Source organism: Rhamphochromis longiceps, linkage group LG23 (genome assembly GCF_057381845.1).
Source record: "Rhamphochromis longiceps isolate RC_006_pf linkage group LG23, R_longiceps_female_GT1.1, whole genome shotgun sequence".
Taxonomy (NCBI): domain Eukaryota; kingdom Metazoa; phylum Chordata; class Actinopteri; order Cichliformes; family Cichlidae; genus Rhamphochromis; species Rhamphochromis longiceps.
The window spans coordinates 48,072,085-48,144,173 of NC_140578.1; the positions used below are offsets into that span (position 1 = coordinate 48,072,085).

The following is a 72,089-nucleotide window of genomic DNA, read 5'->3' on the forward strand; positions in this document are numbered from 1 at the left end:
GTTCTGTACAAAACGAAGGAGAACAATGCCGGTCCGTACAAAGACAGACTTGATGAAAAGTCAAAGAAAAGACACGAGGAAAAAAATCAAACCAGTGAAAGGGTCAGACCCTTACGAGCACACAGAGGGACAAAAGACGTCAGCGTGCTGCCCAACTTTCACCACGCTCATATTTATAATTATACGGTTCTTGGAGTGAGTGCATACACTCATGAAGTTTAGTAACTTCAGGTCACTGCAACAAGCCCAGGTACAGTTTACTGACGGATGGGTACAGGACCTTGAAATGCACCGTGTAGAACGAAAGACCATCGTACGTATCATAAGTTTACCAGTCTCACAAATCGTCGTCATAAATACACATTTGTTAACCGTTTATTAATAGGACCTTTGAGCTCAACGGTAATTAATTAGTAGTGGAAATAATTTCTGGTAGCATCACAGAAATGTAGCAGTGACAATAATACTGTATGCTGTAATCGCACTGGACAATTAGTGATACAAAACAACTGTTTTATCCTGTGAATAAAAGTATATGTTTTTGTCAATGTACCATAATAACAGAAGCGAAACACAATATTGTGTCAGGACAATTCACTATTTATGCACAATAAACAAAGGAGCATAGCGCCACAATTTCTGTTCAGCGCCAGACTTGCTTGTAACCTATATCACCAATTATGTTATGAAAATGACGTATTAACTACTACAAAACTCTGACCTTTGTGGAAATGCTTGGAGCAGACTAACATGTGAGCTGGAGTGTTCTGGGACGTTATATTTGGTATATCCAGACCATCCGTCGGCTCTTACTTCGGAAACATGGCTTAAAAAATTTCTCTTCAACGACGTAATCCGATAAAAAAAAAAAAAACTATCTCTTTACCCGTCGGCTTCCCGTGGCTGTCATGCGACCGGCTATTGCAGTTAATAATACAACAGCTTCGTGCCATTTTTTGGGCTTCTTTTTATCGCTGTGTAACTGAGTTCAATTGAAAGCCTGCGTGCGCTAGTACCTCTTGCCACAAGTTCCCAGAATCCTTTGCGGTTTTACCCCTGAATGACGTCACATTTTCAATCTTTATCCTGGTGGGCCGGTCTCTAGTCAAAATGCCCGGGCCGATTTTTTGTCCCGGTCCAGCCTTGGGTGTACCTGGACGACATCTTGGTACATGGTGCTTCTTTCTACGTTGCCCTTGGGGCCCTCAGACGGGTCCTGGAGAGGGTATTGGCAGCAGTGCTAAAACTCAACCCACAGAAATGCTGCTTCATGCAATGTCAGGTCACGTTCCTAGGCCACTCACTGGGGGCTGGGGGGGTCGGCACCATGGATGATAAGATCCAAGCTGTGAAGGACTGGCCCACCCCAAAATCTGTGCAGGAGTTACAGAGCTTCCTGGGCTTGGCATCCTACTACAGAGGGTTTGTAAGGGGTTTCTCCTGCATAGCTGTGCCACTGTTCCATTCCAGTGGACAGCAGGCTGCCAGGGAGCTTTCACCTCACTGCAGGAAGCCCTAGTGGGGGCCCCAGTTCTCTCTCCGCCTGACCCCACACTGCCCTTTGTCCTTGACACACATGCCAGCAGTGTCGGATCTGGTGCAGTGCCAGCCTAGATGATACCCGGCGGGAAGAAAGTGGTTGAATACCATAGTAGGGCCTTCAACAAAGCTGACCGCCGCTTTTGTGTCACAAGGCGGGAGCTTCTCGCAGTGGTATGTGCCACACGCCACTTTAAGTACTACCTCGGGGCCTCCACTTCACGGTCAGAACTGAACATGCTGCCTTGCAGTGGCTCATGTCTTTTAAGGAGCTAGAGAAGTGAGGAACAGTGACAACCCCAAAAGGAGGAAATCGCCATGTTGTCACAGGCCACAAAGGGACTCTGGTCCATGTTTAATGCCTTGCGGCAGTACGATGGAGTGCTGCAAAGGGGCTGGAAGGAACCAGCTACGGGCGAGATGAGGTGGCAGTTGGTGGTCCCGCGGGCCCTGCAAGAGATGGTGCTTCACGCAATGCATGGAGCCCCAGGGTCTGGCCACTTTGGTGTCACTTAAAAACTCTGTCGCCTCCAGCAGGGATTCTATTGGGCCCGACATAGGTCGGATGTAGAGGACTTTTGCCACTGCTGCGACAGCTGTACAGCACGGAAGGGGCCCACAACCAAATCCCATGCCCAACTCCAACCGTTTCCAGCAGGGTACCCTGTGGAGAGGGTGGGGATGGACATCCTGGCTCCTTTTGCCCGCACAGAACGGGGAAACTGCTATATCCTCACAGCTATGGACTACTTCACAAAGTGGCCAGAGGCACACAGATTGCCTAACCAAGAGGTCGAGATGATTGTGGATGCTCTGGTGGAGGGGATGTTCATCAGATTTGGGGTGCCTGTAGTAATCCACACGGAGCAGGGCAGGAACTTTGAGTCCCGTGCGTTTGCGGCCATGTGCGAGAAACTAGGCTCCCATAAGAGCCATACAACACCCTTCCAACCACAGAGTGAGGGACTCGTTGAGAGATTTAACCGTACACTGGCAGAGCAACTGCCGCTAGTGATGGCTATACATCAACGTGACCAGGACACTCATGTTCCCCTGGTCCTCATGGCATATCATTTGGTGGTCCAAGGCTCGACTTTGTGCTCCCCTGCCCTCTTGATGTTGGCAAGGGAGATTCGGACTCCAGCAGAAATGATGATGGACCGACCCTCTGATGCTGATGAGGATCAACCAGGTTCTGACTATGCGAGGAAGCTCCAGGATCGCATGGAGTCTGCTCATGACTTTGCTTGAAGGAAACTAAGTGCGGGGGTGGGGCAGAAGACGAACTACAGCATCCATTCCAGAGGCCGACATTTTGACATTGGGGAACTGGTCTTGGTGTACAACCCCTGGAGGAAAAAGGGCAGATGCCCCAAGCTGGACAGTAACTGGGTTGGGCCCTGTAAGGTTCTGGAACACCTGGGAGAAGTGGTGTACAGGGTACAACTACCCCCCCCCAAGGGAAGGAAGGTCGCCCTGCACCAGGACACACTGGCCCCCTATCGGGGCACGGACAGACCTGGACTCCACCCCTACAGACTCTTCCATCACCATTGTGACTCCCCCTACAGTGAGCCCCGTGAGCCTTGGGCCTGTGGCCGCTTCAGATGTGGCACCTTCGCCCAAGGAGGCACCATAGACCACCAGGCCACCTGAGAGACTTTATCCGCCCGGCGAGGGACTATCCTTGAGTATCCTTGAATGTGTAGTAGTCTAGAGGCCGTTTGGCCTGTCAATCAGATCATCTACCAATGGCAGAGAGTCTGGAGAAGAGCATGTGTGTGGTTGGCTGAGAGTGTTTGGGGGTGTTAGAGAATGTTGTTGTGCGTGTTTGCAGGGGAAAAGGAGCGCAAGTTGGGGGTTTGGTTTGACTCAAGAGAGTGCGTTTTTCCCTCTTGTTTTGGCGTTGGCTATGGCACACAGTAGCCGGTGTTACTGTTCCTAATATAACACCAGGTAACCGGAATAACGATAGTCTCCGTCTTCTGTCGGAGGGACGCTACAATACTAACCGAAAATGGATTTAGTTACATTCTGGACCATGTTTCCCGAATGCAGTAGCTAGGGAGCTGATTGGAGACCAAAACAGCCAATCATAAGTTTTGCATCCAAGTCTGTGATTGGTTGGTTTTGTGGCACATTTGTAACAGTGCACAGAAAGAGTTGAGCGTGCAGAGAGCAGAGATGATGTGAGCGAGAACGACACACAGAGCAGATGTCTGTGAGCGCACAGAGCAGAGATCTGAGCAAGAGCAAATGCCAACAACTGAGCGAGAGGGGCTGTTATTGTGTGTGTATATGGATAATAGCAAACACTCAAATACATTTCTTGCATGCAGCAATGAATTTTGTTCGCTCAAATTAAACTTTTCTTTGCTCAAAATTATTTTCTCCTCAAAATGCAACATTTGTACATTTGTAAATTCTTTACGTGTGCTCAGAATAGAGGCACAAAAATAACACCGTTGTACACTGACAATAAGAAGACAACCTCCAAAAAAAGAATGGTTCTGCAGGTATTGGCCACAGGTGTATCTTTGCTGTGTCCATATCACTGTTGCAGGCATGAAGCGGCAGCTGAGCTCATCGAGGAAAAGACATCCTTGTGTGCGCCCACAGGGCTTGTTCCATCTCCCAGCAGTCTCATGAGAGTGGAGGAGACATCGGGAGACAGGGTTAGGGTTGGAGCCCACTCCAGTCAACACTGAGTGAACGAGACCTTGATGGCTGAGCTGCAGGTCCTCTCATCCACTACTCTGAGACATTAGGCCTTTTCATTGTTGTACTGGTCAGATCGTGTCAGTGCCGAGGTATGTAGAATTTGGTCATTATTTAATCGTTCATATCAAAAGTCATTTAAAACCAACTCAAGGACTGCAACCATTTTTAATGGGAAAAACATCTATTAGCCATCAGTGAGTGTTAGTGGTATCACCAGACAAGTTCCAGTGTCAAAGGTTTAAATATTTAAACAAGCATGTGTATAGACAGACTCCAGGGGTCAAGCATCTGCCTTTTTGGCCTTTTCCTTTAAGGTTTTACAACCTATTCATCTTGGAGTCACTCTTGTTCAGAATTTCTGTAAATTCTATGGATTTTCATTATTTATAAGGATAGTCATAAATCTTTATGTGTTTATAAGGACTGTCTTAAAAGAATCGATCAAAGTTTGCATGACTCGGTGGGATATGAGTAGCATGACATCTTGCATTTTGGTGTTCAAATGATCCAAGTTTGAAAGCCAAGTGCATACTTAAAGTCAACTTCAAACTATCCATCCATCCATCCGCTTTCACTTATCCTTTCAGGATGGCGGGAGGTGCTTGGAGCCCACCCCAGCTGTCTTAGTGAGGCAGGGTACACCCTGGACAGGTCGCCAGTCTGTCGCAGGGCCAACATATAGACAGGAGACAACCATTTGTACTCACATTCACTTCCACATTCACACCTATGGGCAATTTAAAGTTTCCAATTAAACTATCTATATCATATTTTTATGATTCTCACATGCAATATTAATTTTGCATTTGCCACTTCCAGCACAAAGGCTGTTCCTGCCACAGCGTCACCTACTTCCAAGGTGCATGGAGAAAAACAAGGGTCCAAAGAACACTTGGAGTATAAAGAACAGCTTTGATCCTTGACCAACAGGTTTTGGCCTGTGGTCATTGTCAGAGAATGATGAAGACTAATCCAGCACAATACCAAGAAAGCACAGGTTAATAGAACAAAAAGAAAAGAAAACTACAGAAACTAAAACGGGTACTAGCTCTCCTCTGTCCTGACTGGGCCATCTAGTAATAAGCAGCAGAGGGGAGATACTTTAAAAACAAAACAAAACCATCTATGAACGATGTAGATGTCTATCAGACTGCTCAAATAAATAAATCAGTAAGTAAACAGGTAGAAAGCGTGTTACTGTGTGTAACTTCAGTTTTTATAAATAGTTGTGTGCCCTTCTATGTATTAAGGCATGCAAACTGTCAAACCCCAGCATTTTAGTAACCACACTACAGAACATGGAAACACTAAGGCTGATGAAGTTTGACATTTTTTAATCCAAAAAGCGGTCCAGCATCCTTTGGATGTTTTGAAAGGCATCTCTGCCGAGGTAGTCCACCTGTCCCATCTCCCACAGCCTGCGGTGATCCAGCGGCTCAGTGTCTGCAGGTGTCTGCCACGACAAAGTGGGAAATAAACATCACATAATTATTCCATATAGATGCATTTAACAGAAGTCTCGTTTTGAAATCTGGCCGGATTTGAATTCTTACACAAAGACAACACAGTGTAAACACAAAGAGTCAGTGTGAATCGTCTGTGAAGAGGAGGAGGAGTATCACAGTAGCTAAAAAAAACAAAACCACCGCTCCACGAATCATGTTCTGGCAACACAAGTGAAGCTTTCACAAGCTGTCTGCTACTCTGTGCCACACATTTAAGGGAACACTGACAGTCAAAGGACGTTTCAACCAGTGCAGTAGCTCTACTTCATTCTGAACAGATTCAACTGGTACAATAAACATCGATCTGAAATATTGTAAGTAAACCAAATCAAAATGATAACTGCCACCAGCATGTGCTCTGTGCGGTTTTGAGCAACCAGTGTTGCCTTGAAAGAATGTGCCCTGCATAGCGCTGGCTCAGACACACCTCACTGAAACCTTTAGTTATAAGTTGCTGTGAGCCTGGAGAACGTGCTAATATTTCCACACTACGTCTGAGGGGCCGTCAGAACTAGTCTAAGGAATGACATAATTACGGTTTCATTTGCGATTCTGTTGACAAGAAAAATCTGCAGATTATTACAACATAAATTGTTTTACAGAACATAAATTTGGCAGCTGTAAATTCATACTTCTACGGTTTAAAGGACTACATACGGGATCAGCAGCCGTGTCTGCAGGAACGTCACTGCTTTCAGAGCCTTCTGCCCCCAAAGGTGGATCCTCAGCTTCTGACTCCTCAGACGATCTCGACTCCTCCTCCAACTGTGTGCCATCTGTGTGGGAACACTGCAGACGCAGGAATCATTTTACTAAACAGCAAACGTGATTGCATGTGCCGTACGCTGTTGTAAAAGCTTCTACATCACCTGATCGTGGGGATAACTCTGCTGATGCATGTTCATAGCTGTGATCATACTGGAGGGAATGTGGTTGTTCAAACTAATCGTACAAGCTTGTATAAACACAGTGCATCAAGTTGTAATGAATTAAACAAATGACCAAAGACAACGAGAAGCTCGGAGGCCCGTGGCAGACAGCAGGCTGTATCCCTGTCTTGTTGTGTTTTTTCTTCCTGGAGTCAAATGAAGTCAGGCTGAAATACTCACAACTACTACGATCATTACTATGATATATGAAAAACACAACTAGCTAATAAGGTTATTCATTAAGCTAATTAATGTACTGATAAGAGATTATATCGAATGAGTACTTACAGGAAAAGTCTGACTTGTGTTTAAAGTAGTTAATCCCCCTACTCTGACTCATGAGATGCACAGCTATGACAATTATATTTAGTAATAAACAAAAGCAAAAAATGATGCTTCAACAAAACACAGAAACTGTCCAAGAGCTTAACATACAGATCAGCATGTCAGTCTCAGCTTACCACAGCTGGTTCAGACTGTGAATAAAGGTACTCTGGAGGAGGAGGAGGAGAAAAATGTGCAAGCAGTGAATTCGAGGTGTCCAAGTTTTCTGTAAACGGCATCTTGGCTTCTCTTTCTTGGATCTGCACAAAGACAAAAAAAAAAGGAGGATAGTAAATGTTGGGCTGACAACCAAGACCAGCGCTGCACAGCCATCTGACACGTCTAGCTGCCACGTTCATGTTGCAGCCAAACTCTGCAGCAACTTATGTGACAGATTGACAAATCTTCAGCTACAGAGGGAGAAGTCAGCAGTGAAAACTGGTGCTGGAGCGGCTGCAGAGAAAACGTGCAGAGCATCTGCCAAACGTGGCAAAGCAACACTCTTCACAATGGAACAAAATCCAGCAAACTGGTGACAATGTATCCTTACATGAGTCCAACAAAGCATCGGATTTAAACCAGAAAGTGTGAGTAAGCCAGTCTGGTGCCTTCACTACAACATCATGACAGTGATACTGGTTTACTAACAAGGACACCACCTGTGAGCTGCTGTACTGCACAGGCACATGATGGTAAAGCAGAGACATCTCGGGGGTTTCACTATCAGCCTGATGGCTCATCCCATGTGAACGTTTGCATAGCTCAGTTGTAACTCATGCTGGTAACGTCTGCTGCTGTTTAAAGCCAATCTTTAGCTTCAGATGTCATTTTTGTCTTTGTCCCACTCAGATCCCTTCCTTTGACTCCTGGTGTGTGACTTTGGACCTCCACCCACCAGTGAGTCCCACACCTGTTCCGTTTCCCCCGATTAAACCTTTACTGTCCTACCCGCCCTCGTGCACATTCCTACCTGTTGTGGTTTCTTCTGCTCTTGCTTGGGCTGGACAACTGGAGCAGATGACACTGTGTGAATAAGGTATTCCTTCCACCACAGAGACACAAACTGCTCCATGTTGTGTGAGTAGCTGCTGTTTCCCTGCGAGTTCCAGGGTTTGTCTGCTCCAAGGAAGTGGATGATCTTTGCATTGTGGCCAAACCTGCAAGAACAAAACTGTAACTCCAACATGTCCAACTGTGGAAACCAGTAACACAGAGGAGACTGAAACCCACACGGTTCAGAGTATTTCCCAATTTATCAATTCCTCAAACCTATATTTATGTTCCAGAAGGTTCATTGGAGCGTCATCAGCTGTCACCGTTTGTTTTCTGTCAGTTTATTCTCGTTTCATAAGAACTCTATCAGTTGTGTTCAGACTGTAAGATTACATTCACAGTCAATGCAGAGATGCACAGTTAGCTCAAATTAAAAATGAACAACAGAAAACGTGCAGGGCTTAAAAACCCTCCTGATCCTAATATTAAGGTACACTACAATACTACAGATGTTATACTAAAAACACACTCAAGCCAGATAACTGCAGCATCCAATCAACGGTCGCCTTCATAGACCAGCTGAAAAGTGTCACACTAACACAGAGATGAAAAAGAAGCAAAGCGTTGTCGAAAACACCAGGACACATTCACACCAACAGGGTTATGGACCGGTGGCCTTCTGCTACAGCACTTTTCTACTTTACCCGACTGCCTCATTCACACCAGGACGTTTCTATGTATAAGTGCTTTCTAGCCAGCATTTTTCATACAGTGCTTTTCATGCCACATTCAAAACTGCAGCATTAAGACTGATCATGTACAGCAGCAGTTGGACATGTATATATCATATATATCATGGAGCATTCAGGAGTCTGGAAACTTGGCAGTTCTGTACCGAGCACAAGGGTGAACGGTCAGTGAGGGCGTGTGGAGTCAACTTTAACGGCTCTGCTTCGACGGCATTGTGCAAACACATCCTGCACAGATGGAAGAGGACAGCTAAAGCGACAAGACGAGCATAGAAAGTCCACCTCTGAAGAAAACTAGATTTTGGAGTCCAGATTAAAGAGATTTCTCAGAGTGATGCCAGCGACTGATCTGTTATCAAAGTTTTATTTCAGTGCCGACTGCACGTCTAGCAAATATGTTTTCACCTCAGTGATGCAGGCAGCAGATGATGCTCCTGTGACAATAAATACAAAACTATTTGATTTATGCCCAAAACAATGACATGCATTATAGGACTAGAACTAGCCTTTACACGTGGAGATATTTAACTGTGGGTTTTAAGTGGAAAAGAACCACAGGCAGCGCAGACACACTCACTGTTGGAAAGCAGGAAGGTAGCTGTAGACTGAGCTGGCACTGAGGTTGTAAACAAACGGTAGGTGTTTACTGAGGTCTTCCACTGACCAGCTACTGAAGAAAGAGTTCAACAGTCCTTGGTCTCCTCCTGTCAGCACACAAGAACAAAGTCCACAATAAAACAAACTCAATGTATGGTTTTTATCTTTTGTTCCCCTTTTTTTGTGTGACTGTGTAACAATTACCCAGGTTTGAACAATAAAGCAACACAACATTTACAAGGACTGCGGCCATTATTTTAGTAATCGAGTATCCTATTGATCCTTCCGTGCATTTTTTGAGTATAGGCCGCAGTTGATAAACGAAGCATCGAAGCAAAGAATTTGTCCTCAGATCAGCTCAACGGCTGCAACGATTCATCGAGCAATTCAAGGAATTAGATTTTTTTTTTTTTTTAAATCTTTGAAACAAAGTCCTGATATAAAGAGCTGAAAACAGGCCAAAATCTCAATATTCTTTTATTTTATTCTTCCTAAAGTTTGGTAGGTGTGCAGGTGCTAAAGGATCCTGCACATTAAAAACATGATGTTATGTCAGTGCATTTGATGCAAAGCTGTCCAAGAGTTCATTGTGAAAGGGTTAACTGTGAGATCCACACCCACCAGAGGCTGCCTGTGTGTGTGTGTGTGTGTGTGTTCCTGTCTAGCTATCTTTGTGAGGACCGTCATCTGCATTCTACTATACTTGTGAGGACCGACAGTCACTTGTGAGGACACACTCACCGGTCCTCACAAGTTTGAAGGCATTTTTGAGGCTCAAACAGTGGTTTTAGTGTCAGGGTTGCAATTAGGTTATGGTTCGGTTTAGGGTCAGGGTTAGGCATTCATTTTTAATGGTTAGGTAAGGGGCTAGGGAAAGCATTATGTCAATGAAGTTCCTGACTAAGATAGCTGAAGTCCTGGGGCCCGTTCTTCGTACGTCGCTCACTACATCCAAGATCAAATGACACATCCAAGATCAAACCATCGCGCTAACCGTGAGCTCGCTAATCCGGTTCCCCGAACACACCTGCTGTTGACGATTAGTACAGCTGGACGCAGTAATGTGAGATCACTGGGTGTCGTAAAAGGGGCTACGCATCGATAGTAGAAACATTGATCGGCAACCCTCTGATTGGTCGGCGAAAATGTCGAAGGAGCGCGCTCGGCTCGGTATTTTTCGGCAGCAGAGCAAGAACTCCTGAGTGAGGGATTTCAGGAGTTTCAGAGTTTAATCAGAACGCAAGGGAACACTGCAAAGGCTGCAAAAGCAAGGAGAGAGGGCTGGCAGGAAGTTGCTGACAAATTAAACTCGTAAGTAATTTAATAATAATAATAATAATAATATATTGGATTTATATAGCGCTTTTCAAGGCACCCAAAGCGCTTTACAATGCCACTATTCAGTCACTCTCACATTCACACACTGGTGGAGGCAGCTACAGTTGTAGCCACAGCTGCCCTGGGGCAGACTGACAGAAGCCAGGCTGCCATATCGCGCCATCGGCCCCTCTGGCCAACACCAGTAGGCGGTAGGGTAGATTTATTATATTACACTATATTATCCAATATTATATTACATTATATTATATTGTTATATTATATCCTCTTTCACATTAGAGCCACAACAGGACCCACTAGAACATGGGAACAAGTAAAAGTGAAATATAAGAATATTCTACAGAATGGTAATATTTATCACTTATATTGCTTTTCGTCTCTTGGAAAGAGAGCCTGAAATAATCTGTTTGTTTGTTCATAACAGCAACCAAGAAAAGGGCAGAGCAAAAAAAGACAGGTGGTGGTCCTGCACCCCCTCGTCAACAAGTTGGTTAAGTAAATAATATCCTCACGGGAAAATCGATATCTCTCAATGAGCACACTGTCGCGCTGAGCTAAAGGATCCTGTCTGTCCCGCAATATACGCTGAATTCTGAGGACTCTCCTTATCAATCTTGCACCTTCCGCAATGGGTTGCTCGCGTAAACGGACAGGACATGGCTGCGACAGACTTCCCAAATCCACCTTCGCTTTTATAGCCGTGGTCTCTCATCTTGATTACACGAAGTAATTTACAATTACTACTCTGAAATATGAATTACATCTGTAATAATCACATACATGTAATAGAATGTTAATAGTACATTTCCCTTTTTTAGGAAATGACCTGTATGTATCTGTGTGACATCAATAAAAGGATCAAGTGCTGCATTATCTTCAGTTACATTGATGTTATTTATTTATCGCTGTTGCTTTCGTATAAATGAAGCGGACATACCTGCGTGGCCGCGATCTAATCCTGTTTACATAAAGTAAACCTGCTCCCGAGCAGGTTTACGCTTACGGCTCTGTTGCTATGACAGCAAGTCCCGGATGAGCTTCGGGGAACCGACTGATCCAGGATCACGCGAAATCGTCAACAATCTAATCCAGCTAACTTACTTAGCGAGGTACGAAGAACGGGCCCCTGGTGAGGCTAGGTTGACATAATATAATGCATTTCTGAATCAGACCAGTCACCGCTCTCTCCCTGATCAGAACGAAACCAAAAGCTGACTGAATGTTTTTGTTGGGAATAAAACATCATTGACTTGCTTTCTATGAGCACATGACTCCAATTAGTTGAGCCATTGGAATTCAAAGCACTGTAGCTCATTGCTTGTGCCTGAGCCCGTGTAGTCGTGTGTTACCATCAAAGCTGCCGTGGCGACTGGCGTGATCCAGCAGTCTGGTGTGAGTGTGCAGGGACGGTCTGAAGACAAACACTCCTGAGTTGAAACAGTCGGGCCAGCCGGGATCAGGAGCGGCTGACAGCTCGTCCCTGTCAAACAGCTCGTCCACGTTACACAGCACCTGAGGAGACCAGAGGTCATCTAAACTCACATCTACACGGACTTCATCCACCTTAAGTTGACATCTGGAGGTATACATGTTACCTTTGTGTAGAAACAGGCGTCATAAGGGATAAAAAAATAAGTTTTAGTCTTCAAACGTGCTTTTTTACAGAAAGCATGAGAACATTACTCATTACAGAGCCTGCTGTGAAACACCTCAGCTGGTGTCTGTGAAGGTTCTCAGTCATCCAGGTCATCGTAGTCCAAGGAGCTTGCAAAGAAAAGCGTCTGGACTTTGGACGCTTTGGTCCCCCACAGAGGGACAAAGGACCCCCTGATGATCCTCTAATCGCCTGAGGTCACACCTTGGCTCAGGCGATTAGAGGATCATCAGGGGGTCCTTTGTCCCTCTGTGGGGGGAAACTCCCACTAGGTTTATATCTGGGACTCTCCACCATTTGACCTTAGAACTGAAGAAGCTTCTCGGATGAGAGGTGAAACGTCTTCAAGCAACTTAAAGAAGTCCAGACGCTTTTCTTTGCAAGCTCCTTGGACCTCAGCTGGTATTAGTTTCATTCAGTAGGAACATATTGTAGGTAGGTAGGTAGGTGGGTTGTTCTTGTTTTTATTGTTATTGTAACAAACTCTTTTTCTATGCTAAATGAAGATATCTGTGAGACACCATTTCCTCTGTGCTGAGAAGGCGACTGGCTCAAATGTGCCTTCACTACAAGGACACAAGGGAAACTGCTCCCACCCCGAGTGTTTGTGATCCTCCCCTCAACCAGCTTCAGACATATCGACATGTGTCAGTGAACTCACCAGAGTGTCGGCATCCAGAAAGACGCATTTGCTATACTGTGTCAGAGTCCAGCAGTGGATCTTAGTGAAAGTGATACCAAGCTCAGGACGTCCCAGCAAGGACAAGTGGTGGTAATCTTCACTGTCCATCACATCCACCACAATCACTTCATCAAACACATCTTCAAGGGCGAGTCTGTCGGGCGATTCATAAACGTCAGTATATGATTTTTAGCAGATGCACCTTCAGAGCCTGTTTGTTCAAGAGTAATGGGACACCTAACATTTTCACACACAGCTCCCATTTCACCTTATGTTTGTTGCTCCCATCCCAATAACATCTGGCCAGTATGCCAACTTAACGTTACTTCATGTAGTGACAAATGTGGGTCACTTACTTCACTTTGAATTTTTCCTATATGAAAAGAAACCAAACCACAACTACAAGTTTCATCACCTGGTTCAGACCAGAGTAAAAGTATTTACAGCACTTCACTTGTTCTGCATTTTTCATGTTACAGTCCCAATTCCAAATTCTACACACACAATAACCCATAATGGAAAAGTCTGGATGCAAATTTTTTTATTTTTTTTTTAAAAGCTCTTACAACAGTTGGATAAGGATCGAATGGCTCGTAGCAACGGGCAAGATACGCCCATACTCCCGAAACACCTTCCACAGAACACTGAGGGCCACGGTGGAATGCCTTATCCTAGCCCACAAAACATGTGCACTGGTTGGGTAAACTCCCATGCACCCTTGAATATCTTTGAGAGGGTAAAGAGCTGGTCCAGTTTTGCGCAACTGGGACGATCCTCCTGTAACCGAGGTTTGACTAATGCAGGCGTGTCCAACTCCAGGCCTCGAGGGCCGGTGTCCTGCAGGTTTTAGATGTGTCCTTGATGCATCACAGCTGATTTAAATGGCTAAATGACCTCCTCAACATGTCATGAAGTTCTCCAGAGGCCTGGTAATGAACTAATCATGTGATCCAGCTGTGTTGACCCAGGGTGAGATCTAAAACCTGCAGGACACCGGTCCTCGAAGCCTGGAGTTGCCCACCCCTGGACTAATGGATGGTGGGCTCTCCTCTCCAGCACCCTGGCATAGACCTTCCCAGGGTGGCTGAGGAGTGTGATCCCCCTATATTTGGAACACACCCTCCGGTTCCCCTTCTTAAAAATGGGAACCACCACCCAGGTGTGCCAGTCCAGAGGTACCACCCTTGACCATGCACCATTTCAGAGCGTGTCAACCAAGACAGCCCTACAACATCCAGAGCCTTCAGGAACTCAGGGCGAACCTCATCCACCCCCGTGGAGTTGTTTAACTGCCTCAGTGACCTCGGCCTCAGTGATGGAGGAGTCATCCACCCGTCCCCAGACTCTGCGTCCTCTACAGAAGACGTATCAGTGGGTTTAAGGAGGTCTTGGCTCCAAAGTCCCACAGGCTAACCAAGCCTGATAGAACTGCTTCTTCAGCCTGATGGCTCCCTTTATCTCTTGTGTCCTGACCTGAATGTACATTTCTGTAGGACTCAGACAATGACTGTGCACCAACATCTCCCACCTTTGTTTGATCAGTTCCACAAAGCAGAATGAGAGAATCTGCCCAAAATTAGATGCATCAAGCTTGTAGAGTCATACACGAAAAGAACTGAGGCTGTAATTGCTGCAAAAGCTGCATTAAACACAGGCTGTGAATACTTATATACATATGAAGATTTTTAGACTTAATATATTTTGGAATAGGGCTGTAACAGGACAAAATGTGGAACAAAAGCTTTCTGGAGCCACTGCATAAAGATGAAAACACCCTTGGAAAAGATATTTAACAATGGCTGAGCATACTTCGAGCACACATGAGGGAGTGAGACTAAATTCTTTTAACGTTTGACACATGGTTCATCATTCTCCCACCTTGACTGCTCAGAGACATTTGGTGTGATCATGGCAACTATGTGGCGAGTTGTTCCATGCCGCCGCAGACTTCTGGCCACTACAGCGGCTCCCATGCAGTAAGAGTCTGTGGTGGCAAGGGTCACAAAAGCCTCAGCAGCTGGAGAAAGAACAAAAAGACCCCATCAGGCTGACTGACCCGGCTGACGTGTGTTTGTCATTTAATCTTTGTTGGATTTGGCGTTTCTTTGTTGCAGCAGGAAAAGTAACCACTGCATGGTTTGACTTTTACATGAGGTCCTGATACCCTGTTCATACTGAGAGTTAAGTAACAGTGACCCTTTCACAAGCGATATCAGTAAAGGCATGTTAGAAAGAAAAAGAATACTTGTAGTATTTAAAATATTTCAGGATCTTTGTGGAACAAGGAGCTATTTTAAATAAAGAATACAATTCAGAAAGCCACTATGGACAGATCCAGGCCTGACCTGGTCCAAATCCACGCACTCCACCCCAGACACTGTTTAATGACCTATTAAGGAGCCTATGATAGGTTAACATCAAGCAGATGCACTTCTAGTAAGACCAACTGAGACTAATTTTGGTCATTCTCAGTGGAAAATATGTTGAGGTTCAGACTCTGAAACTGTACCTTTCAAAATGTTATTTGACAGAATTTAAAAAACCAGTCGTAACATGTTCAGAACACTGCACTACGTTTTACACGTGCCTGTTGTCAAGCTTACCTCACGAGAACCAGTAAATGCACCAGCTGTGCATCATATTGTTGTAGTGAGTAACTGTTTAAATTGTTTTCACTGTGATCTGCAAAAAACTAAAGTGATTTCCATTATGCTTTAAAGTTTTAGCACGTCTGATGTGTAGAAATCTGCAGCAGCACTGAGAGCACACTCAGCCATCAAATAATAAACTGGAGCTAAAATGTTTTATCTTACCGCTCTGTGCGCTAAAATCACCACGACACCATTCAATCTGTGCATTTTGCACCAGCGTTGCATTTTACTGGCACATTTTCTACCTTCTTTACCAGTTTTTAATCCCCATTTGAGAATGTCTCTGGAGTAGTTGGAACACATCAAACCTGATCATTGGATCGTCACTGCTACAGATGAGCTAAATTCACTTTGTAGTGCAGGGCGCAGGGGCCTGTACTGTAAAGTAGGTTCAGCACACACATGACCTCTCAAGGTGGGTAGCAATACACGGGCGGTAGCAGAAGGACCTCTGAAACATGGGAAGCTCTACTGGCAGGAAGATAAATATAAGCGTAATATCAGAATAAATGCAAATATGAAAGGGTAGCTGCATAATACAGACTGAAGTAACCTAAGCTGATGTGAGTTCGTAGTAGTAAAAGAAGGGTAGGGTTACTTAAGCACTTTGGTCAACTGATACTTCAATGCCTGTGGGGCGGTCAGCTCTGCAAAGGTACCATCAAGGCTGAAAGTACATACAGGTTTTAGAGCAGGGGTCTCAAACTCGCGGCCCGGGGGCCACTTGCGGCCCACGTCACCCCTGCTTGCAGACCAAATCTTGAAGTGAAGAATTATAATGCAGTTTGGCCTTTGAAGTGACTTTTTTTGTTAAAATAAGTGATTTAATATGAAGGCAATATGAGCAGAGAGCACAAACGTGCTGAGGGATTGGCTGTGTTAGTTCACAAACTAGTGTGTAGCACAAGTGCTGCTGTGTGTGTGCACAGACACAGAGGACCAGTGTGTTTGTTTGGTAGTTCACTGAAAGGATTCGTTTAGTGAAGAGGGAGGAGCAAACAGGCTTGTTTTACAATATTTGACATAAAAAAAACCATTTTAGGAAATATTTGTGGCTGTTTTCTTGTCTGTTGGGGTTTTTGTAGTACTCGAACACTAAAGTGGCTCGTTGAAGTTTGACACCCCTGATTTAGAGTCACACACAGAGTCCAGACGTGCGTTTTATTTCTGCTGTGTTTTTAGAAAGGCATGCCTTTGTCTGGGTTGTGAGCTGACCAGCCTGAAATCTTCCATCTAAAAACATTTGAATCATCAAGAAACAACATCAACAACAAACTGGTTTCAGTTTTCAACCTACTTTGTTTAAAAAAAAATACAGTAGATTTCTACGTTTAAACAGCTGAGATGCTCGGATCAAATATGGCTTAAAGATATCTGCATTCTGTTTTGATTTACATTTACACAAAGTTGGTAACTGTGGTTGTACATTTAGGATGGGATGTATTTTAGGTGGGATTTGTGTTGTTGTTGTTTGTGTGTGTCAGTAAAAGCCACAGTCACTGCAGTGGTCAGTAGTTTCACAGAGTGGCTGCATCGCCACCATCGCAATGACAGGACACAGGATTGAAGTTCTGTGAATGTAAGTATGTTTTAATAACCTTTAGACTTGGCCTCTGCTGGGAACACTCTTAATAATAAATAACAGCCCACTGCTGGTTCTTCTGATGCGTGGATATATGGTTACACTCCTATTGTGGTTGTAAATCACGCGTCACGTAGAGCACAGAGTGTGCATGGCTTAATATCCCGAGCATGCAGTCAGATCACAAGCATGTTAACCTTTTGTCTGCACGAGTGTCACATTTCACGCGGCTCACTGTGTGGGAGAGTGCTGGGGAACAGCAAGCAAAGACTTTCATGTCAGAATTACACTGCGCCGTTTTTCATTGAGTGGAAGCTTGAGCGAGTTACGACTCAGTTAAAGAAGTTAACCTGTGGAGGGGTTAACTGAGTTATTACTGTGGGCTCTACCTTACATATAAAGCGCCCTGAGGCCAGTGGCGTGTCTAGAAAATTTTTGTTGGGGGGGCCAGGTAGGGGCACAGATTTGGAGAAGGGTGGCAGATTTAATTGGCAGATAATGTTTTAAAAAAAGAATTCTACCAACCCTTAACCATAATTCAATAATCCTATAAACCTAATAACCAAATGCACTTTTAACTCTTATTAGAATGAGATTTTAACCACTACGGTGCAAAGTTTTTAGATACTGCGTTGATAAAGTACAAGAGATACAATCAGTGCTTTGTCAGTGTTTACTCAGCAGTCAAGGACAACAATATTTGCATAGTATTTTTACTGACATATAGTGCACATATGTTTTGGGCAAAAACATTTTTGAAAATTAAAATACGAACATTTGTAACAAACAATTGACAAATTAGCCAATGCCAATGCAAAACTTTCTCTGCCTGTTAAAAAAAGAAGATAATCTTCTCACAAACTGGTGTTTGATTTTGAAACAGGAAAAAAGTGGAGAAACAACTGAAAAGACTAACATTTGAATGAAACCTGAAAGCAAGTAAATACTTTCTCTGCTGCCTTATGGTAAACTTTGGTAATATTGATAAAGAACAACACTGGCTGATGATAAAATACATTCAGCTGGCATGGTGACACTGCCAGTATTAACCTGCAGGGCTGGACTGGGACAAAAAAATTGGGCATTTTTACTACAGACCGACCCACCAGGTAGTAAAGCCATAAAGACTTTGACTGAAAACAAATGCTGTTGTGACAGTGATGTACAGTCTTGTTGGTATATGTATGATTTCTATACATTTTACGTCAGATAAAAACTTTGGTTGTAAGATTTAGATAATTATTTAATAAAAACTAGGTATTTTAAATGAGAATAAGAAAGAAAAGTATTTCTTTGTGCCCACCTTTCCCTGTTAATGCCCTACATGCCCCCCTGGCAACACTTTGCTAGACCGCCCCTGCACAGTTACCAGCTGTCAGCTACATAAAAAAGGATCCTGGTGTTATTTGTCTCTCAGAAACAGTTCATAACTTCAACTCATCCATGTCACCTGAAAGGTAAACCTGTTTCTCCATCACAGCTCTGATGATTCAGTAAGGACATCTCCTGGTTTCATCTTCATGTTTCCCTCTCACCACATATCCAAACCCACATCATGACCAGCAGCTTTACAGCTGTGGCTCCAGCAAACATCAGCTGATACTAGAAATTAATATTAAATAAATTCTAACAACAGCTGATCGAGCTTAAACGTGCTGCTGTTGTTTAGCACGACATCCGCTGGTTTCCTCTTTCTGGCGCAAAGTGAGCGATAAACAAGAGAGAAAAGCCGATCAGCTGATCATTGATCAGTTTCATGATTGAAGTAGCAACAGGAGAGGGAGGGGGGAGAATGAGAGAAGAGGCAGCTGTGCAGCATAAAGACAGAATAAATCCAGCTTTGTGTCTTTTTTCCATTCTAGCTAAAGTCCGGGACAAACTGCGTCTCTTCTCAGCTCAATACGAAACGCGTAATATTTTCTCTGAATGAGGGACCATTCCATTTTTTAAGGAGCCGTTGGCAACTCTACTAACCTTATGAATAAAATAAAGTTCACTATCAGTAACATCATAGCACCACCCAGCTGTATAAAAACTCCATCAAGCTGGCTAGAACGCAGTACGAGTTATTGCAACTGACAGTAAAAAGTCAGCAACATGAAAATAAACTCCACCTAAACTTGGTTTATATCTGACCCAGATAGACTGCAGGTCATAACTTCTTACCTGAAGTTCAGTTCACCTGACACTCAGACTGGTGGCTGCCTCGGGGCTCTCCTCCTGCCTCCCCTTCCCTCATCCACCTGCTGGCCTCTGTGGAAGCCCCGCCATAGCCACCACCAAACAACTGAGTTATTTTTACATTTTACACATCTGCCAGCATCTGGCCAATCCACCACCTCTCATTGTTCATGCCATTACAAAAAAAATAAAAAATAAGTCACCGGGCAGATGCCCGGTATGCCCGATGGCCAGTCCAGCTATGTTAACCTGCAACCAAATCTGCAGCTCCATACAGCAATGTTACGACGTAGATTATATCTTATAACTCATAACTCTTATGTTAGCTGCCCTCAGTAGCATACTGTCAGAAATATTCCACGGCTGCAATAATTCTTTAAGTGTTATTTTTTCCTTGGTATTCTAATTTCACCGAAGTTTACTAAACTCAACAAACTTAATATTACTTACCGGGACATTTATTCTGTCCTCATTTTCTTTCACCGAAAAATTGTTTCCTGCAGTGCCTCTTTCGCGCTTGGCTCTCCTACCTTTGCTAACGTGATGCGCATAGCGCAGAAGCGATGCTGCATTCACTTACACTCGGATATCTGAGCGTCACCGTGAAAACATAATCGGACATTTGATATTTGATTGAATTTTATTATTTTGCCTTTGGGGTGGCACCTGGGGTGGCCAGTCTGGTTTGGGGGGTGGCCTGTGCCCCCCCCCAGGCCACCCCGCTGGACACGCCATTGCCTGAGGCGACTGCTGTTGTGGTTTGACGCTGTATAAATAAAACTGAATTGAAAGAAGGTCACGCACACTGACGCGTACTTGATTCCTCAGTAGAACAAAGTATAACGTGATAAAGACTAGATCGTGTGTGTTAAAGGAAAAGCCACCTACCTGACATTCCTGTTGACAGAAGCTTTGTGCACACCTGACAGCTGCACGTATCCACAGAGGAGATCAGGAATATGCGGCACGTGTGTGAAAGTCTCCCTGCAGCGCTGTGGGAGCAGCCAATCACAAAGGCCCGGGACAGACCCGGGTTAGCAACGGCTAAATCCCGAGAAACGCCACCAAACCACAGCTCATTCAGTTGTTCCTCCCGACCGTGTGACACTGGGCTGCTGGTGCTGCTGGTTACCTGTTTGCTCAACTGGTCATTCAACCAGCACAAAGGAAGCTTTGACTGATGTTGTGCAACACACTCTGCCCTAATGCCCCTTTGTTGACCGCCCTCCTTTCACTCCACATGCGTGACAGGTTACCAATCAGCCGGTGTTTCGGCTCGACACCCCCACTCTGTTACTGTTTGTAACGAACTGCTGCAAAAAGGAAGCTGGCCATCACAACACGAACACCTTCAGTAAAAACACTCGTCATTTATTCAGATATAAGTTGACTTAGTGTGAGTAATAACTGTGCATATGAGCAGTGAAGTGCTTTAATGATGTAGCGTCTATCAAAGAGAACAAATCCTGCATTTCATGACCTATGTGGCTGTGGCAGCTTTTCCAGCAGCTCTGCAGCACCGCACTACACCATCTCCGCCCGCCGGATTAATAAAGTCTAATCTAATCTATTTTATGGACTTTTGTATCATTGATAGCATTAATGTATCTTTTAAAAGACACCAGCATTCACATGTCTACCTCACAGGTGTGACAACCAACCCCAGGACCAGTGCGATGCCCACCTGACCCAGTGACAGCTGCCTATTATGAGCTCAGTAAGAATGCAACGCTGTGTGTCACCGTTACATTCTTTGTTCATAACAGCGCATTTGTTGAAACCGTATGTGTATAGGTGGTGCAACATCGACAAAGCCAGTCCATATTAGAGGTTAGAAATTAAAATGGAAATGAGTGGTTTCCATCAAATTTTTTTAGATCATATCTGGCTGAATATGACATAAGATTTCATTATAAACTAGATGAAACATAAAGAAACTCCTGTTTTTTATGTGTGTATTTCTAACTTTCTGCTTCTTCATTCAGATCAAACTGAGGTTATTGTACTCGGCCCTGAGAATCTTAGAAATATGGTATCTAACCAGATTCTTACTCTGGATGGCATTACCTTGGCCTCCAGTAACACTGTGAGGAACCTTGGAGTCATTTTTGACCAGGACATGTCCTTCAACGCACATATTAAACAAATATGTAAGACTGCTTTCTTCCATTTGTGCAACATCTCTAAAGTTAGAAATATCCTGTCTCAGAGTGACGCTGAAAAACTAGTTCATGCATTTATTACTTCCAGGCTGGACGACTGTAATTCATTATTATCAGGATGTCCAAAAACTCCCTGAAAAGCCTTCAGCTGATCCAAAATGCTGCAGCAAGAGTCCTGACAGGGACTAGAAAGAGAGAGCAGATTTCTCCTGTTTTGGCTTCCTGTTAAATCCAGAATTCAAAATCCTGCTCCTCACATACAAGGTCTTAAATAATCAGGCCCCATCTTATCTTAATGACCTTGTAGTACCATATCACCCTATTAGAGCACTTCGCTCTCGCTCTGCAGGCCTACTTGTTGTTCCTAGAGTATTTAAAAGTAGAATGGGAGGCAGAGCCTTCAGTTTTCAGGCCCCTCTTCTGTGGAACCAGCTTCCAGTTTGGATTCAGGAGACAGACACTATCTCTACTTTCAAGATTAGGCTTCAAACTTTCCTTTTTGCTAAAGCATATAGTTAGGGCTGGACCAGGTGACCCTGGATCCTCCCTTAGTTATGCTGCAACAGGTGTAGGCTGCCGGGGATTCCCATGATGCACTGGGTGTTTCTGCTTCACTCACTATGTGTTGATAGACCTCTCTGCACTGAATCGTTCGTTTTTATTGGTTCTGCCGGAGGTTTCTTCCCGTTGAAAGGGAGTCTTCTTTCCCACTGTCACCAAAGCGCTCAAAGGGGATCTTCTCTGTATTATTCTACAGTCTTTACCTGAATATGTGTATTCTCATAAAAACTAGAGAAGCATTTAGATATGAAACAAGTCCAACAGCTTTGTCTTTGCACTCCAACAAAAGGATTTAAAATGAAGCATAAAAATGGGAGCAGACTTTCAGCTGCTCAGGTACGTTTGTGTGGACTTGGTGCAGGTTAAACACAACGAGGGTTCCAAAATACAAACACAGATCATTTTATTTGAAACATTAGCGTACATTAAATCCACTCACAAATGCAACATTTCTCTCATCTAAGTCAGATGTAAACAACTAAATAACCTGGATCACATCTCGGTTTGTAAACCCAGACAAATTAGTAACAGACTAACAAAGCTCAAAGCATCTGTACACACCAGCTCCCCAACTATCTACATCTCACAGGGATGCAAACTATTTCAATATTTTAGCATCGTAAGAGTTCACATCACATTACAGTCTGAGTGTCTGCTGATGAGCCCTCAGACTGTAATGTGAAGCTCATTTATGACCAATGTCCCAGTGTGAGTCTGTGGGACAGCACACAACGTGTCACACTAAAACAAACACCTGATGAGCATAAATGCGTCGGCCCAGTGATCTGTGGCTGCTGCTCGTCTGAGGCACTGATTCATTAAACCTTTCACAAACTCTCTGTTTGCTAAACATGAGCCGACACATCTACACATCCCATGTAAATATACCAAACACCTGAATTCAGCTGCTAAATGTTCAAACTTTTAGTGACATCGTATTTAGGACACTGTGTACAATTACTTCTCATCTTTTGGCATAAATCATATGTTGATAAAGAGCTGCTGATTCTGAGCGTTCATCTACAAAGCAGCAGACTGACTGTTAGGACGATAAAAAGGTTTTGGACAGACGGAGGAAAATGAATATTTATAATCAAGCTCAAGATAGCAAGAAACTCATGTTTGTGCTGTATGTTACATTAAGAGCAAAGATCCTAAGAGTTGGCTACAACGAGTGCAATAATAAATGTGCATTTTTTGTGTTTCATGAACAGATGTGCTCACACTGCAACCAACACTACAAACATCTCCATGCGCTCAGCACGGGCTGTGCTTCCTGCTGTCGTTTACCAGCACTGGAAATGTGCGTGGCCTCCTGAAGAATGTGCACTTCCACTAAACGCTTAAATCATGCGACAAACACGGTTCTTTTACTCTAAAATACACATTTTCAGTTGATTTTCATCGGTCACACACTGAGCCTAAACTACAGCTCAACTAATGAAAGCTCTCCTTCAGTTTGAAACACCTCCAGGGACCAGGCTGGCTAGCATGAACACACCCTGCTCCAAACGGGGTCACTGCTGTGTTTGGATGTGTTCATTTTGCGCTGCCCAGCAGCTTTTATATCCCTGTTCTCTGCAGAGGTGTGCGCTACGCTGAATAGTATATGTGTGTATTTAGTAAACTGTAGTAACGAGTGTTTTAAACGGGAACCCTACAGAGGAGACTTACTGTTAAAAATATCACCTGCATGAATATTTGCACCTACTTTAAAATAAATGTGTGTATTACCACAGTGCCAGAGTATTCATCTTTACAGTAGTTACACACAGCCAACAAACACAAATACAATGCTCCTTTCAAATCACCTTTGGGATATTCTGATTTTTGTTAAAGACACAAAGAGAAGATGCACACTCAGATGTTTGCAAATGGACAGTCTTCAAGCTGGGCTACAGTTGTAGTTCTGGTTTAAGTCGATCAGGCTGCAGAAGCACCACCAACAAGGCTGACTGGAAGTTGAATGAAGTCCTCTGGCAGCAGGAGAGACGCGTCTAGTTTGTCTGGAGCAGGTTGCTGAGAACTGAAGTTAGAAAGAGCACAGCGATAAGCCAGTGCCTGTTCACAGTCACCACCAGGGGGCAGGCTGGGCTTAGTTAGTCTTTTTGGTGCTGTTCTGGATGTTGCCAATATCACGCTCCATCGGACCTTCATTTAAGACTTGTTACATATAATCACTGATTATTTCCCCCTAATCATTCTTTAGTATTCGAGCTGCGAACAGCAGACTGATCTGCATTCAAACATTTTAAATATTCACTTTGTGCACTCTGATTTTTCTCCTTCCAGTTCACACTTAACATGACTTTATCATATCAATGAACATCTGTTAGCAAACAAGCTCACTCACTGCTCAGGTCACACATTTCAGAGCGTAACAGTTTTAAAACTGTTGACTGACCAGTCATCGCTCCTGTGTCACAGCTGAGAAAACAAGTAACACTAAAGCTACAGTAACTAGAATCTACTCTGTAATGAGGGGCTGAGAGGTACTCTTTACTGTTACTCTGTGACAGCGTGACAGTCAAGCACCCCAGGCAGGTCTCAGTGATCACCTTGGTGATGGGTGTGGTCTCGTCATGAAGGTTCACTGAACGGTTTGATGAGGTGATGCTGCTGTCCTCAGCAGATCTCAGTCCAGTGAACACTCCTTATTAACTCATTCACTGCCAGGGTTTTTGAGCATTTTTACTCATTTTTGAAGAGCCACAGAAAACTGTGTGTTATGATCATATAAACGCTGAACCTACCAAAATGAAGAACAGACTCTCTTCTTCCATCCAAAAAAAAAAGCTTGTTTCTACCATTTTCCATTCTTTAGTAATCAGCTGTAGAAGAGAGGTGGGTTCCACCAAAAATGCCTGTTTTGACCACAAAAAGGGAGAAAACGAGCTTTTTGTGAAAAATACATTTCAAGCAGTCTGATGTTCACTGACAAGCTGCCCGAGGTTGTATTCTAGCCCCTCCCATTGGAAACGTAATTGACGTCTATAGACGTCAATGGCAGTGAATGAGTTAAGACACCTTTTGTAACTTCGTAGTAAGCAGCCAGCTTGAGCCTGATTCATGGCCGTGTCACAGAGCCCTGACGCTCTGCAGCCTTCTCACAAATAAACTGTGAATTATCACTGGTGTAGAAGTAAAGACAGGAAACAAAGAAAACAGTCTTGTTTCTCCAAAAACCTCACATTTTTCATTCTGTTGAAGCCCTTCGCCCCTGGTGGTGGAGAGAATACGATCGTACACTCCCGTCTTCAACCCAGGTTACAAAAATCAAGATGTGCAGGCCGTCCGAAACAACACCAAAAGTGGCGCATGCGCGGGCAGCTTTGGGGCGTGTCACGCCACCGTGCGTGGACTGTGAGAACTTACCTTGAGGCTCGGAATGAGTGCCTTGGTGTCCTTTACCACTCTCTGGATCTGCACCTGGATCAGAAACACTTATCAGGATGATGTCAGAGTCCTGTTATCTGTAATCAGCAGTAATACTGAAATCATTATTACAGAAACGAGGGATACCGACCTCCCTGCAGCTTGAAGCACAGTTTCTTCTTCTGATAAGCAAAGTAACTGGACGCTGCTCCCACCAGGGCAACGCCTACGGCACTGATGATTCCTGCAATCGGACCACTCCCTTCGAACGGAAAAAGGACACAGACATTACTGGAAGGGACCCACTTTAAATGTATTCAAATTCTATTTTTTAATCGGTATGTCAAATGACTTCGTTTATCAAGATCAGAGTAAAATCACTTTAAAGCAGGAGTGTCCAACTCCAGGCCTCGAGGGCCGGCGCCCTGCAGGTTTAGACGTGTCCTTGATCCAGCACAGCTGATTTAAATGGCTAAATGACCTCCTCAACATGTCTTGTAGTTCTCCAGAGGCTGGGAATGAACTAAACCTGTGAATCAGGTGTGTTGACCCAGGGTGAGATCTGAAACCTGCAGGACACCGGCCCTCGAGGCCTGGAGTTGGGCACCTCTGCTTTAAGAGTGGCAAATGTTTGCAAATACTTGTAACGTGATACCTGCTCAAGTGAGAAATCGAAACAGCGCTCTGTGTTTGTTTGGCTCACAAACATGATCGTTAGAGTTTAAGATTTTAGGAACAATTCAAAAAGCTTGATCCAGACCCAGTCCATGAGCTGTAATGACCACAGTTCACCACACGATGGCGGTACCTGTGGCGTTAATAACTTTCAATGCCACAGTTACTGGCAGCACTGGGAAAATGTGCAGGAAGGCAAATGAAAGGCAGATGCAGCAGCTCCAGTGCAGGGCGTGGCAGCATGAATAATGAAGCTGTTCTTTGAAGCCACACTGAGTCACTGAGCTTTGTCTCATGATGCTGCCGATCACTAAAACAGGGAGTTGCCTGGATATTAAACAACAAGAAAACAAGGCAGGCTGGCAGCTGTGTGCATGACTTACTGCTGGGAAATGTGGAGAATGTCACTCACTGCTCTCCTGTCTCACACAGGACCCCCGAGGGCTTAGCGTGATGTGTCTGTTATGTTATTATGATACTGGGACATAAGTCGAGGTCATTATAAAATCTAAATCCTACAGCACAACAACTCTTGTGGATTTAGGAATCATATTTCAGATACACTGACCGTTTCAAGCTGCTTTTATGATTTTATTATTATGTGTTACACTTTTCTCAAAATAAAATCCAAATCCCTTAAAGACTCGAAGCAAAAACCAAAAGTCCAGTCACACAAAGAGCAGTTCAGAAGCTGAGCTGTGCCAGAGAGAAGAAGCATCATCGGATCACACATCAGAAAGTCTACCCCGGGAAGTTTGCAGCTCTACATGTTGGATGTGTCAGCTGAGGCTTTCAATGCGTGCTATCCTAAGAATGCCGACTGTGGAAGAGATACGCAGGCGTGTCCTGACACAAAGGGATGGCAGTAAAAAACCTGATTTCCAGTAAGCAAACCAGTTGTCATGAACATGGATGAACATGTGATATTTAGCTGCATTCACAGTCAGACGTTCTTTAAAAAACTCTCCCAGTATGAGGTGCTGCTGGTATGTGGTCCCCTCTGACTGTCAAAGTACTACAAAGCACACATTTGTTTGCACAGCAACAAATTACACAGAAAATGAAGTAACATAAAAAAGTATCCCAATGACCACAATCCTGGCACCCAGCAAAACAACATGTCTAACTGCTCATTTTGAGTCCATCAGATATTGAAAACAGCTTTTGTAAACCGCCGCATGACCCAACAGCTCATTGCACAGCTTGTAACAGATCCATGGCCCGCTCTAACAGAGGTGTTAAGATCTGCTTTAAGTTGGACATCCAAACATAGAATTCCTCGGGCATGTTAGCGTTTAACATCTTCAGGATGTGGCCCCACAGAAAGTCTGGATCTGCAACGACACAATCGTAGCAGGGTTTTAACCAGAGGAACCAGACCGGGGGGCCATTAGCAACTTAAACAAAATGCAGCCCATCAAACAGCCAGCACATAATCCAGCTCCTACCCACCAAGGTAATGAGCTAGCAGAGCTTTCAAAACAACTAGTAACAGGAAGTCCATAATGATAAAAACGTATGTAGGAAAGCAGAGGCATTCTGTGGTGCTTCCTCCATGACAGGAAACAGGAAATGACCAACAACAACTCAAGAGCTTCGATTCTGAAGACGAACACACAGGAAGAAGGGCTGCGCGTCTTCAAGGCCGAATAGATAAATGTTGGTCTCATGTGCTGAAACCTTTTTATAGCGACTGCACAACCAAATGATCCACTGTTATTATTACAGCTCATGATTACATCATCACCACATTTAAACAAATTCCACGTGATCATAAAAACAAGAACACTGTTAGTGCTGGAGACTGAGCATGGTCCTCATATGGAGGACACACTGTGCAGGTCTAGCAAAGCATGGACTGAAGATCAAACGTGGGACTCACCTTGAGGCTGGTCAGCGCCACCTGTGAGAACACGGGATTCACATTAATCAACAGTGTTTATTACAGACGTGCTTCATACTGTGACACTGATGTCATGTCATGCTAATGCTAACACGAGGACGAGCGAGCTGCCTTAGTGCAGCTTCGTGCTTCTGGATTCTTGTTTTTCTGTTTACTGCTGCATTCATGTGGTTCAAAGTGCGTCCTGGTTGTTCTTTATAACCACAGATGAACCAAAAGGCACACGAGTCCTCTAAGACTGTCTGCAGAGCTGCTGCTCTGAGGCAAACCTGTGTGTGTGTGGGTACAGTACAACAGGCCCATCGAGTGCTGCATTTCTGCACTCGTCCAGGCAAAGCATGGACTGAAGATCAAACGTGGGACTCACCTTGAGGCTGGTCAGCGCCACCTGTGAGAACACGGGATTCACATTAATCAACAGTGTTTATTACAGACGTGCTTCATACTGTGACACTGATGTCATGTCATGCTAATGCTAACACGAGGACGATTGTGCTCATTGGCTGATCTTGAGCAAAGTATAAGTATTTTTTGTGGCATGATAACTTAGGACAGCAGTGCACTCCTGCTACTCTTGTTAAATGAAACATGTAGTCATAATATTTGTAAGGTAAAAACGAGACAAGATGAACCAAAATACTGCATACCCTGAGGACCCATGGCACGACCTGGAAGAAAAGGTTAGACGTCAGTCAGAGAGCTGACCTCAGACTCTCAGCACAGCAAATCAACATGACATCACATACCTCAGTCATGACTTGTCTTTCCTGTCTTTGGTCAAAATACAACTAATTATTCTAATGCTGTCACTAAACCAAGACCAAGGGTGTCCATCTCCAGGCCTCCGGTGTCCTGCAGGTTTTCGATGTGTCCTTGATCCAACACAGCTGATTTAAATGACCTCCTCAACATGTCCTGAAGGTCTCCAGAGGCCTGGGAATGAACTGATCATGTGATTCAGGTGATCTCTAAAACCTGCAGGACACCAGCCCTCGAGGCCTGTGTCCTGTTATCTAGGAATTAAAAAACAAAAAGATCTACACTTGTTTTTCTGTATTTTCCTTTTTTCCAATGATAAGAAGAAACAACATTGCAGCAGTTCTGATAAATGATGAGACGTTTTGATCTGTCCTTTGGTAAAAATAGCTTCTAACCATTTAAAGGTCAGCAGAACAGCATCAGCAGCTCAGTACTGATCTACACAGGAGCACCTCAGACTGGTCCTAACGTAGCACCTTTCTAGTTCTGGTGACCACTTCAAGTCTAAACAAAAACAACAAAGTGAAAATGCTTTTATGTCCCATCCTCAAACCTCCAAATGTGACCAATAAAAACAGTTCCAAAAGCTCCATCGCAGCTTTTTAACCTTTCACACAGCGGTCACTGCAGCTATTCAAAGGCTGTTTACTTGTACGTCTGTCAGTGTTGATGGTATACTTGCACATAAACCACTGCACTGGACACTGATGTGTCCCTCCAAACCCTATTTGTTATAGTTTATATACATGCTGTTATATTGACATGTTTTTTATCACAAATATTTGAGCTATTTTATAGTTTTTACACAGCGTATATTATTTATTTGTGTCTACCTAAGTGGATGTAAAAAACTCTTTGAAAAGTACACGTTTAAAAAGAAGAAGTTCAAAAATCTTTTTTTAAGCCTAAAGAAGAATAAAAATACTAAAGAAAAACATCCAGAGTGCGGCTGTCATAATTCATGCATGGAAGGGTTAAACAGATGTGCAGTAAACTCATTAAATAACAAATAAGGGGCCAAAGTGCATTAACCTCAATGATAAAGACGGCCAAAAGAATCTACTGCAATAAAGACTAAAAATAAAAAGATAGTTGCTTCTGTGCATATGAAACTGTCTCTTTTGTCTTTAAGTAATTTTAGTTCCCTCGAGACAACATCAAGGATAAATAATGAAACAGTGTTGGAGAAGAGCCACAGGGCGTCAACATTACCGTGACATTATATCAATGTGTTGTTGTCTTCCAGTGACACATGATACCATTATAGCAGCTGGGCAGAGTCAGCGGTAGTGAAGGGCAACAAAACACAACAACAGAGAGGAAGTACTGCACAAACTCCAAAATGTTTCCTAAATACAAACTGGAACCACTGAATTTTCTGACTCACAAATGGGAAACAAACTGCATAACAGCAGTAACAAAACACTTATCAGCTACAGTGCAGATTTAGACCGTGTTATAGTGCCATCTGTCATTTATATAATCAAAGGTCTACAGCTGCAAACACCAGCAGTATACAGCTGGAAGCACAACGAGTAACATCCTGATGCATTTATCCCAGGGGTGTCCAACTCCTCACCCTGGGTCAACACACCTGAATCAAATCATTCCCAGGCCTCTGGAGACCTTCAAGACATGTTGAGGAGGTCATTTAGTCATTTAAACCAGCTGTGCTGGGTCAAGGTCACATCTAAAACCTGCAGGGCACTGGAGGCCTGGAGCTGGACACCTGTGATTTAGGGTTACACAGAGCCAAGACAGAGACATAAAAAACGATAGAAATAACATCATAAAACAACCGTTATCGTACCTCCTGAGCGGCCTCCATCAGGCTTGTAGTCTCCATTGCTTACATCAAACAAGTCGGAATCATCAAACTTTCCACCACCTGAAAAAATGATGAACAACCAATTATGCCGTCACATGAGAACACCAACACTTCTGTACTGCTACAGCTGTTTCCACATGTTAACAACATCTGCTGAGACTGAAAATCTGCCACAAAGACACTGCTTGATGATCAATGAACACAAATGTGGGTTTTCTTGATGAATTCAGTCGTTGTCATATCTTAAAAAGGTAAATTTATTTCCATTCATGGTTGTGACAGGAAAAGCATATGTAAGGTCACGTGATTATATCTGACCAAAACCTCAAAATGCCTCAATTATTATGTTTATTTGCCTTCATGATGTGCACTGAAGAACTGACAGGGAAGCAAAGAGACAGAGCCTCAGGTCAGAGCTGCTAAACTGGAATCTCATCCATAAATCAGTGTCGAACCAACAACCTGCCACTGACAGCAGCTTATGAAACAGAGGCTTACCTCCTCCACCCTTTGGTGGGTTGACAGCAGGTTTGTCAGGTTTAGTGGTAGGTCCTGTAAATACAAATGCATCATGAGAACCAATAATAATATATACGATAAACAGAGCAGATGGATTAAAGTCTATGTGGGCAAAGGCCCACCTGTGAGCACAGCAGCAGTGCTATACGTCCATGCTCTGTGCAGATAGCACCATGTTAGCATTGAGCCACACACAGCAGTCAATCAGCCAGACTCAACATTAATGACTGAGTCCAGACTGAATCTACAGCTGACAGCTCAAAGCAGGCGGGGGAGGGCCAGCCAGCTCGAGCACAGATGAACTCGCTCCACACTCTCTCACCCTTGTTGAGGCGTAAAGGAAACGCTTCCCAGTACTCACCATTGCTACTACTAACAAAACTGGAGTGACTGATGGGAATGATCCATGTCTTTACCTGGATTGACAGCATCTCCCAGATTGAATCCATTGGAATCTGTGACATAAAAAAGAAAATTCTTCAAACACTGTAAGTGATGATTCATTTACCTTCAAATACACTCACACACAAAACAAACATGTAAAATCCATCTTAGCGTCAATGTCCCTGCATCACAAATGATACAAAAGCACAGGATGTATGAAGGCTGTCAGACCTACCAGAGTCTCCAGGACTTGGTTTCTTGGGTTTTTCCGGCTGTGGCTCGTCTGTGGAAGAAAGATTAATTTAAACAAAACAGTGGTGGACAGTCCAAGCATGGCTAACGAGGAGCTATTTTATGATTTATGCTTAACAGTTTTGCATTTGTAGAAGTAAAAATCAGACATGAGATTAAAAAAGGACAAATATATTACGCAGAACAAATTCTGACACTCAGCAGAAGACAATCAGTAAAATAAGACGTCAGCGTATCTACCTGGTCCAAATGCATCCCAAAGGTCTAGCTCACCTGAAGGAGAAACACATGGAATTAGTCTGTTAACCCGTCCACGTGTGTGGCTTCAAAACAGGAAGCTGTGCAGCATATCAACTGGGACATACGTTTAAATCTATATTTATACCATTTTATTTCTGCTTTCACAGTCTTACGTTCTTATTATGAAGCAGTTTCTGGGAAATTTAAAGATGGCACGAATGACTGCCAGAGCCACAAAGAAGAGCATGAAAAACATCCAAGTTTGATTCATCGAGTTTGATTTACACAGACGATATGTTACAATGGATACACCTGTAATCTCATATATATACATATATATGTATGTCATTCATGTCATTACTGAGCACTGACATATTGTGTTCAGGACAATGGGACAGACTAACACAGATCATCATATGTGTAATATACATCACTGTAAACAAAAGGCCACTGATGGCGTGCTTCAAAGTTCAGTCGTAACACATGAAATACTACAAACCATCCTTATTGGGCTGCTCTGGTGCCTTTGGCTTCTCTTTGGGCTTTTGGGTTGTCGTTTCTAAAGAAACAGAAAGAAACGAGTGAATGAAACCTTTAAAAAAACAATGCTAGGAAAAGTGCCCGATGTGACGGTCACTCACTTATTTCATCCAACCCATCCTCCAGGCTGAGTTCTGTATGAAGAAGACATGAGGAAGAGCATTACAGTTTAATAGTGGAGACTGTTGACTGTAACCACAGGAGGGTAACACTGTCACACTACATCACACTTCACATAAATACCCTTTATATTTATATCTATATATGTTTATATCCAGCTTTGTCAGCATGTCTGATTTCCTCTGAGTCTTTAACTAGCAGACACAAACATGCCCGTGTGGGCCCATGGTGGGAAGCTGTGAGTGACCTGGGTCATGAATGGAAGGCTGGGAGTACTGGGAGTGCTGGGAGTACCAGCAGAGCGAACATGTCCAGAATGGTGACGTCACATTAGATGGTTTCATGCACAGTGTGGACGGTGGCAGGTAGATGTGAGGTTCATGTTTCACAGTGACTGCTGTTTTTATTTCCCGCTGAACGCCATAGTTTTACATTTCTATCATGTTTTCTACGATATCATCACTGAATTATTAAGATGTTTGGTATCGTGTTGTTTATTTGTAGCCTTTGTTTATTAACATATTTTAAATACCTTCACGATCTGTACTTTGTAAAACTAATCTTAAATACCAGTTTCACTAAGTCGAACTTAGAACTGGGAAAACTGGCTGAAATTAACCAATTGAATTTTTTACCTATTCATGTTTTTATTGCAGAATGGAGTCAGAATGTTCCCTGTGCTATTGAAAGCAGCACTGAGTCGTCACAACCCACAGTCCACACTAATCGCATGCCAGATGTGCCGGGCCCACAGCTCACTGTGCCCCTTGCGTGTTGGATACAGTCATACAGTGTATTTGCTGGTTGCTAGGGCAGCTCTGACTGACACATCAAGAAGCTGTAAAAAGCACGAGTCACAACTGAAAGTAGGAGGTGTGAGCCGCACTTTGCCTGAACAAGTGCAGAAATCCAGCACTTGCTGGGCCCGTTGATCTTGTACTGTACGCGCCCACAGACAGGTTTGCCTCAGAGCAGCAGCTCTGCAGACCGTCTTAGAGCAGCGGTCCCCAACCCCCGGGCCTCGGACCGGTACCGGGCCGCGAGAGTTGAGGCTCAGGTCTGAAATGTCTGGTTTTCAGGGTTTTTATCAGTTTTCAGCGTTATTTTGTTATCGTTTTTAGCATTTACGCGGTTTTCCTGGGTCTTTTCACGTGTGTTATGAATAGATTTTCTTTTTTCGGTACCGGTACTAGTTTTATTTTGTTGTATTTATCCGCGACACCTTAAAGGCCGGTCCATGAAAATATTGTCGGGCATAAACCGGTCCGTGGCGCAAAAAAGGTTGGAGACCGCTGTCTTAGAGGACTCGTGTGCCTTTTGGTTCATCTGTGGTTATAAAGCACAACCAGGACGCACTTTGAACCACATGAATGCAGCAGTAAACAGAAAAACAAGAAACGAGAAGCGCGAAGCTGCACTAAGGCAGCTCTCTGGCCAGTACTCGAACTAGTTTTTGCATATATTCCTTTTATCTGCTTTGCACTTTTTAAATATAGTTTGTGACCAGATGAGTGCAGCATGACAAATGTTGTACAGCAGCAGGTGATGGACAACAGGAGCTTTCGGATTTTGTTTCATTTTAGTTTCATTCTCTGGTGTCTTCCTACAATTAGTTTATCCATGCTGGGAGTTTGTTGTTTAATTGTTTGGCTTATTATGTAATATATACGCAGCCTATATTTGTAGATCTGTGTGAAGGGAGGTTTCTTCATTTGATTGTTGGGTGTATTATTGTAGGGTCTACCTTACAATATAAAACACCTTGAGGCGACTGTTGTTGTTGTGCTGAATACAAGACAACTGAACATACAACGTTGCCTCTCTTCACAGTTCTGTCGTTAAAGATCTGACACATTTTGGGGTCAAGTTGAGTTTTTCAGTCTATTTTTCTCAGTCTGTTTCAACCTTGGTGGATGTAAGCAACATTTGAGTGGACATGAGCCCACTCTAATCCCCCCCAGAATTCAGTCAACAGCTTTGAAGGTATCGTGCTGACAGACAGACAAAACGCACATATGCACACAGCACCACAAACCTACGGCCTTTTCTGACTCATGCCAGGACAATATGTATTACATGTAGATTACTGATCAGCTCTTTGTGGCTCTGATTCAGTGTTGCTCATGGTCACATGACCTGTGACAGGTGATGTAAGACGATGGCTCAGAGGTCCATCCTGGGAGTTCTGCAGTTTGGAATGTGTTTTAATTCTTTTCTCCAAATATCAATTTCCCATCAAACATGCGCGTATGGCCCCACGGTGAGCACGCCAGTGTGGGTGTTTCGGCATGTTTCCTGGGTTACAGTTATAATTTAAGATTTATGCAAAGTATCGTGACGAGCTGTGGGTGAAGTAGAAAACCTCAGTTACTACAGTGCGTGCCATCTACTTTAGAAAGCATGCCTGTGGTTTGCCATACCAGCTCTGTTTGAGTTTCATACAGGAAGTATGACAGAGGAAGACGTGCAAATGGCGTGCAAACTTTAAATGTAGCTGACACTCACAAAGGCTGGACTGATATCTGTCAGCTAGCTTAGTAACGCCCCCAAACAGGATGCAGAAAGGACACCAAACCTAGATAAGTGGCAGAAAATGAATGGATGTATTTTTGTCCCCATGACGTTTTCCCGTGGAAAAAGTTTATACCTTGGAGTATAACTATGTTGAACAAATCCTGGATGTGTATAATATGATGTGATATGATATGTGTGTTACTTGTATTTGATTTTTGGAGTTGTTACTGAGCACTTTCTTGTTGTTAGTGTCTTTAATGTCTGTAATTTAGTGTGATGTGTTTATTGTTATTAACCTCTGTCTCTCTTCCACAGCATGTCTTTATCCTGTCTTCCTTCTCTCACCCCAACCAATCACAGCAGATGGCCCCGCCCCTCCCTGAGCCTGGTTCTGCTGGAGGTTTCTTCCTGTTAAAAGGGAGTTTTTCCTTCCCACTGGGTTGGGTTTTTCTCTGTGTTATTGTAGGCTCTACCTTACAATATAAAACACCTGAGGTGACTGTTGTTGTGATTCGGTGCTGTACAAATAAAATTGAATTGAATTATCGTTGTGGTTATTTGTCCGTCTCCAAAACATGAACTGGATTTCCAAGAGGTCAAATAAATGTAATGTAAAGTGAACAGGGACTTGGACACTAGTGTTTGAACCGAGGAGAAGATCAGCTTGGTTGATTTGGATCTTCTCATATTAGTCCAAACAGATATCCAGCCACGTCAGGCCCACTCACACTCGCACTCACAATCTTTTCTACAGGCACCCCAACCTTCATTTGTAAATGAATGAAAATAAAACTGTTTGCTTGATCCTGACGAGCAGCATCTTTTCGCTCTAAACTCGTACCAGTCGTGTGACAAATTGCTTCCACTTCTGGAATTTGGTGTATTCCCAAAAAAGGAAATAATCCTGGAAACCTCAGAGGAACCAGCTATCATGTGTTTGACCCAAAGAACAAAAAGACCAGAGGACCACACTAAGGACACTGTAACAAACATGTAATAAACATTTTTAAACATTATATGAAATGTAGTGTTAATGTAATTATTCCAAAAAACATCTCGAGTATGGAATATGTTGCAAATGATATGAGCTTCAAGCCTAAACTCTTTAATGACATCATTGCGCTCTGGGAGGAACATCCTTCAATCAATAACTCGAACATTTCGGCGGCTACTGTGTAGCGTCTGTAACTGATACATGTTTTCTAACGGGTTATGAGTTTGTTTAGCGAAAGAAAAGTCCGCTTTATTTGAAAAAGCACACAAAAACCCCACACAGGAAGCCCAGATCTCCCAGTTTTACACTGGGAATTGAACGCAGCCTATATCTGTAGATCTGTGCGAAGCTGGCAACATTAAATTTGCTTCAAAACCCCACGTGGGCATGACGTGATCAGCGATTGGCGCACACGCATTAAAGTTTTGAGAGACGTGTTACGCGCAGTTTCAGACGTTTGTGCGCACAGGAGGGTTGTTAACAGAGACAATGTTCGGATTCGTGAGCTGAACTAAATAAATTGTGAATAAAGGATGAGTATCCCGGTTTGGATCGAGGCAAACAGTTCAGCGTGTGCTCAGGTTGCAGGTTTTTGTGTGCATTGAACCACAGTCCTCAAAAGTTACACGTTATTACAAACATTTGTCTTATTTTACGCGTGTGGATCATATCGTCCGCATGTGCAAAGAGCAGACGTTATTACTACGAAATAATACCCAGCTTTTCAAAGAAGTGCTTCTTTGTTTATTTGCTTGTTTGTTTGTTTTTGGCAAGTGGCCAAACAACTTTTTAATTCGCTATACTCGTCTCGCGTGACCTTAAAAAGCAGTTACACACAATAATAATGGCAGCTGTGCTTTTACCTTGTGTTAATGTTCCAGTAACCAGGAAAAGCAGCACCGCAATCCTCAAACAAAGCTTCATGTTGGCTCTTCTTTAGCCGTGTGCGCGGGTCGGCGGCGGGTATTTGTGGACTCAGAAACACTCCGCTGGTGTCTTCTTACACTTCATGAGTCAACTTTGCCTGTGAAGCACAGACTGGGTGTGGCAGCCTCTGAGAGGGCGTTGTGCGTGAGACGCAGGGAAAGATACAAGAACAGCAAACGGAGCCTAAAATCTTTCAGCGATTTCCCCAAAATTTACATCAGCCGATATAAATATTACAGTTCGTATGTTTGCTGCTGATTATGTACTTCCGTTACGCCTGTAGCTATATAAGACTGAGCTTTTTTAAGGCAGGTGGGAGGTCTTTCATGGGATGACTCATATTTTCTGGCTTGGTTGTAGCCCAAGGGCTCAGGCTCCTAACCAGCTTATACAACAAGAACCAGCAACAGTTTCTGAAACGTGTGTGCCGCCTAGTGTGTGTCCGCCTCTGTCATTTTACACCCTTTCTCCACATTGTTCATCCATTTTTGTTCCAGTTTAACTTTTACAATTAATCTGATTTTTGGCTATGATTACTATGACATGCAACAGTTCAGGGGTGTATGCCCATGCCTGTGTGATTACAGAGAACTATAAACAGTAAGAGCTGATCTAGATTTGCAACATAAACACACCTGGGATGCCTTCTGCTTATCAGATCCCTGTAAATGATCACAAGAGTTTCAGAAAACTCAACTTCTGACCTTGAGGTCACTGAGTTTCAAACTAATTCAAGATTTGGCCTCATCAGTGACAACGATGAGGCCGCCTACAGGGAGGAGGTGGATCGTCTGGCTGAGTGGTGCGACAGAAACAACCTGCTGCTTAACACCGAGAAGACCAAGGAGCTCATCGTGGACTACAGGAGGAATGCTGACCCACATCCACCCATCCACATTAAGGGGACGGCTGTGGAGCGTGTGAGCAGCTTCAAGTTCCTGGGAGTCCACATCTCCGAGGATCTCACCTGGACGACCAACTGCTCCAAGCTGGTCAAGAAGGCTCACCAGCGCCTCTTCTTCTTGAGGACTCTGAGGAAGAACCACCTGTCCTCAGACATCCTGGTGAACTTCTATCGCTGCACCATCGAGAGCATCCTGACCAACTGTATAACAGTCTGGTACGGGAACTGCTCTGCCTCGGACCGGAAGGCGTTGCAGAGGGTCGTGAAAACTGCCCAGCGCATCGCCGGAGCACCACTTCCTGCCATAAAAGACATCTACAGGAAGCGGTGTCTGAAAAGGGCTGGGAAAATCATCAAAGACCCCAGTCACCCATCACATGGACTCTTCACCCTCCTGCCCTCTGGGAGGCGCCACAGGAGCCTCCGGACTAAGACCACCAGGTACCGGAACAGCTTCTTCCCCACAGCTGTCAGACTCCTGAACTCTGCCTCCTGACATCTGACCCACGTTAACACATGGACTGAACATACACACACCCACAATGGACAACTGTACCCTCAAACACAATAATAACATGGACTGAACCACCACTCACAACCACTAGCACTTTATATAGCCTCTGTAGAAACTATCTACACCCTCACTTATCTTAACTGCACTACTGTATAGCTCTGTGTAAATAATCATTCTGTACATTCGATAATCTTTAATCCTACAACTGTTTACAACTTGCATAGTTCCCATTTCTGTATAGCTGTATATCTCAGATTCTGTAAAGTTATTTATTTCATATTCTGTATAGTTTTTCATATTTATATCCTGTTCATAGCCTGTACATAGCTTGTACTCACTACAGCCTGTACATACTTATAGTTATAGAATATTCACAACATACTTCATACCGTGTACATTATAACATAATAGACCCATTTCTGTAATATACTTACATTTCGTTGCCCTGTACCTGTGCATGTGCAATGACAATAAAGTTGAATTCTATTCTATTCTATTTTTAGTAGACACATTTGAAACTCCCATGTCACTGCTTTCTCCATGTATCACATTGACAAACTAGTATTTCAGCCTTGCCTGCCCACCTGGCAGCATGACATACCCCATCAGCCTGTTAAAGTTATGTCAGTCTCAAAGCCATTTCATTTGCACCATAGAGAGGAACAGCAATCAGCACGTTTCTTATCTCTCATAATAAACAGACATTTAACCAGTTGGTGTAGCATGAAAGAACTTCTTTACACGAGTATGGCAGCTAATACATGTGTCACTGAACACATTAGAAATATAGACGCCTATGGATTTAAACGTCAATACGTAAATAGAAATTGTCGGTTAAACACTTGTTTAAACCACATCTAAAGCATGGCTGGACCGAACCAGGTATGAAAGACAAGTCATGCTAAACAGACACTAGTAAAGCTGGCTGTAGGCAGTCACCAGTGACAGTTAATGTAATGAATTCATGTTATTACTGGTTTACCAAAGTCTCTGTGTTTTTACAGTGGAAAATGCTGCTTCAACCAAGTGAGTGTGTGAGGAAGAACATCTTTTAAGTGCTCTGCATGCTGTTTACTATTTTACAAAATGAAAAGATTGCCATGTCATTAAAACAGTGCATTGCTAGCTCCAAGCTAACCCTTTCATGGGTAACGTTGAGCTAGTATCGAGGCTTTCACTTGACAGGATACATGTTAGAGTGAATCTCTAAATTCTACTGCATCATTGTTGCATTTCCTTCTTAACGTATCGAGGACAGTTATTTGTTTAGTGGATTTTTATCCATGTGAAACAATAAAAGACAGATCTACATCATTTGGTCACAAAACACATCTGTACACATGTAGCATCATGTAAATATGTGCACAAAACTTCTAATTAAGGCACCTCCCTGCTTTTCCTTCAGTACCAATTGAAAACAAAAGCTCACATGTAATGTCCCCATTAATTTTAGAGGTTTTTAAACAGACATTGGATCTATACGTAGCTGCTGAAGTTCTCTTTTCATGTGGGGAAACATCCTTCCAAAACAAATTGATGTCTTAAGGTTGCATGAACCTCCTAAACAGTTTAGTGCAGGCTCCACTGGTTAGTTTGCATTTTGAAGCTGAATTGCTACAGAGCAGTTGTGACGTTCATGGTCAAAGTTGGGTTACATCAATAGTAGCAGACATCAAGTTAAAGTTTTGCTGATTAGATTAACTCAGTGATTTCCACATGTCTAGCAGTCGTGATGACTCATTTATGTATTGCTGAATGCTGTGTGGCAAAATCCAGAAAGAATATCAGCACAGGTCAGCTGATCACAGGCACTTGTCTCCATGCTTCATTACTGATCTTAGGGTTCCCATACTAATCTTTGCCAGGCTGGTCAGCTTGGCAAAGTTGAACTGGTGATAATAGCCAGCCAGCCCCAAGAACCACCTCACCTCTTCTTTGGTGTTGGTTTACACCACAACATTATTGTTTTCAATTGTGCTTCAAACACAATGAGAAATAACACAAGGAAAAGGTAATGATCATGCTTTAATTTTGTACTGAGGCTTTAATGCATGCAGGTGCAATAAAGAGAAGAGATGGTATCAAAAACATGCATTCAGTAATTACAAAACATTTCGGTTCATAGAAGTGGTAAGAGAGGTGGTGGGACTGCATCTTTAAGCAAGTACTGTAAATCCAAGACGAGCTAGCTACCAAAGAACTGTCCACTTCTGTTCACTCACTGGTTTCTCCGTTTACGTGAAAAGGGAAAGACCATCTCTGAGTTGAGGAGGGGGGCCTAAGGGTACATCTGACCCCATCTTACAATGCTGTGATTGCAGCCATTCCCCAACTCTCTGTGAATGGTACTCATGGTTATTGATCAGTGGGCTTTGATCACTGATCAAGGACTCATTCCACTTATTGCAAAGAGTCAAACAGGAAGTGGCAGATTCCAAGCCTTTTTATAGGAGTGCAAATTTGGAGCTTACCAGTTATGGAAGAAAGAGGGAAAAAACAACAAAGTTTATCAGAGTTTTTTTTTTAATTGTCTCTTGAATCGTGTTAACAAAATTGTGTATTGGTGTTTTTGTGTAAAAGCCTCAGAAGGGGTAAATAGATGCTAGTGTGCAAAAGTATTTGATATGTAACTTAACTAATAACTGCTTGCATATGTGACGACCCTTTTGGCTTATGTGTGTCTTGTTTGCAGGCGTTGGAGAGGCGGAGTTTGCATTTACAATCAGTGACACCAAATGCCACCAGGCGTTTGGTTTGGCTTTTTACACCATTACATGCGCCATTTTCCCACCCATGCACTCCCTCACTCTGCTGATGGTACTGACTACACACACCACAGTTTGTGTTTTTTGACAGTAGGTTTTCTTCTGTTTTATTTATTAATAAATAAATAAAGTAGTCTGGAAACCTTCCTAATCATGTCTGGGTTTTTTGTCATGGCCGTGCGGCCCGGTTTGTGACATGCATGGAGCATGGAGACAAATCAACAATGCAACAAAAAACCAACAACATTGCAAAACATCGTACTGGAAAACAGTCATTCATCACTTGATTGCTTCAATACAATGATATTGTATTTTATGTTATGATAACTCACGTAATAACTATTAGGAGTTGGTGGTGTTTCTCTGGTGTGGTGTCACGGGGTCTGCTTCTGTTTTCAGCACAGGTAGGCGGGGTGGTGTGTCACAGGATGCTGACACACCGGCGGTGCATCAGACGTCATTTGATGAAGCGTTACTCAGGAGCAGCGCGACTGACGTCTGGTGTCGGAGTATTGCCACCTCCTCGAGTGGTAACGTGTTTGTTAATTCTCCGCGGTGTGCATTACGGCCAACCTATGTGTAACAGTTGCTATTGTAATGCATTGTATCACCACATGGCGGAGCCTCCTGTCTCACGACTGGTGTCACCCCCTTTTTTGTTCTTCTTCGCACTCCTCCTGTAATGGATGCTCCCGTGTGTACGCGGACTAGTGTGCTCTTCAGTAATGTGTGGTAGAGGTAGCACTTATTTTTGATATTGTAAATAAATGAGTACTTTTTGGAAAGTCAGAAGCTGTTGCTCATTCGCTATCCACCTGCACACCTCCGCGGCTGGCTTCATCTCCACCGCACGTTACATATGTCTGGGATTTTGTTCGCTTACCTGTTGTCCTGTATCCTCAGCCGGATCCATCACCCGCTTACCTGTCAGCTGTTTGTGAAGCCGCATTTCCGGGATCACTACGGAGATCAATCACAGCGTTTCTCCCACATCCCGAGAATCCTCGCCCGAGCCTGTACAGGGCTCGGGCTAACCCTAACCCTAACCCTCGCCCCCGAGTGTGACAAGTGAGCTCTCCAACTCTCCCCATGTTTATTGCTGTTTCTTATCGGTGGTTTGGCATCTCCCCCTAAAGTTTCGTTTTTCTTTTTCTCATAGATCCACCCTGCGTGTGCGGGTAACCCCTTTCCCTCAGAATGCGTGTCCTTCTGTTCAGAGGATGAAGCCGACCCCAACTTAACACAAAAGGTCCTATTTAAGAGATAGGACTTTAACCACAAAAGTGCCGAACCAGAAATTCCCACACAGTGCTGCGATCAGCAAATCGTGATCCACTGTGTCAAATGCAGCAGTCATGTCCAACAAGACCAGCACTGCATATTTACCACGGTCTGTCGCTATCAGGATGTCATTCATAACTTTTACGAGGGCTGTCTCCGTGCTGTGGAATGGCTTAAAGCCGGACTGAAAGATTTCTGACAATTTAGAGTCATTCAAGTAGTCCATCGACTGAGTATAAACAACCCTTTCCAGAATCTTACTAAGAAAGGGAAGCTTAGAGATGGGTCTAAAATTTGATATGACTGAACTGTCTAAGCCTGGTTTCTTAAGTAAAGGATGTATGACTGCTTAAATTCCCTAGGTACTTGACCAGACAAAAGACTAGTATTAATGATGTTCAGAATGTGTGTTCCAATGACAGGAAATACCTTTTTAAGAAAACGGGGAGGAACAACATCCTTTGGAGAGCCACACGGTTTAGCATTCAACACAAGTTTCTCTAAATCAGATAAAACAATTGGTAGAAAAGCAGAGAACAGACTTGAGCAAGAACCATGCATGGCTGGGTCAGCAATAGGTAGAGTCGGAGGTCTCAAACTAGCAACCTTATCCACAAAATAATTAAGAAACTTATTGCACATAACCGCAGAAGAATGCAAAAGAATATAGCCTTCTGGATTAAGTACAGAATTTATAGAGTTATATAGAACATGAGGGTTATGCGAGCTGGCAGCAATAAGTTGAGAAAAATAGGAGTGCTTGGCAGCCTTTACTGCTCCCTGATAGACTTTCCAGCTAGTCTTAAGAGCTTCCATAGAGACGCACAGCCTATCTTTTTTCCACCGTCTTTCACATCTTTTACATTCTTTTCTAGCGACTCTGGTAAAATCAGTTAGCCAAGGACTAGCCTTTGGCTTGCATCGTCTGAATATAAAAGGAGCGACAGATTTACAAGCAGAATCTTAACAAGAAACTAATCCATCTGAGATGGACAACTCAGGAGGATAAGAAATAAATTGGTCAAACAATATGGAGAACCGCTCGGCGGTATCTGAGCCAAAAGCATGATAACATCGAGCAGGTACAGCACGCTTAAGAACAGGACTTCAACGCTCATGTTGGCTGTTGTGGAAAAATAATTTGAGAATCGAAACCAAACTGATTTTCTGAGATTTATTGAACGAACGTTAAAAACTTTGCAAAGTGATCAATAATAATAATAATAATGGGGTTTGTACCAGCATTGAGAAAAAGACAAGATTCCTTCCTCAACTGGGAGGAAGGAACTGGGAGTGAAATTCTCACCATCATGACACCAGCTTGATAATGAAGTTTGTCATGGTCTTGAGCAAAGCTTACAGTCAGTTCTTTTCCCGTCTTCACACTCGTTGTACAAAGCATTAGTTAGCACATAGTACATTAGCATTAGTTGTTCTACTGCATAAAGAGAGCTTTAAAACTTTATTTAAATAAGTTGTTCATTTATGTGAGACATCTTTATCAAATGTTATATTTAAATCCATCAGCCAATGTTTCTAATTTACTGACTGTTTATGTAAAAGAACTATTAGCAGCTGTATTGTCAGGGATGAAGGTACAACATGCATCACCAAACATCACACACACCCTCCTTTTGTGCCATTATATTTTGCCATGTAATGAGGCTCGCGCTTGGTGTTGACTCTCACTGCGGTAGAGTATCCCTTTCTGTTCCTGTTCCAACACACAGTGGTGCTTTTGTGTAGCTTATCTGCGTAGTCAATTTAATTAAAAACGAAATAATAGACAGTGTGTTATTTCATAGTGTCATTTTCACGTGCTTTATCCAAAGTACACTCTCTGTTACATTCACAGTATTCACTCACTGTTTCTTTTGTGATTTGCTAGCTTACCTCAAAGCTGACTTGCTAGAGGTACGGCCTCTTCACCTGTCCCTCCTGCAGTTTCCTGCTCAGTGTGTCAGATGTTTAGTTACTCCTCAGCCTCCTCTAGCAGTAATGATACTTGTAATGAATGTAGCCTGTTTGCAGTTTGGGCTAGGATCACTGAATTTGAGAGTTGGCTTCGCACCTTCAACAAAACTGTAGCTAGCCAGGCCTCTGTAGCTGGTGCAGCTGAAGGTAGCGTAGGCCCTGTTAGCTCTCCCCCGGGTGATTATTCTTAGCAGCCAGGAAAACAGTATATCAGGGTCCTGGGTCAGTGACCCATCATTTTGAGTTCATGGTCTTTTGTGATTTCTTTGTGTTGTACCGTTAGTTACATCAGATTAAAACTTTGGGTGTAAGATTCAGATAATTTTTTATTAAAAGCTCGACATTTTAAATGAGAATAAGAAAGAAAAGTATGTCTCTGTGCCCCCTTTCCCCTGTTAATGCCCTATCGGCCCCCCTGGCTAAAGTTTGCTAGATCCGCCCCTGCACAGTTACAGCCGTCAGCTGTAGAAAAGGATCCTGATGTAGAAAGTAATATTAAATAAATTCTAACAACAGCTTGTCAAGCTTAAACCTGCTGCTGTTGTTTCCTCTTTCTGGTGCAAAGTGGGCGATAAAAAAACAAGAGAGACAGAGTTGCGACAGAAAAGCCGATCAGCTGATCATTGATCAGTTTCGCGATTGAAGTAGCAGCAGGAGAGGGAGAGAGAGAGGCAGTCGCTCCATATATCGTTTGTTAAGCTTAACGCAGGAATGCTTTACAAACATTCAGAGATGGACTTACACACTTGCTTTACTTCTCTCTGGGATCACTTTCACGGAGATGAAATGCCGGTTTGGCTCCAAATGCTCAACCAGACCCCCGAGAGGTCTTGCACTCCACAGCCGCTCTTTCACGTGATGCATACTGCTCCGACGTGCTAAGGCAGGGCTGCCCAATCCCAGTCCTCGAGAGCTACTATCCTGCAGCTTTTAGATGCATCCCTACTCCAACACAGCTGAATCAAATGGTTTGATTACCTCTTCAGCATGCCATCGTGTTTGGCAAAGGCCTGATAACAAGCCATTCATTTGATTCGGGTGTGTGGGAACAAGGATGCATCTAAAAGCTGCAGGACGGTAGCTCTCGAGGACCGGGATTGGGCACCCCTGTGCTAAGGTTATGAGCTGAGTTATGCCATGTCACAAGTTTCCAGAGGTGTGGACTCGAGTCACATGACTTGGACTCGAGTCAGACTCGAGTCATTAATTTTATGACTTTAGACTTGACTTGAAAAAATGTTCTAAGACTTGTGACTTGACTTGGACTTTTACACCAATGACTTGGGACTTGAATTGGACTTGAACCGGTTTACTTGAAAAGACTTGATATTTTACCCCAAATATAAAATTTAACATGCATATTATATAGAGATTGAAAATGTGACGTCATTCAGGGGTAAAACCGCAAAGGATTCTGGGAACGCGTGGCAAGCGGTACTAGCGCACGCAGGCTTTCAATTGAAATCAGTCACACAGCGATAAAAAGAAACACAAAAAATGGCAAGAAGCCGTTGTATTATTAACTGCAACAGCCGGTCGCATGACAGCCACGGGAAGCCGACGGGTAAAGAGATCGGTTGTTATCGGATTACGTCGTTGAAGAGAAATTGTTCAGCCATGTTTCCAAAGTAACAAAGAGGCGACTGGATTGCAGCCATTCAAAGACCAAATATAACGTCCCAGAACACTCCAGCTCACAGGTTAGTCTGCTCCAAGCATTTACACGAAGGTCAGTCTGCTGTTGTAGTTAATACGTCATTTTCACAACATAACTGGTGATATAGGTTACAAGCAAGTCTGGCGCTGAACAGAAATTGTCGCGCTATGCTCCTTTATTTATTGTGCATAAATAGTGAATTGTCCTGACACAATATTGCGTTTCGCTTCTGTTATTATGGTACATTGACAAAAACATATACTTTTATTCACAGGATAAAACAGTTGTTTTGTATCACTAATTGCCCAGTACGATTACAGCATACAATATTGTTGTCACTGCTACATTTCTGTGATGCTACCAGAAATTATTTCCACTACTAATTAATTACCGTTGAGCTCAAAGGTTATATTAATAAACGGTTAACGAATGTGTATTTATGACGACGATTTGTGAGACTGGTAAACTTATGATACGTACGATGGTCTTTCGTTCTACACGGTGCATTTCAAGGTCCTGCACCCATCCGTCGGTAAACTGTACCTGGGCTTGTTGCAGTGACCTGAAGTTACTAAACTTCATGAGTGTATGCACTCACTCCAAGAACCGTATGATTATAAATATGCATATAAATATGCTAAGATGAGATAGCTGACTTCATCTAACTAGCAAATGTTGTCCAGGCTACGTTGGTGATGCAGTTTTTTTTAATGTGTATGATATTTTTGTCATGCGATTTTAAAGCCGGTCCTACAACCGCATCCAAGAATAACATGCAGCTTATCTCAGAACTGTCGGTGAAAATTATTATTGGAGCTAGGTTTAATTGAGCTGCATTTTAAAGAGGTGCAATTTCACTATTTGTGTATATTTTCTAAGTTCACTATTTTGTATGTGTTGAGAAAAACACAGATTTTAAAATTACATGGTCTAATATTTACATTTAGCATAACTGCAACATTATTTTTTCGTTGTTTTTTTTAAAGACTCGAAAGGACTTGAAATTCAAAATTTCAGACTTGTGACTTTACTCGGACTTTTACACCAGTGACTTGAGACTCAACTCTGACTTGCCTGACATTACTTGAGACTTGACTTGAGACTTGAGGATAAAGACTTGAGACTTACTTGAGACTTGCAAAACAATGACTTAGTCCCACCTCTGCAAGTTTCTGAGGTACTCTTTTTTTTTTTCCTTTGTGCCTGTCCCATTTGGTTCTTTAGCCGTCAGAATTGTTGTCTGAAGACCAACAAGGAGACCCAATGGATTTACTTTGCCAAATGGATCATCAAGGCCTTGCTTATTGGTCCATTTGATCGACCTTTGTTGTTATTATTTATTTAATTTTATTTTCAGTTGTTACAGACGGGACAGACATGACTGAGGGATAGAAAAGGGAGAGAGAACGATGAAGGAAAAGAAAAACAGAAGGGAAGAGGGACAGTGAGAAAGGGCACTTAAAAAGAGAAAGAAGAGAAAACAAGCAAAAACAACAGAGCAACATACTAAACACAACACCATCACGTTAATCTAGCTGAGTGTAAACAGCAGTAAATACTAAATATTGAATGTTGTTGTGCAGCAAGCAGGACAGACAGCGCACAATATGCTTGGAAATAGCACCAATAAAGGTGTAGTTTATGTCTATGGACAGTGAACACCCGTGTGCACACCTGTGTGGATCAGCACGCTTGTATTCAAATGGTTTCCCCATGTAATGGTCTGCTAGAGGATGTAGAGAGCCATAGCCCCGCCCCCCAGGGCATGAAGCAGGCATGGAGGAGATCCAGGCTCCAGACATCCAGAGGCCCCAGAGGGCGAGAGCCCAAGGAGGACCACCGGAGGGGCATCCGTGCCACCCTCCTGGGAAGAGCTGAGGAGAGCCCCAGATGCTGAGGTGCTCTTGTGATATTTATGGACCGGATTACATTTTTTTTTATTTCTCTCTGATATCCGATCCAGTAATTTACGTCAGTATCGGACCGATACCGATACGCAATATTGAATCGGTCCATCTCTAGTTGAGACATTGCAACCTTGTACTATCCTTTGTCACCGAGTACACGTGGTATTCAGAAAGATACTCAGCTTTGTGTATATCCACAAAATACACAACTACATCATTTGATGGCTTTCGATAACGTTTGGCACATGATTTTAAAGTTTTTCAGATTCCTGGCACATCTTTTGAAGTAACTATGTTTACTTTTAAAATGCATAGCTCACCTAATCAAGGGGCCAAATTTACAAATAAGTGCAGGATAGTGGCTCAAGAAATTGTGTTTGGGTTTTAGTAGACTCTCTGGAAACAAACACTTTCTTGAATCTCAATATTCTTGGATTATAAGGTCAAGATAAGCTACCTGTGACAGTGAGATCTTTTGTACACGAATCATTTCAACTGTCTTTAAGCTGGAGCATTAACTTTCGTACGTCATCCTTTGGGTTTTGGACTTTATCACCATTTATAACATGCAGCAACCTTAACAAACTCCAGTTCTGAATGGCTTGACCTGAAAGCTTGGTTAAAAATGGGTTGACAGCACACGGCTTTGTTAGCGCACCAGCTCCTTTGTACTTGAACTGTTTAATGCGTCAGTTCAAAAGTGCACATGTAAGTCGCTTCTTTTCCTTAATGAAATACTTCAGGTACACTGCAATGTCGTAGGCTAAGACACCCTCAAACATGTCGTGGCCTAAACCAGGTTGGCAAACAAGAAAAGATTTCAAAGTATTAAAAACAGAGTTTATCCCTTTGATTTCTTGACTGCCTTCAGTTTGTAGATTGTCCACAACAGAATTGTAGCTTTCAGATGTGCGCTGCGGATCACATGCATTTACATCATAACTCTGAAACTCACTTTGTGTGATTTCATAGTATCTGTATTCAGCGCGACTGAAGTTCTCAGTAAACCCACCAACGTTGTGTGAAACCAAATTATCCCCAGAAATACAAGACAAAGCTGCTTTGACTGTTTCATCACCAGAAATGATACCACTTTCCTCCAAATCTCTTAAATCTTCTAACATTTTTGAGAAAACCTTTGTTCTTCCAAATTTTTATTAAGGTCATTCTCTCCACATAGGAAGATAAGAGACATGTGATCAGTACTGGACCACACATGAGCAGGCAGATTTGCCACAGACAGACAGACTCCAACCACTTTGTGTTTTTTCTTAGCAAAGCCAAGAGGATTAACAATTTCAAATACATCCTGGGACAGAATTAGCTTCAGGCATCCTGGATTTTCAATGAAAAACTTGTCAGACTTTTCCATTACGTATGTCTCCAAAAGCATCCGAGTCAGTTTCACCAGACTGCTGTGACACTGAATTCGTCCATAATTCTGATTTTAATAAGCTGCTGTGTTTGTTTCTTTGGTATGTAGAAGGAAATCCTTGGCGTCAAATTTCCAACATTTCCTGACGTTAATTCTTTAGGCTTCAGTATGTTGTTCTCAGTGGACTTGATACAATCACAGATTTTAGCAATAGCATCATCTCTTAGGCACAAATCATTTTTTAAAAGTGACTGTAGTTTACCTAAAGCATAATCCTGACCCAACTCGTGCACATTTTGCATCTCTTGAGCAATTGCCTGTATTATTGAAGCTGGAGGAAGAAGCAAAACAAACACATTCCTAAGGAAGGCCTCACTGAAATTCTGTGGCATTTCAGAAGTTTGTTGTTGCCTCAATTAAGCTCTGGGGAGCATCTTCACATGCAAATAAAGCGGTGGGGGTGGCTGTAGCTCAGGAGGTAGAGCAGGTCGTCTAGTGATCGCAAGGTCGGTGGTTTGATCCCTGGCTCTCTAGTCTGCATGCCAAATGTCTTTGGGGCCCAAGTTGCTCTCCGATGCATCCATCGGAGTGTGAATGATAGTTATTGAGCACTTAAAAGAATAGAAAACAGTGCTAATGTGGCATGTTGTATACCGCGTTCCAAATTATTATGCAAATTGTGTTTAAGTGTCATAAAGATTAAATATGTTTTTCAATTAAAGTCATGGAGAGCATTGTGCCTCAGAGCTCTTTGGATGACTGAAATCAATCCCAGACACCTGTGATCATCAGTTTGCCAGCTGAGCCCAATTAAAGGAAAAACTAAAGAAGGGTGTTCCACATTATTAAGCAGACCACCGTTTTCAAGCAATATGGGAAAGAAGCAGGTTCTCTCTGCTGCTGAAAAGTGTGAAATAGTTGAATACCTTGGACACGTAATGAAAACCTCAGATGTTTCACAAAAGCTTAAGCATGATCATCTCACTATTAAGAGGTTTGTGGCTGACTCACAGCACACACGGGCACAACAAGCAAGGTTTCTGCCAGAAAATACATCAGAGAGCAGATTTTATTCTATTGTATATAATATTCTTTATTTTGTATAGTATGTTATTCTGTTTATCTTATTCTATTCTATTGTTTTTCTCTTCTCTTAATTTTTTACTGCTCTTGTACTTTCTGCTGTGAACAATCATATCTTTTCTTTAATTATCAACATTGGCTGATGGATTACAGTAGCTGTACATGTAAGGAAGAGGACTCCCTTACTGCATTTATTTATATTATATGTATAGCACTTCGGAGCACACCTTTCACTTTATTAAAAGCACCTTATCAAGCACTTTATTTAGCATGGCACTTTAAGCATGGATTTGCACACAAGCAGTTTAAATATTTATTGACTATTTATTGGGAATTTTAAAATCAGTTGGTAGCCTTATTTCAGATCCTGCACAGCTGCTCCTCGTCAAGGAATGTGGTGGTTGTCTGTCAGGAGAGAAGAATGGTGATTGAGATTGTGATTAAGGTTTACCAGTAAGGAAAACTAATGCAAATGTGTGTGTGAAATCTAGGGATAAAAGTGGTGCAAATAGGTGTTTGTAAGTTAATGATTACTCACCTTTCTTGCCTGTGTCCTCTTCAAGGTGTTTGGGCAAATGTTTCCCCGGGGGTCCAGACACCATTTAAAGGTTCCGGGAGAGACCATGGGTAAAGAGAGTGTGGTGAATCTTTGTGCTTGGGTTTCTGGGTTTTTATAATATTGGGTTTGGTGTAACATTAAGTGTGAAATATTTATTAATGTGAAAATGTATTTATTTATTCTTATTGATATATTGTATACTGTGGTGGAAGGTTGGGATTTAAGAATTTACCTGAGAGTGGAATAATGGTTTAGTCTGTGACAGCTGAACATATTTAAGGCTGCCAGTTGTCATTAGAGGGGGATTTTTTTGTGCTGTGAAGAAGCTCGACAAGTTAATTGTTGTAAGGAGAGCTGTATAGCAAATAAATAATTTGTTCCACTACTCTTGCCTCGGTCCATCTCACTGTGTTTCCAGCCGCTAAGGGCCACCCTGTTACAGTACATAATGTACATTTGTGAGGTTTATTTGTAAAATAAAATTCATGAAGCCATTACTACAGTGGCCCTGAGAGGCCAAACGGACTGCAACTTCAGAAAACACTTGCAAAAAGAAAGACGCTGAACATTGGAATCTGAACATTGTCCAAACTGGTAGTGAGAATGTCCATATCAATGTTCTTGATGTTGCGGAATGAGATGAGACGGGTTGGCTTGGTAGAAGAGCAGCAGAGAGTGAGGTTAAATGAAAGGAGGAAGTGGTCAGTTATGGGGATTTCAGTAGCAGAAAGATTCAAGGGAGTGAGACCAGAACAGCAGACCAAGTCCAGGGTGTGTCCTTTAGAGTGAGTGGGAAAGTCGATAAATTGTTGAAATTCAGAGCCTTCGAGACAGGAGGAAAAGTCTCTGGTGAGCAGAAGGTCATTATTGTCCATGTGAATGTTGAAATCTCCCACCAAGATCACATTTGGGGAGAGAGATGAAAGATGGGTTAGTAGATTAGCAAAGTCACTGAGGAAGACAGGGTTAGGTTTGGGGGGTGGGGTGGGGGGTGGTATACAGTAGCTATGATGGTGGGAATGGGTCCAGTCAGCTCACATGCAAGGACCTCTAGAGAACTAAAGGTATCAACGTTAACTGGCAGGACTTTCAAGTGCTGGTGAAAGAAGATCGCGAGACCACCCCCACGACCTGAGCAGCGGGGTTTAGAAAAGTAAACAAACCCCAGAGGAGTAGATTTGTTTAGCTGAGAAAAGTCATCAGGTTGTTGCCAGGTTTCAGTTAAGCAGAAAAAGTCAAACTTACGGTCAGATAGGAGGTCTTGGATGAGAGGTCCCTTACTTGTCAATGAACGAATGTTTAGAAGACCGAAGTTGAGTGGAGTATTTTCTTTTTTGCTAATCGTGGTGGGCGCCCTGGGCAGGTGGGCTAGAGATCGATGGTTGACAGCCCGATCAGGGTTCCTGCGAGGGCGGCGAGTAGCAGACCAGAACGATTTAGTTCCATGCGGGACCCGCGATGGATGTATCTCCGGCGAGGCTGGAAAGTGAGGATGGTAGACGAGCGTCAGGAGAATCCAAAATAGTGTGGACCAGCTCAAGAACATCTTGGCCCACATGTTGAATTATGTGGCGGAAAAGGGGCTGGCCGGAGCAACAAACAGGTAGGCTAAAATAGCTCAAACAGTTAAGCTAGTGCAGCTCACTGAGAAGAAGACGTCAGAGCACATTCAGCTGAAATAGCAGATGTTGAGGACAAGCGTTGCAAATCAATCCCTGGCAGAGATCGATCTGGTCCTGAGTGTGAATGTTCCTGTTCATTCAAGTCTGAAGCCAAATAATCGAAAATGAAAATGTACTGGTGAGTAGCGGTAGCCAGGCGCGGCGGTAGCCAGGCGCGGCGGTAGCCAGGCGCGGCGGTAGCCAGGCGGCGGCCAGCAGGCGCGTTCACTCAAGCCGGAGAGTGCTCTCCTTGATTATTATCTCCTTCTGCGCATCAGTGGGAGAGTTACAATTGTGTATGGGGTGTTTGTGTGTGTCTGTGTGCATGTATGACCATGTTGTAGAGTCTGACAGCAGTGGGGAGGAAAGACCTGCGAAATCTCTCCGTCCCACACCGTGGGTGCCGCAGTCTCCCACTGAAGGAGCTGCTCAGTGCTGTCACAGTCTGCTGCATGGGGTGGGAGATGTTGTCCAACAGGGATGACAGCTTAGCCACCGTTCTCCTGTCACTCACCACCTCCACTGGGTCCAGAGGGCAGAACAGAGCTGGCCCTGCAGATCAGCCTGTTCAGTCTCTTCCTGTCCCCAGCAGACCACACCATAAAAGATGGCCGAGGCCACCACAGAGTCATAGAAGGTCTTCAGGAGTGGGCCCTCCACTCCAAAAGACCTGAGTCTCCGCAGCAGGTACAGCCTGCTCTGCCCTTTCCTGTAGAGGGCGTCTGAATTAACAGTCCAGTGCAATTTATTGTTCAGATGAACACGAAGGTACCTGTAGCTGTCCACAGTCTCAATGTCCATACCTTGGATGTTCAGTGGTTGCAGTGGAGGATGTTTGTTCCTGCATAAGTTTACGACCAGCTCCTTGGTTTTTCTGGTGTTGATGTGGAGGTAGTTCAGCTGGCACCAGTCCACCGGGCCACTGTAAATATAAAATGTAATAAATAAATCATATAATACAAAAACCAACTATTCACATTTCAACTTTTAATTATTTAAACTTTCAGCTTTTTCCTTTTAAACAAATTTAAAGTGAAACAACACAAAACACTGCAAACCACAACACAATTAAATATAAATTATAATATGAAAACATAAAGAAGATGCACATTCTCTGTCATATGGACCTGCATGAATAAACTTTCTGAATCCTTTATCATCTGCAACTGAAAATAGTTGTGGATGATTACTATACCTGTTTTGGAGGAAGGAAGGTTCAGGGTTTCAGTAGTCATCATCATGGGCTCATCGGATTAGAATGAGAATAAGCAGTCATCATTTGCAGGTTTTGTCGTTTTATTGTATAACAGGTAAAGGAAAGAAAGACACATGGACTGCTCTCTCTAAAAAGGACATAAAGTACGATTTAAGTAACTCAAAATGATACATGAACTCAGGAGACTCAAAGAGAAACTCACCTCAGCTGCCGCCCCATGTGGGAGTGAAGAAAGAGTGAGGGGTAGGTGAGTGCAGTCCTTATATACTGTGTGACATATAATGTGTGACAGGTGAGTGCAATTAAGGCCAAGCACCACACCCAATCAAAGGTGAGGAAAAGAAACAAGGTGCATCTGGTGAAGTGAATGTGCTAGAAGGTGAGCCTTTACAACAATACCTTTCTAATGTGACGTTGCTCTCTTTCTCTCTCTCCCGCTCTGTTCCTGTGCTACTGACTGTAACTACCGCCCCTCCCCCCTCTGCCCAGCGCAAAGCACAAGGCTCGCGTGCAGAGTGAAGCGGGAAAAAGTGCGAGAGAGACAGAGAGAGAAAGAAAAAAAAAACCTACGGCTCGCGTCGTTCACGTCAAAGACCCGGCTCTAAGAGCCATTTCGTTTGCGACCGACACATCACTATTAGGGGCATATTGTACCAAATGATTCGTGACGGTTGCACTAGAGAAGAACACACCCAGTTGTTGGTGCCAAAAAGCCCTCAGGAATTAATTTCCCAGGTGGCTCATTATAGCCTGATGGCTGGTCACATGGAGTATGAATCAACTGTGGATCAACTTATGACCTGATTCTATTGGCAGGAGGGCTGTGCAACTGGTTTACCAGGCTGCCAGTTGGTAAACCAGCTGGCCATTTCAAAAGTGCTGTTGGGTCTGTTACCTTGAATTCAATTCAATTTTATTTATATAGCACCAAATCACAACAACAGCTGCTTCAGGCACTTTATATTCTATGGTGAAAATCCTACAATTATACAGGGAAAACACAGAGGACGTCCCAGTGTCAGGTGAGTTACAGGGTCATTCTAAAGAGATCACTAAATTCAGGTGTTAGCTTGTAGTAGCATGCCAACTTTGCAACAAGACATCTTCCCTCCATAATGAACTGTAATTGACATTATTGCAAAGGATTTGGGAAACCCAAGCAACTTCAGCATGAAGTTACAGAGTTGGCACTTTGTGTGTAGAAATCACTAGTGCTCTGCTAAGCGATGAGTCACTTCTTTTCAAAATGATATAACCTCCCAAAAAACTACTCTAAAAACTGTGTTTCTATTTTAAGATCCATTTAATTCCCTCTAATAAAGAAACAACTGTCCAAAGAGATTTAGTTGTTGGCGTGAACATTCAAAGTTTGAAGTGGAACAATTAGTCCTGACATCCATGCTAGAGAAAATTCATTTAAATTCAATTCAATGTTATTTATATAATGCCAAATAACAGCAACAGTCGCCTAAAGGTGCTTAGAAAAGGTTGGATTCAATGCCAGTAAAGACAAGGCAGCATTTATGACTTATAGAGTTATACTTCTTATCCACATAGCTGCAAGGGCCCGCATGATGCAAGCTTTCATCGGCATGAACCTGTTATACACTGTGCCTTTATCACAAAGTGGAACTACAAATCCTGTGATGTTTTTGAATTAAGTGAAGACTATATTTTTCATTTAAGGATGCACGTAATCATTCTAACTTGTGCAAACCAATTTGACACTAAAAATGTTTAATAAGATTAGTGTGTGTGTGTGTGTGTGATAGAAAACATGAATTATTGCAGTGATTAAGCGTGCTGTAGTTATTAAACGCAGTGGTTTGTATCATATCTATCTAATAGACTCCAATTTGTGCATGTAAATGGAGAGTCCTCTTCACACACTGAGGTTAATTATGGAGTTCCACAGGGTTCAGTGCTAGGACCAATTCTGTTTACATTATACATGCTTCCCTTAGGCAGCATCATTAGAAGACATAGCATACATTTACACTAGGGGTGGGTTTTTATAATCGATTCATCGATTAAAATCGATTCTGGCTTGGATAACGTAAAATCGATTCATTAAAATCCTGAATCGATTTTTTAATATAAATTTATTTTGTCCGAAATGCCAGAATCTCTGGTGACATCTCACAAAATTTCAAGAACCACCAAACAGTAAATGAGAGCAGGTACAGGGATTCTGCACATAGACTTAAACACACAGCGCGACCCGCGGATCAGAATCAGTTAGATGTCGCCTTTCTCACAGTCGGGGCTGAAAGCCGACAGCTCGCTGATCCGGGTCCGCGCTTTGTGTTCACGCCCTTTATGCGCTGATTCTAAAGCTGTTAGTTTGATCTCTCTCCAAACAATATTGACCGAACCAGCAGCTAAAGAAGATCCAAACGCTTCACATAAACATCGTCATGAATTCACTCTTTTACTGTTTTGCTTCCATTGCGATGCGCAGCTCTCTCTCTCTCTCTCCCTCTCTCCCACCCCCTCTCTCCCTCCCACCCTCTCTCTCTCTCGAACAGTTTCGCTTTCTTCATTATTCGCTTGCTTGTTACGCACAAGTCTACTGTTGTTTACAGCGCTGTCGGCCGCTGTTTTTTTCCCTTTTACATTCTTCCGAAAAGAAAACCTCATTTCTGCTGTTCAATACTGAACAAATTTAAACTTTTTAATATTATTCAAAATGCAAAATGCTTAGCCGTGTGTCTAATAAAACCGCTGTAACGTCAGAGGCAATGTTCATTAATTAATGGTTTTCTTTCGTTTTTGGGGCGATCGTGGCTCAAGAGTTGGGAGTTCGCCTTGTAATCGGAAGGTTGCCGGTTCGAGCCCCGGCTCAGACAGTCTCGGTCGTTGTGTCCTTGGGCAAGACACTTCACCCGTTGCCTACTGGTGGTGGTCAGAGGGCCCGGTGGCGCCAGTGTCCGGCAGCCTCGCCTCTGTCAGTGCGCCCCAGGGTGGCTGTGGCTACAATGTAGCTGCCATCACCAGTGTGTGAATGTGTGGATGACTGGATATGTAAAGCGCTTTGGGGTCCTTAGGGACTAGTAAGGCGCTATATAAATACAGGCCATTTACCATTTGATGTACTGCAGAATATTTTTATAAAATCCCAGGCCAGGAAAATCACCTTCATGTTTTTCTGTGTTTTATCTTCAGCTACTTTGACACAAAGGCATCTGCTGTGATGCTCACACCTTGGATAAAGTCTTGCGAGTGTCAGCTTCCTTTTTATAGATACAAAAATATGTAAATGTTCTGATCTGAATTATACTTCTGACTGTCAAAATTTCCCAGATTTAAATCGAATCGAATCGAATTAAATCGAATCGTGGATCGAATCGATTTGGGACCTTGTGAATCGTTATTGAATCGATTCTAGAAATCAGTGACGATACCCAGCCCTAATTTACACTGCTATGCAGATGACACCCACCTTAGGTGCGACCATAAAGGGAGTGACTTTTTTTAAGTGGCAAGTAATTTCAGATGCAACGTTTCTATCAGCTCAACAAACTGCACACAAACTGTTTGTGTGCAGTTTGTCTCACAGTGTGTTGCCAGCTAAAAGGTCCAGCTGCTTATTTCACAGGAAGAGAAAAGAAAGAGCTAACCTCACTCAGAGATGGAGAAAGATAAGAAAGACAGGAGAGGAAGAAGAGAGCTTAGATTTAAAGGGAAGGATGATCAGGAGAAATGTAAAGCTCACATGTAAGTCGTCATGTTTTTAAATCAGCTCTTGGGTCTGTACATGTGACATTATGTTTTTTCATATTGTGAAACCTGCTGCTAAACAAACTGAGGTAGAATAACAGTTTTGTAAAGGCTGCATGAAAATCCTCTGCAGGTTAGCGCAGGACAAACAGGTTAGTTTGCTGCACTGTGATGGATTTAAAGTAAAGGACAGTGTGTGACTGGTGCACAGTGGCTGTGGTTTCATCGTTAGGTTACCTCAAGTGTAGCAGAGATTCATATACATTGTAGCTGATGATGCTGAGATCCATTGACTGAATTCCACCTTCACACCAACTGTATAGTGTCTAATATAAAGACAGCGTAAACAGTCAGTGTAAAGGATGAAATCAGCCAGGACCGCTTATGAAACATCTGCTCACATCTGGTTGAATTCAGCTGTGTACATCCACAGCGAGCAGCAGGTCAGCTGATCACAGCCTGTACACTAAAAAAATCTGCTGGAGCTCTGTTATGATTTGTTTCACCACACTGAGACATTACAACCCCAGCCTGCTGAATCCCTCCTGACTGTACATATTTTACAATGTAGGCAACAGAAAATAGAAATAGATTTTCCTTCTTTTTCTTCAGATTGAAGCTGATTATAATTAGAATTTAAAAAATAAATTCTATGAACGTTTATATGTTCATAAGCAATTCTGCTCCCAGGTCACAAACATAAAGAAGAACTAGACTAAATAAGCTGTAATATGTTATATATAAATGTAACTGTAACGATTACAAGGACCTCACAGCACAAGCATTACTCCCAACCTATTATAACAGCGTCTTGTACTGTAATATATGTAATGTTTTATTTATCTGTTATCTTTACAAATTTCATCAAGCAAAGGGAGAACACAGCAAGACACCTGATCAAACAAGGAAGGTTTCTTCTTTAAAATGATTCATTAGTCGAGTGGACATCACATCATTGTTCAATCAAATCCATGTTCAATGATCACTCAGAACGGTCACATTATATCAAACAGAACCTGCTAACTGAGCTCTGAGAGCGGGCAGTTCATTGAACTTGTAGATTCAAGCTGCGTTTCATGTTTTTGCCAAAATGATGGCACCAAAGCAGACTGTATTGAAAACTTAACTCAAGCTTCATTAGGCCATCACTACTGAATAGCCATTTCAGTTTTATTGTAGTGTAGGTGGTAGGCTAAACACCAAGCATGTGATTAATAGGTGACCTGCTGAACTACAGCCAAAAATGTGGAGAATGAATCTGCTGAAGACCAGAAAATGTCTGTTTGTTAGCAAAAGTATGTAGACAGGTGGAGTTACAGCTAGAGGTTTTTGAAAACCCATTTATCAAAGGAGCAGTGTTAGTAATTTAATTTTAGTGAATAAAGCATGTGACCATAGAGTCGATAATCACTAATGCATTACACTGTAAGACAAAGAGGGAAGTGTTTCTGGAGATGCAGATCTGGGTTTTATACCCACATAATCTCACTGAGTGCGTGACTAATGACAGATTTGTTGCATTCCTTTTTTTGGGAATATCCAGCAGCATTACAAAAGATCAAAACTGATTGGCCTTTTACGCCTTTGATTTAATGAGCCAAATATTCACTTTTAAAAACAGACTTTTATTGTAGTTCTGAACATCAGTGTTACTGGTGACGAAATCAAGATTTGTTGGATATTTGCAATAAATCAATCATCTGTAATCATGTGTGCTTTTGTTGGAACGAACCAGGAGGAGCTAGATTAGAGATGAGTTTATCTGAGAGATAAACTAGATGTCCATGGAGGCTTTTCTGTGTGAACTAGAGATGGCACGATACCACTTTTTTATGTCCGATACCGATATCATAAATTTGGATATCTGCCGATACCGATATGAATCCGATATAGTGTGTTTTAATCAACAAAACTGTTTTTTAAATATCTTGCTGCATTTTGTATAAGTTCATACTCAAGTTTAAAACAACAACTACACTAAAGCTATTCTGTTATACCTGTATGCAAAAAAAAAATTTCATAGTTCAGCAATACTGATCAATCTAATAAACTTAAACCTACACCATCCTCCCTATTCTGGTATTTTAAAGAGTACTTAGCATAAATATTAAGCAACCTAACTAATAGGGTTCCAACTCCCAGCAACAACAAAAATAAATAAATAAAAAATAGGGAACCACCCCTCACGCTCCACCTCATGATGCTTAATCGACGTAATCAACCTTAATTTGATGCAGTGTGAAAAAAATGCACAGAAATCAATTATTTTTCAAGAAATATTAAATAGATTCAACATCTTTCTTCAACAGAACTGCAGACTGCACAGATGGTACCTTCCCAAAGGAAAAAGTACTATAGCTTACTAGGGTATATATATTAGACTTAATAGTCACTATATACAGTAATGGACTTCTATTCATTTTGCATCAAATTAAAACTTTGGGTGTCAGATAATTATTTATTAAAAGCTAGACATTTTAAATGAGAATAAGAAAGAAAAGTATGTCTTTGTGCCCCCTTTTCCCTGTTCATGCCCTATCGGCCCCCCTGGCTAAACTTTGCTAGATCCGCCCCTGCACAGTTACCAGCCTTCAGCTACGTAGAAAAAGATCCTGAAGTAGAAAGTAATATTAAATAAATTCTAACAACAGCTGATCAAGCTTAAACGTGCTGCTGTTGTTCAGCCGCTGGTTTCCTCTTTCTGGTGCAAAGTGGGCCAAAAACAAACAAGAGACACGGACTCGCGACAGAAAAGCCGATCAGCTGATCATTAAGCAGTTTCATGATTGAAGTAGCAGCAGGAGAGGCAGTCGCTCCATATATCGTTTGTTAAGCTTAATGCAGGAATGCTTTACAAACATTCAGAGATGGACTTACACACTTGCTTTACTTCTCTCGGGATAACTTTGTCGGAGATGAAATGCCGGGTTGCTAGCGAAGCTCCAAATGCTATCCAGACCACCGACAGGTCCCGCATGCCACAGCCGCTCTATCACGTGATGCATACTACTCCGACGTGCTAACGTTCTGAGGTGAGTTACGGCGTGTTGCAAGTTTTGTGAGGTGCTTTTTTGATATTTAATGGATCGGATTACATTTTTTATTTTTCTCCGATATCCGATCCAGTAATTTAGGTCAGTATCGGACCGATACCGATACGTAATATCGGATTGGTCCATGTTTAGTGTTCGCGTTTATAAAACAAATATCTCTGTATCTTCTATCATTGTAGGATCTACTGTACAATATAAAGCACCTTGAGGCAACTGTTGTTGTGATTTGGTGCTATTTAAATAAAATTGAATAGAATTGAGTCATTCAGAAAGATGTTTCAGTCTAAACTATCATGTGATAGATTACAGTCTTGTGTCACAGTAAAGCTCCCTCAGCAACAACAGAAAATATCTGAGCCTCACTAATACAGCAAGTTTTACATGTTTTTATTGTCTGTATTTCTTCCAGCTGGTTATTGTCTGCCAAGGAATAGAAATTTCGGTTACTATGGCGAGTTTGGTTAAGCTGGTGGAAAATATGACTTTGACATTTAGCTGATGTGTAACCTAGTTATTAGTAGTGATGGTCTGTGAAGCTCCAGTGCATGTGACAAAAAACAAACCACACTATGCTTCAGAGGCTCTGTGTCAAGGTACCCCTGTCCCCCCACTGGGACATATTGTTTTATTGTGTATTCTATTTTCATTGTTGTTAATGTTGATACCAATAGACATGTGGTGGGTCTGCACCTCATCTCTGCCCCTACTTTAACCCCGCTGCTATGGCCCAATAAATATACCGTCTGAATAAGGCCATCAAACCGCTCACAGCCTCTTCATCAGAAACTACAAAGTACCGATTGTTATGATATTTTGATACCACGGTAAGCATTTACAGGATATTGTTTTATACAGGAAAACTGTTACTCAATATGGCCCATCTACTAGTTGTTTTTCTCTTTCTCTGTGACCCAAGAATTAATGTGTAAGACTCACAAGCTGGTACCCCAAGGTCGAAAACACCACAGAGATGAGACCACTTCCTTACTCCCATCCTCCCTTCCTTATCTCTTAGAAAAAGGCTCGTTAAAGGCCAGGTGGTTTGTTTCAGAATTCACTAATGAAAGAACTCTGTATTTTATGTCTAGGAGTGTATTTTGCTGGGATGATCATAAATTATAGCTGAACTGATAAACTACACACAGGATACTTCTTTGCTCACAAGGCAGGAAGACGTTTCCTTATTTAGTCTGTACCGGTTTGAACTGGGAAAGCTGACACACGAACCTTTTTTTTCATCTATATAAACTGCTGTGTATCAAATAAACCTTTGAGTCGATTGGGAAGGCAACCTAAAGCAGTCTCTGTTTTCTTGTTCTCCCAAGCTGCTCCCGGCGCTGTAACTAACCCAGCTGAACGGCATACCTGAGTGTTACTTTAAATAATTAGGAATCTTAGAAGGAAAGGACAAAACTCTGCTTATCGCTCACGCCACGGAGGAAACCCGGGACGGCAATTTCCTTCAATTTGGTGTCAGAAGTGGGATAACTGACAGAAGGTAAATATGCGTCTTTCATATTTATATAAAGACCTATTATACCTCTCTCAGTGATCGATCCATAAAGAAACGGGATATGCTGACGAAGTTTCACTTAGTGATCCAGAGAGATACACTGACGACTTCCTCAGTCCCCGAATAAAGTAAATTAACCCTTGTGTGGTGTTGGTGGACACAGGAAGTTGCCTGTTGTCTTGAAACGTACGTTAAAAAGTGAGAAGTTGCTCACTCAGAAAAAGTGACACAGGAAGTTGCCTGTTGTCTTAAATACTTCTCGTTAAGTGAGAAGTTGCTCACCAAAGAGTGACACAGGAAGTTGCCTGTTGTCTTGAAACGTACGTTAAAAAGTGAGAAGTTGCTCACTCACAGAAAGCTAGTAAATAATTAAATTTAATTTTGTTAAAAAAAAAACCAAAAAAAAAAAAAACGAAAGAAAACTGAAAACGGGTCTCACAGACCCGATTACCATACAAGGGTTAAAAGCAGTAAATTAAAAGCAGAAAGACACAGGAAGTTGCCTGTTGTTTTACGAGAAGTTGCTCGTTAAGCGAGAAGTTGCTCGCTAAGTGAGAGTTGCTCACACAAACAAAAAATTGCTAGCAATAAATTTAAAGTGACCTCAGCTGTGCCGCAGCGAAAATACTAACCTAAATCCTCCTAGCGTGTAAACCCCTCTGGAAATCACTGAACATGGGTCAGAATAATTCAAAGACCACAGACGGGTCCGATAAAAAATCTAAAGTACCTGTAAAACCAAAAATTAATAAAATACAAAATAAAGTCTCAAATAACGGCTCAGTACAACTCCCATTTCCGGTTACGTGTAACCTACGTCCGCGAATCGGTGAAGACGTCCATGATCACGTATCCAGAACATGCGGAAGTGCTTATGTGACTGACTTTGTTTACAACTTAAGAAGTTCAATGCATTCTAATTTATTTCTGGAGCCTTATCCCGAACGATTATCGCCAGAAAACAGGTCAGTAGAAATGTTGAATATCATTTGTGATAAGAAAAGTAGTCTGCTTAAAAAGTCCTGTAGAAAATATATGATAGAATGCCGCGACGTGATACATCAAATGTTACCACTATGGAAAAAGGGACCGGAACCAGGTGTAGATACTTTTACATCAAATAAAACTAGTGCAGGCTCTGGCATAGAAAATAAACCTACCGCAGGAAAAGCTAGTCTTGCATGTTCAGCCGTTCAGCCTACAGCCCCACACCCTTACGATGAGACCGAATTAATAGTCGCTGTAGCAGCTGCACGTAAACAATGTCAGCATTCTGATCCAACCAGCTCAAAAGAAAGCGACGAAAAATCTGAATCACATGCAACGGATCTTAGCCATCTCTTTAAACAAGATCAGGAAAAACAATATATACGCCGCAAGGAAGAATTAGCAGAACATAAAAAAAAGAGAAAAACTTTTGAAAGAAGAATGTGAGGAACTTATGAAAAACAATTTAGACGACTATGAAGAAAAACTTTTGCATCAGGCAGTGTCCACAATAGACACCCACATGAAACGCCACGATATCGTAGCTAGAGGTTTAGAGGTAGCTAAAGAAATACCTGTTACCCGAACTTTAATAAAGACTTATCTAAAAGGAAAAAAGGAAAAACAAAGCCGGAATGACAAAGGTCCTCACGCCAACACTCGCGGTAGTACACAAACAGACCCAAAGCATGATAAAGCATCCACAACTGCAGAGTTTTTGTGGGTAAATAATGACAAAATCACCAATTTCTTTAAGAATCTAAAGAAATTCCTGCTAACAATGTCCAGAGACAAAATTGACTTAAATGCAGTAACTATGTGTAAACAGAAGCCTGATGAATCTATCCTAGTATTCATAAAACGCTTTATGCACTGTTGGACAAGCTAGAGGTGCAAATTTAGCTCAGTTTTCCAGCAGCCGCAGACACCCAGAGCAAAAATGAATTTGTGTATTTAATTTAACACAAAGTGTGAAATGTTTGCTGACACTGATAACAGCTTATGTTTTCTCTGCCCTATGTACCGACATGATGGAGAAGGAACATCCTCTGTGTCAGCTGGACCCTCAGCAGAGAATGAACTCAACATCCTTTTTGTCCGGTACTCTATGTCACACACTGTGCCAAAAAAACGTGTACAGACGCCACTAACAGGTAATCCCATGACTGGGAGCCACACTTTTGTTTCTCTCACACTGTTCAACAACATGATAACTGCTCACACAAGTGAAGGTCAAACAGTGATTTTGTCACATAACTCAGACATAGGTTATGACATAACTACACCATGTCGTCACATAGATGTAACCTACCCTATCGACTGTACTATTTCTGCACTTACGTTGCCAGCTGAATACCAGAATATGACATTGTGGTCAAGAAGTGAGAATGATATAGGATTTATTGACTGTACACTTTATCACGTACACCTATTAAAACACAACAAGCCAGTATATGTCAAGCAACATCCCATTTCTGCCGAAAAAGCCGCAGCTCTAGATGTCATCATAGGAGATTTATTGACTACAGGAGTAATAAAGCCCACACTCCTGTCAATCCTGTGCCAAAGCCTAACAAACCTGGCGTATGGCGTTTCATACAAGACTTAAGGCAAATTAATGCAGTCAACATTCCTCTGCCACCTCTCGTTTCAGATGTTCACAGCATATTGACATGCATTGCATACACATTTCACCGTGGTGGATTTATGCTCTGCTCCTTTTTCTCAGTACCTGTGCATGAAGACACACAGCCGTTATTTGCATTCACACATAGAAATAAGCAGTACACTTGGACTCGTTTGCCCCAAGGCATGATAGACAGCTCTGCTGCTTTCTCAATGGTGCTTCACTCCTCCAGGGCTGCACCCTGATCCACATGTGGATGACCTCCTCCTCTGTGCTGAAAGTGAAAAACTGTGTCAAACTGCTACACACATGCTTCTCCAGCACCTCCAAAAGACTGGCCACAAAGCATCAGCAAAGAAAATGCAGTACTGTCAGACTTCTGTTCAATATTTGGGATTCACACTGTCTCACGGAAAACGTTCCATGACTGCTGACAGGGTCAAAGCTGTGACCTCTGTCCCTCGTCCCACTACACAGAAGGAAATGTTGTCCTTCCTGGGCATGGTGAACTATTGCAGACAGTGGATACCAGACTGTTCTTTTCATGACCACATTCTGCGTGACTGTTGTAAAAAAGACAAGCCTCCTCGAATACTGTGGTCCACAGAAATGACTGCCTCTTTCAATGCATTAAAGGGAGTGCTGATCTCCGCCACTCAAAGGTGCTGCCTGTGGTTGTTCAGGGAATGCCGGCCTGCCTGAGGGCAGTAGCAGCTTGCTCTATCATGATAAGGGACTGCGAGAAGCTCACACTCTCACATGACACTATTCTACACACCAATCACTAGGTCACGACCATTATAGCAAACATAACTACACAACATATGCAAATCTCACTATAAAAGCGAGCAGCACACCTGATTCGCCAGCACATTTATTGATCCTATGCTGTGTTCTTCTGACCGACAGGATGGCTCAGACAGGCTTGACGATCATGACTGCATGACACGTATACAGGAATCCACAGCACCACGTCCAGATTTAGAGCAAACACCTATCCCAGACTCAGCCACGGTTTATGTGGACGGGTCCTGTTCAAGGCCGAATGACAACTCATTTCTTTGTGGCTATTCAGTGGTGACATTGCCTGACATAATACTAGAGGCTCACTCATTACCATTTCACTCAGCACAAAAAGCAGAGCTCATGGCTTTAATACGCGCCTGTGAGCTCCATTTGGATAAGCATGTGACAATTTACGCAGACAGCCGCTATGCATTTGGCGTTGTGCATGACTTTGGCACATTGTGGAGACAGAGAGGATTTAGATCTGCTGATGGAAAATAAATTGCTAAATTCTGATTTTGTGCAAAGACTTTTTCAGGCTATACAGCTACCATCGGCCGTTGCAGTTGTAAAAACGAAAGGACACAGTACAGCTGACACAGACGAAGCAACAGGTAATGCCTTAGCAGACGTGACAGCCAAGGCTGCAGCTGCATCGCAGCTCCCACCTCCGCAGGAAGTATTATCTGTGCCCCTACAGCTGTCACTTGTTAAACTCCCAGACTATTTAGGAACAAATGTTGATTTAAAATTCATAAAAGAGCAAGCCTGTGCATGTGATTACACGTATTGGGAGAATAATGACTGTACCTTAGATGACAGAGATGGCCTATACAAAATCTTAAGGGTTTGATTGCCCTCCCATATTCCCTGATGCCAGTCCTTGCCCGACATTTTCACTGTGTGAGTCATGTCGGACAAAGAGGGGTAATAGGGGCAATAAAATCAAGATTTGTAATTGAAAAAACATCACATGCAGTAAAAAGCATATTAGCAACCTGTCTAACATGTGCGCGAACTAATGTAGGTAGCTCAAAAGCAAAACATCAGCATTTACCACAACCAGATTTTCCATTTCATACATTACAAATTGATTTCACACATATGCCAGCACAAGGAAGCATCAAGTACTTACTGGTAATAGTGGATCAATTTAGTAAATGAGTAGAAGCTTATCCAACCTCAGAAGAAACTGCAGAAGTAGTCTGTCAAAAGTTGAGCAATGAAATAATACCCAGATTCGGAATACCTCACCAAATTAACAGTGATAGAGGATCTTCATTCACATTAGAAGTAATTCAAAAGTGTGCTAAAACTTTAATGACCTGGGTCAAATTACTTACTCAAGTCCTGTGTGAGATTAGAATGACTCAATCTGCAGTAACCAAATTATTTCCATTTGAAATAAGACTATTTCCAACACCATGGTCAGCTTCCAGAGGGGCACCGCTAGTAGAAGGTGATGTATATTGCATTGTCCACTGATGTTCACAACCTGGTAGAAAAACTGAATAATAACTATCAGAAAGTTTGTCTCTCTCAGCCTTTCCCCTCCACAGTTCCACCAGTGGAGACAAGGAGACGCATGTTGGAGAAGCCACTAAAACCAAGGACACTCTGGGAGGCCGCGCGTGTTCCAGCCCCAGACTGTACTGGCAGTGACGAAGAACCAGCATCCTCACAGACGGACAACCTCAGTGGATTCATGCCAGCAGGGTTAAGACCAGCCCAATCGGACCATCTCAGGCGTCGGATCAAGCAGACGACATCTCCGGCGAGCCAGCGCCCGGAACTAGAGCAAATAAACACACACGGGTAGATGACATCTCAGGCGAGCCAGTGCCCGGATCCAAAAGTTACATACACACACGCAATCACTGATTAACACACAACGTCTGAAAGAACAACAACAAGGTACTCAAACATCCAGCAGGAACAGAAAGCCAAAAGTACCACATGATGTCTAACCTGATAAAGCCAGACTCATTTCATCCTGATAATGGAGAAAATGAAATGCCCATTGTCATCACACGACGCTTATTCTGTGTCTCTCGAACCTGGGACCAGGCCAGGAGACGACTGAAGAACTGTCTTTCTTATATATTTAGGTTATTTATCACATCTATCGCAGTAACCTTAGGATTTCTCTTTGCTATTTTGTATTGTAAACTGCAACCATGTTCACATTTCTGCAGGTCATATTTTGCTGACTATACCTCATGCTCCATTTTGCAAGACACCTACTTAATGCACTCCTCACGCTCCCTAAAATCAGTATATAGCAACATAGACGCCACTAATAAACCATCTTATGCGCCCTCTAGAGCAGGAGCTAACGCCTGGTATGAAAATGCCAGAACAGCCGCTCGTGATTTAGGAAACAGTAACTGTTATGTCTGTTCAAAGGCTAATCCAGAACAGGTAATAGTAGGATACCCCATATCCGGTTTCCCCCTCACTGAGGGACTAGAGAAAATCGGCGGAGATAATGCTCTCCTTAAAGACACTTTACAGTTGACTCTGAGCCCTCTCGACTGCTTACTTAGACACACACCCACACCAACTAACCCTGAGACTCCATTAGGCGAATTATTGAAGTTATCTAATGACACCGCAGGGACCTGCGCCCCAATGAAACGCCCTAAGAATAGGTTAAAGCCCTCACTGCCCCTAGGACAGATCCCTTTCCATTTTAATACTAGTATGATATGTCTGCGCAGACTAAAGTTAACTGGCCCAGACACACACATAGATTATACAAAGGATAACTACACATTCTTCTCTGACTCCCCAGGTGCACGCTGTAATGAGACATGGCTAGCTGTCTCTGTGGCTGAAGTTGTATCATATCTGGAGGAACACACACACAGTTCAAGTTCGAGCAGAGAATCGATCATTGTTCCCCCAGAGGGTGTATTAAATGACACTGACTGGGGGGAGTTAGTTAAATCACACATGGTCACGCGCCTAACTAGAGCAATCCCACATGCTTATTGGATGTGCAATAATACTCTTAGATTAGCTTTACCTGTTAATTGGACCGGTACCTGTGGTCTAGTGACCGTTGATGTATGCTGTACTTTCATTCCCAATAATACCGCTCCTAACGGTTCATTCACACAAGCTATGAATAAACTTGAAGCATTGCAGATAGAACTAATTGCCAATGCAGGTCACGGTCAGTGGCTACATAAGTGGCTACAGGACACGTTTGGAAAATGGAAGAAACTAATTGTAGCCTTTGTAACCGTTGCAGCATGTTTTTGATGATTATTGTCTGTTGTGTGATACCATGTATACGCTCTCGGAATTTTTGATATTAAGCTCACTCGAAGGACTAGTTACATTTATGATTTGTTTCACATTTATGATTTATCTTTATATTATGTTATTACATTCTGTCTTTATACTATGTTATCATTTCATGATAAAAGGGGAGAACTGTTATGATATTTTGATACCACGGTAAGCATTTACAGGATATTGTTTTATACAGGAAAACTGTTACTCAATATGGCCCATCTACTAGTTGTTTTTCTCTTTCTCTGTGACCCAAGAATTAATGTGTAAGACTCACAAGCTGGTACCCCAAGGTCGAAAACACCACAGAGATGAGACCACTTCCTTACTCCCATCCTCCCTTCCTTATCTCTTAGAAAAAGGCTCGTTAAAGGCCAGGTGGTTTGTTTCAGAATTCACTAATGAAAGAACTCTGTATTTTATGTCTAGGAGTGTATTTTGCTGGGATGATCATAAATTATAGCTGAACTGATAAACTACACACAGGATACTTCTTTGCTCACAAGGCAGGAAGACGTTTCCTTATTTAGTCTGTACCGGTTTGAACTGGGAAAGCTGACACACGAACCTTTTTTTTCATCTATATAAACTGCTGTGTATCAAATAAACCTTTGAGTCGATTGGGAAGGCAACCTAAAGCAGTCTCTGTTTTCTTGTTCTCCCAAGCTGCTCCCGGCGCTGTAACTAACCCAGCTGAACGGCATACCTGAGTGTTACTTTAAATAATTAGGAATCTTAGAAGGAAAGGACAAAACTCTGCTTATCGCTCGTGCCTTGGAGGAAACCCGGGACGGCAATTTCCTTCACCGATACTGTTATTATTGTTGACATAACGACAGCAGATGCATTGACGTGGCTGTTCAAACTAAACACTGTTCACAGCTTTAGCGGAGAAAATGCGTTTCAGCTCATTTGGTTCCGCCCTCTTTGCGTCAAAACTTCTTGAGGGCGGAACCACTGACAGACTTATCCCAGTGAGGCGTCCACACGGACTCATTAACGGAAGCGCACTCGGAAGCGTTTCGGTGTGGGAAGCAGAAGGATGTCTCTTCAGTCGGTGCTGGTGCCTCTCTTCAAACTGTACTTATGCGGAATTAAAGTTCTTCTCTACCAAATTTTCAACCGCTCCTTTACGCTCCCAGGTCAGTCCCGCTTCTCTCTTACACAGCTCTGTGTCTGCTGGTTTGTGCCTGATGCATATTTGTCACCATGTGCGGTACTGATGTCGTGTCGTCGTCGACAGAAGCGCCTGCAGGTATAGAACTGCTCGGTCAGCTGCAAGAACAGGACACGGAGAGTTTGAAGTACTCGTTAGTCCGTAATTCCGATCGATAGTGTGAGGAAGATGTGATTTCAGCCAGAGCCGTGCGGTGCGTGTGTTTGCGGCTGAACAGCAGTTAAAGTAGCGTTTTCTAACTCGCAAACGGTTTTATGCTGGGATGAGATTAAACTGAGATGATTCTTACGGTGAGTCCGTCTCCTCGTGGGCTCCTGCGCGGGCTGTGACACAAAGGGGACTCAGATCGCATCAGAGCAATCCTGTTTTCAAAGGAGGTTCATTTAATTTTCATTATCAATCATTTGTTTTTATTTCTTACACTGATTCATGTTTGTACACTTCCTGTGATGGTGAATGCACTGACCTTTACACGCACGTTTCTATGCTTTTTCTATTGACGTGCATTAATGTCCCCAGGGACAAGCTTCATACCCCACTGAGCTCATAGGCACTGTGGTAAAGGTGTGACATGAGAGCCGCTTTGTCTTTACAAATGCAAAGAAAAACCTGTGGAGCTGTAACAGCCTGGGCCCATTAAAACTGTGACAGAGGTCATAAGAAGTGGCTCTCTGAAGCATGTTTTACCAGCTGTTTTAGTCCGAACTAAACTATATTTATATAACATTAGTGGTGCAACGGATCCAAAATCTCACGGTTCGGATCAATTTTACGGATCTGCGAAAAAAGACAAAAATGTAACATTTACTTATTGAAGTATTTTTGCCTGTTAAAAACATTCAGCTCAAGACTCATTCCACGCAATTATAAAAAAAATGATGGTACAATATGGGGCAGTACAGTCTTTGTATCTACCACTCAATTCAATTTTATTTATAAAGCGCCAAATCACAACAACAGTCGCCTCAAGGCGCTTTTATAATGTAAGGTCGACCCTACAGTAATACACACCGCTCGTTATATCGCACTCTGCTGTGATATAACGAGCGGTCACGGTCACGTAGCTTTCCGTTGCCCTGGAGCTCCACCCGTTTGTAGTAGTTGGGTAACAGAAGATGCCTGGGACAGTTCAGCCATAACTTTAAACTTTTCCTGCTCATACATGCTTGGAACGATGTTGCCACTGAAGTGGACGCAAACGGGATATCACAGCGTGGCTCAAGCACGTCCATCATAGTTTAAACCCCTTGTTTTGCGCAACAGAATACGGCCTCCCGTCTGCAGCTAAACACCCCAACAGCTTCTGTAATAGCTTTAGCCCGGTCGGGCTGGGCAGCAAAGGGCTGCTCAAACTTAGAGCCCCCGAGAGCAGCCAGTTGGCTTTTCTACCTTTAAAACCCACCTACCAGCCAAATGGCTTTTAGCTAGGCTTTAGCTTCAGCCAAGTGGAAGCTAAATTGGCTAGTCATTCATATGTAAATTGGGTTGTTACCTGAGAATTCTGGAGGGGAGTGGGGGTGTGTGAATGATTGCTAATTTCTAACTGCCAACTGCCTCTTTGTTTGTCGGGGGGGAGAGCTGCTAAAAGCGGTGAACTTCCTTTTGTGTTCGTCTTGATGCATTCTCAATCATCCAGGGAAATAAATCTCCAAAAGTCACCAACTTGGAGTGTTTCAGTTTGCCATCTTAGGGAGAAATCAACACACATGGGTGTAGGTCCTTTGTTGCTGAGATTTATTGATAAAAACGGTATAAAAAACCAACCATTTGTACACATATTTACAAATAATAATAATAAAAAGTGAGTGAGTACATTTCAACATTTTCAGCAA

General features: G+C 42.8%; 4 protein-coding genes across 7 annotated transcripts in view; 2 read left to right on the forward strand and 2 right to left on the reverse strand.

Annotated features, from left to right (window-relative positions):
* Positions 1-4,392: 4,392 nt before the first annotated feature.
* On the reverse strand, positions 4,393-20,636 carry gyg2 (glycogenin 2). The gene is made up of 9 exons (XM_085399085.1): positions 20,334-20,636; positions 14,910-15,048; positions 13,011-13,185; positions 12,045-12,207; positions 9,338-9,464; positions 7,989-8,175; positions 7,156-7,278; positions 6,423-6,554; positions 4,393-5,713 (listed from the first exon to the last, which is right to left on the reverse strand). The coding sequence occupies exons 1-9, from the start codon at positions 20,338-20,340 to the stop codon at positions 5,594-5,596; spliced, it is 1,173 nt and encodes a 390-aa protein (XP_085255211.1). The 5' UTR covers positions 20,341-20,636; the 3' UTR covers positions 4,393-5,593.
* A 1,918-nt stretch (positions 20,637-22,554) lies between these two features.
* On the reverse strand, positions 22,555-37,472 carry cd99 (CD99 molecule). 4 transcript variants are annotated; one of them, XM_085397882.1, is made up of 14 exons: positions 37,135-37,462; positions 32,745-32,777; positions 32,603-32,662; positions 32,104-32,136; positions 31,847-31,894; positions 31,644-31,682; positions 31,207-31,260; positions 30,691-30,768; positions 28,769-28,789; positions 28,489-28,509; positions 28,101-28,121; positions 25,695-25,805; positions 25,544-25,597; positions 22,555-24,194 (listed from the first exon to the last, which is right to left on the reverse strand). In XM_085397882.1, the coding sequence occupies exons 1-14, from the start codon at positions 37,193-37,195 to the stop codon at positions 24,166-24,168; spliced, it is 663 nt and encodes a 220-aa protein (XP_085254008.1). In that variant the 5' UTR covers positions 37,196-37,462; the 3' UTR covers positions 22,555-24,165. The 4 variants fall into 4 exon arrangements, with proteins under 4 accessions (XP_085254008.1, XP_085254009.1, XP_085254010.1 ...); XM_085397883.1 differs by lacking the exon at positions 28,769-28,789 and having other exon boundaries at positions 37,135-37,467; XM_085397884.1 differs by lacking the exons at positions 22,555-24,194; positions 25,544-25,597; positions 25,695-25,805 and adding an exon at positions 26,789-27,552 and having other exon boundaries at positions 37,135-37,469.
* Positions 37,473-70,085: 32,613 nt separating this feature from the next.
* LOC146642965 (E3 SUMO-protein ligase ZBED1-like) overlaps positions 70,086-72,089 on the forward strand; it is an 11,486-nt gene continuing 9,482 nt past the window's right edge. Inside the window, exon 1 of the mRNA XM_085397561.1 lies at positions 70,086-70,222. The gene's annotated coding sequence lies outside the window, so the exon portion shown is untranslated. The remainder of the gene's footprint in view (positions 70,223-72,089) is intronic.
* dhrsx (dehydrogenase/reductase (SDR family) X-linked) overlaps positions 70,090-72,089 on the forward strand; it is a 24,146-nt gene continuing 22,146 nt past the window's right edge. Inside the window, exon 1 of the mRNA XM_085397562.1 lies at positions 70,090-70,222. Coding sequence (XP_085253688.1) covers positions 70,123-70,222 — 100 coding nt within the window. The 5' untranslated portion in view covers positions 70,090-70,122. The remainder of the gene's footprint in view (positions 70,223-72,089) is intronic.

Coding starts and splice junctions, on each gene's coding strand:
- gyg2 (XM_085399085.1), bottom strand. Junction 9,465..12,044: donor TCGCCACGGCAGCTTTGATG/GTAACACACGAC, acceptor GTGTGCTGACAG/GAGGAGACCAAGGACTGTTG. Junction 8,176..9,337: donor TACCTTCCTGCTTTCCAACA/GTGAGTGTGTCT, acceptor TTGTTCTTGCAG/GTTTGGCCACAATGCAAAGA.
- cd99 (XM_085397882.1), bottom strand. CDS start 37,195: ATGAAGCTTTGTTTGAGGATTGCGGTGCTGCTTTTCCTGGTTACTGGA. Junction 32,663..32,744: donor GGATGGGTTGGATGAAATAA/GTGAGTGACCGT, acceptor CTGTTTCTTTAG/AAACGACAACCCAAAAGCCC. Junction 30,769..31,206: donor CCCACCAAAGGGTGGAGGAG/GTAAGCCTCTGT, acceptor TCATTTTTTCAG/GTGGTGGAAAGTTTGATGAT.